Source organism: Lonchura striata, chromosome Z (genome assembly GCF_050655825.1).
Source record: "Lonchura striata isolate lonStrDom1 chromosome Z, ASM5065582v1, whole genome shotgun sequence".
NCBI lineage: Eukaryota > Metazoa > Chordata > Aves > Passeriformes > Estrildidae > Lonchura > Lonchura striata.
This window is the reverse complement of record NC_140740.1, coordinates 39,483,768-39,553,222: the sequence shown is the minus strand read 5'-3', so window position 1 is coordinate 39,553,222 and position 69,455 is coordinate 39,483,768. Positions and strand designations below refer to the sequence as shown.

The 69,455-nt window shown below is 46.9% G+C and overlaps 4 protein-coding genes across 4 annotated transcripts in view; 2 read left to right on the top strand and 2 right to left on the bottom strand.

The window, feature by feature from the left end:
• The window catches only part of FOXE1 (forkhead box E1), a 5,020-nt gene extending 2,359 nt beyond the window's left edge, over positions 1 to 2,661 (top strand). Inside the window, exon 1 of the mRNA XM_021537102.3 lies at positions 1 to 2,661. This exon is cut by the window's left edge and continues 2,359 nt beyond it. The gene's annotated coding sequence lies outside the window, so the exon portion shown is untranslated.
• A 6,999-nt stretch (positions 2,662 to 9,660) lies between these two features.
• HEMGN (hemogen) lies at positions 9,661 to 14,618 on the bottom strand. The gene is made up of 4 exons (XM_021537103.4): positions 14,475 to 14,618; positions 12,117 to 12,210; positions 11,426 to 11,697; positions 9,661 to 10,272 (listed from the first exon to the last, which is right to left on the bottom strand). The coding sequence occupies exons 1-4, from the start codon at positions 14,554 to 14,556 to the stop codon at positions 10,163 to 10,165; spliced, it is 558 nt and encodes a 185-aa protein (XP_021392778.2). The 5' UTR covers positions 14,557 to 14,618; the 3' UTR covers positions 9,661 to 10,162.
• Positions 14,619 to 21,861: 7,243 nt separating this feature from the next.
• SPINK4 (serine peptidase inhibitor Kazal type 4) lies at positions 21,862 to 24,359 on the bottom strand. The gene is made up of 4 exons (XM_031507453.3): positions 24,157 to 24,359; positions 23,179 to 23,213; positions 22,755 to 22,867; positions 21,862 to 22,056 (listed from the first exon to the last, which is right to left on the bottom strand). The coding sequence occupies exons 1-4, from the start codon at positions 24,221 to 24,223 to the stop codon at positions 22,002 to 22,004; spliced, it is 270 nt and encodes an 89-aa protein (XP_031363313.1). The 5' UTR covers positions 24,224 to 24,359; the 3' UTR covers positions 21,862 to 22,001.
• Positions 24,360 to 37,510: 13,151 nt separating this feature from the next.
• B4GALT1 (beta-1,4-galactosyltransferase 1) lies at positions 37,511 to 64,157 on the top strand. Its single transcript, XM_021537120.3, has 6 exons — positions 37,511 to 37,805; positions 49,684 to 49,919; positions 56,932 to 57,119; positions 58,580 to 58,702; positions 60,179 to 60,283; positions 60,853 to 64,157. The coding sequence occupies exons 1-6, from the start codon at positions 37,535 to 37,537 to the stop codon at positions 60,986 to 60,988; spliced, it is 1,059 nt and encodes a 352-aa protein (XP_021392795.1). The 5' UTR covers positions 37,511 to 37,534; the 3' UTR covers positions 60,989 to 64,157.
• Positions 64,158 to 69,455: the final 5,298 nt, after the last annotated feature.

Genomic DNA, 69,455 nt, shown 5'->3' with positions numbered 1-69,455 from the left:
GTCAGGTATCCAAATCAGGGTCAGCTATGACTCAGACCAGTAGGCTTAGCCCTATGTAGTTAAGTGTTCATCACCTCCAAGGATGGAGACAGCACAGTCTCTTTGGGCAACCTGGATGTCCCTGTTGGGGAGAAGTTTCTCCTTGTACCCTCCATTTAACACTTCTCTATTCTTATTTCATGTTTACTGTCTCTTGTCCTACTGCTGTGCTTTGCTGCAAAGGGTTTTTGATCCCTTGAAGACATCTATATCTTCTGCTCTGCATTTTTCAGATGAGGTCCTCAGCAGGATGAAATTTGTGTAGAGGCAGATTTCTTGCTTTCTGTGTGTGCTGCGGTCCACATATCCAGGTGGGACATGAGGGGGGAAATGGAGTGAAGCAGGAAGGTTGTTGGGTGTCCTCACAGCACAGCTTGGTGTGAAGAGTAAAGCCCTCTCTAGTAGGTGGGCAGGAGAAGTTGTACCTTCTGTGGGGCTGTGAGGTAGGAGATGAGTTTTGGATTCAAGGGTTCAGAATACCAGAGATGGCATGTGGTGAGGCAGTGTCTGGGCTGGGAGGCTGAGAGTGACCTGATAGCACTGCCCTTTGTCTGTGTACCTGCCTGTGGCACTGCAGGAAGCTGCTGTCCATACACAGAGCTGGGGAGGCTGCCTCATGTACAGAGCCAGTGTGGGGCAAGCACAAACACCACTCAACTCTTTGGCATACTGAGTCAGTCAGATTTTTCCCTTTCTATCCTTTCTGAAGCAGTACGTTGTATCTTCCTTATTCCTCCTGGTTCTGGAACATCCAGAAGCTGCTACCATCCTGGAGACAGCTATTTCAGCCAGGGGCAGGTCTCTCCAGCAGCTGTGCTAACACCTCTCACAACTCTCCTTTCACCATCTGGAAGAGGATCTGTACACTTAGCTGTGCCAGCTCCTAGTATTTTTGATAACTGCTGGCTCTGCTTTCATTGCCTGCAAAGACTGGACCGTGTCACTTTGACAGAAAGCCATGCCAACCTCTTGCTCATTTGAGGGTAGCTGGGAGAAGAGCTGTCTTGACTTTTAATGCCTTTCTTTCCTTCCTGTAGAAGCAGTTATCAATGTGGACCAGATAATTTTCATAGAATCATAGCAGTGCTGGGTTGGAAGGGACTCATCAGGATCATCAAGCCCAGCTTCTGTACCTGTGCAGGACACCCCAAGAATCATACCATGTACCTGAGAGTATAATCCAAATGCTTCTTGAACTCTCTCAGCCTTGGTGCTTGCTCCCTGGAAAGCCTGTTCCAGTGCTCAGCCACTGCGAAGCTTGTCATTGGTCACAAGAGTGAAGAGCTTAGATGTCTTCTGGCCCTTGTTTCTCTCATCTTGTTCTCTGCTTCAGGCTCATGCCAGTTTAGAGTTCAGTCTAAAAAAAGGTCACCAGTGATGATACAGGTTTTGAGGAAGATTTTTCTGAACTCAGTTGGCATCTGTAGGCAGTTCAGAGAGCAAAACTCAGTGTCTGAAGGACAGGCCTGACAGATCTTGGTGACTTAGAATGCACAGATTGGGTAGGTTCAGTTGTGTATTGTTTGCAGAGAAGGTCTAGATGTTTGTTCTTGTTTCTCTCCAGATCTTTTATACTTACAAACTAGGGAAACTGGGCATATCTAGATGGTAATTTTTTTGCGGCAGGTACAGTTATGAGCTTGCTGCATTAAGAACCTGAGACATGGTCAAAGACTGCTTAAACTTTGGTCACAAACAGCTAGAAACCCTGGTCAGAACTGGAGAGCTACTGGGACCATTCAAGGGACTCTATATCTGTGTGGGTTCTGTGCTTCAAGCTTTTTTAGGCAAAACTAGACAGCTGTACCAGCCCTTTGCTAGTGCTGGCAGTGCTCCAACCTCCCACTTGCAGCAGGCCTGGAGACTCCAGCAATCCCTTCCCACCAGCATTGCTGTGGTTTTGTGGCTGTTGGAACCTCTCTGAGCTGTCCTGTAGGCTCAGGTGCCAAGGGTGTGCTGAGCACTGCGGGTCTGTCCAGGCTGTGCCTTGTGGCGCTGCCCCTGTGCCCATGTGTGACATGGGTCTGCCTGAGCACTGACAGAGGAAAATACACTTGTCGCATCCTTGGGGAGCCATGGGGTTGGGTCTGTCTGTGAGGATATGGGGATATGCCAAGAGGATACTTTACACAACTGGATCTCAGTGTATGCTTGTGCCATGGGGATATGTTAAACATGTGGGTCTCAATGTGTTTTTTGTCTGGCACATTGCTTGTAATTCTCAGGCACCACCAAGAATAAGAAAAAGATTTGATTTCTGTAAGTTTTATTGTAAATATCTGAGAGCCTTCTTTTTAGCAAAGTTAGTCTAAGGTTCAAACTACTTTTTTGTTTTCTGTCTGAAGAGCCCAATAAATCTGCATTATAAACCTGTAGGAAAGTCTTAAATATGAGCACTGATAGAAGAGAGAGAGGCCTTGAAAATGCTCATTCCTCAAAGGACAGAGCCTCTTGGTTCCTCTTCTGTCTAGGTTCTGGTATAGCCAGGCCCTGAGCAGATTTTGAGAAAGAAGTGGACTGTACAGCCTAGGAGAACTTTATATTCTGTATTGGAGATTTTTTAGTTTTTTGTATTTCCTCTTCTATTTCACTTGAAATGGAAATAAATCTTTGCATTGTTTGTGATGAAATGTCTCTGAGTTTACTCTTTCAAGACTTCCTTGTACTCTTGAGACTGGGAGACATACAGAGACATGCGTGACTTGTGCCACTCACTCATTGCTTTTCACCCTGTCTTACCTTGGCATTTTTTGGTCTTCTGGGTTGCTGAAGCCATCAGAGCCAGCAGCACCAGGCCGCAAGTGGCGTATCAAATATCCACAACCCCATGAGTCGTCTGCTTTGAGGGTCTCCTGTCAGGCCACAAGCATGCCCTAGACATCAATGCATGGCTCCGTCCCAGCCACATGTCTCTACCAGAAAAAGGACAGGAAGGGAAGACTACTACCTGTGAGAGGAACAGAAGCTCAGAGATGGGCAAGGGGATTGTGGTTGGCATTAATTACTCTCTGATGCTCCAACATGAAGCTGGGCTAGCTAGAGAAGATGTTACTGCTGGAAACATTACGTTGCCTGTCCTGTGGCAGCAGCAGCAGAAATGCTTCATCTTGCCTCCTGCATGCCAGGCTAGTTAGTGTTTTTGGCTGCAGAGATGGAGTTCCTGCAGTCACAGGCTGACACTGTGTTCACCTTTTGCAATGGCAACATCTGTGGGAACAATTCATCAAGCAGCAACCATAGCTGATGGGGGATGTAACAGGCCTTGAGGGGTAACTCCACACCTCAGGATGATGAACTGGCTTGCACATGGGTAAAATGATGGCAGATGTTGCCCCTTCTCCCACTGAGAGGGTGATGACTGGCTTCCTGAGGATGTTTGGGGGATAGTGAATTCTGCAGCTGTTGCCCTGTCAACGGCCCAAGCTGCCTGGAGGGCAATGAATGAGATGGGAACAGGTAATTTAATCTGCCAAGTTACCAAAGAGCAGATAGGAAAATCTTCAATAGCTTTGGGACTTCCAAGTATGATTTATCTGCCTTTGAAAGTGAAAAGAAGTGGATCAAATCTATGAGAAAGAGGAGGCAGGGGAGGCCCCTGCCATTTAGCAAGGAGGGCATACCTTGGAGGGAATCCAGAGCTTTGTGAATTGTAAATGGAGGGCGGTCCTGTGTACCTGGAGCTGGGCTGTATCCTTTACCTAGAGCTGCCATGTCAGTGACCAGAAGGGACATCCCACTCACATGGGACCTGGAAGTGAGCTAATGTGAGCACAGGAAGGCTGATGGGGCTCTGACTTTACAGAGTAAGGTGTATGAGAATACAGTGGTCCATGTTGGCACAAAAAACAATTTTACACACTTGTCTTGATGTAATCCTGAAGCGTTGATTTGTTGGAAGCCCTCTCTAGACAGCAGAGCTGATTTTTTAACTCAGTCCAGTTGAAGTGTATGTCTTCTCATGTCCAAGGTCAAGAAGTCAAGGTGGGAGATGGTGGCAAGTGCTATACCTGGAAGCTGGTGTTATTTTTGGGAGTTACTTTTGGATGTGGTGCAGTCATCAACCCCTCTTTGTGTGGGCAAACCTGTGGGAGGGAAGCCCAGCTCAGGGCTGCCAGACTGAACTCTCACTGCTTCTGCCACATTGGAACACAGGGTGCAGCTGGCCAACATGAAGTACTCTGGCCACACTGCTTGGGCTAAGAGGAAAAGAGGCTGTATCCTAGCCTCCTCTGAGGCTAGGATATTAACAGGAAATTAAAAGGACTATTATGTGCTCTGGCTGAAAATCACCATGGAAAGGAGGCAGGAATATTAACTGTGGGCTGGCACAGAAGAGCTTACTGAGCTCACTGCTATCCCTTTTCTGATGCCAGGAAGCTAAGAGTCACTAGCCATTTAAGAATTTAGAAAGCTGTTGTCTGGATGTGAACATGCAAAGAGATCCTAAATGATTAAGAAACAGCTTCTGACCTTTTTTGTTCAGTATCAGCACCAGAAGTCTTGGTCCAATTGCTGAGACACAGCTTGCGCGGTGCATGAACCACTCTGAGTCAATTATCCCTGTGGTTGGCTCTTGCAAGGACACCATCTGCATCTCCTGTTGACCTCTTCCACTTGGAAAAGGTGCTCATGAATCCAGGCTGTCAGCTTCTGAGGCTAACAAATGATGTCCAAGGCCTCCTATCACTTCTACAGCCATATGTTTTAACACATGTCCTGTCATCAGGCTCACTGGAGTGCTGGCCCTAGAATTGGCCAATTAAATAGGGGCTCCCTAGCCACTCTTCATCTGTTCTCAGGTTTACAGTGGCAAGAATAACAGGGGAGGAAGACTTACAGAGTATCAGCATTTGATGTTTTCAATGGGCAGACCATGATGTTTTCAGAGAAGGTTTCCTTCCCTTCATCAGGAGGTGCATACTGATGATGATTTCTTCCTTCTCCACCTTTGGGTACACTAAAGTTTATTGCTATATGTGTATTCTTTTTCAGTAGTTCTCAAATTGTTTTGGTGGTTTGGGCGGTTTTTTTGTTTGTTTGGGTTTTTTTTTTTGTTCTTCTTATTTCCTCTAAAATTGCCTTTATTTGAATAACATGCATTATTCAAATAAAGTCTTGCATTTCTGTAACAATGAATGCTCAACAACTACAATAGACCTGGACCCTGGAGTTATAGACAGATCGGGCCACGCCAAATAAATGCCTAAGTGAGAAGTGCCACCCTGTTACAGTGTGAGAGGCCATGCCTGAGTGTTATTGTTGATGTTGGTGTTTTTTTCATGGAGGAAACAGAGGATAATTCAGAGCTTTGTCCTTTATGTAGGAAACATTTGTTTGAAAACAAAAAAATTTTCTTTCTTGGGTAATTTCTTTTCCATTTTGTTTTCATGGAGGTTTTCTCCACAATTCCCTTCTGGAGAAAAGGCAAAAGAAAAGCTCTCTTGAAGCAGCCAGGGAAAATGGTTTCATGCCTTCCCACTTAAGTGGATGTAAGATATAGTACCTCTCTGCCACAACAGGAACTGAGCTTAAATCCAGGAAGACCTTACACAGTTGGGGAGACCTCATAGAACCTTCCACTATCTAAAGGAGGCCAACAGGAAAACAGGAAAGGGACTTTTGACAAGAGCCATGTGCTAGGACAAAGGACAATGACTTCAAAGTGAATAAAGGTGGATTTAGATCAGGTATTTGGAAGAAATTCCTGTGAGGGTGATGAGGCACAGGCACAGGTTGCCCACAGAAGCTGTGGATACCCCATCCCTGGGCGTGTTCAAAGCCAGGCTGGATGGGTCAGTGTGCAGTCACGGGGGAGAAGGGATGCTCTTTAAGGTGCTTTCCAGTGCAAACTCCTCGGCGCTGCCGCTGGGGAGCACTGCGGGCCGCACGGAGCGGGCGCCGGCGGGCGGAGCTCGCCCGGCCGGAGCGCGGTACCCAGCTCCCGCGGCGCGCCCGGGGGCTGCGCCTCCGGACCGCCGTCCGAGTTGGGGCCGACAAGCAGCCGTGCCCAGGGGCATGTGATTCATACTGCACCCAAGCTCCGCTTTAGCGCTTTCATGAATTTCCAGGGAGATGGGTCGGTAGAGGAGAGAGTTGATAAAAGCGTCATTATAAAGCCTGCAAAGCGCAGTCTCACTATTTACCACACAAGCGATATCCTGGTTTCTTCATGTTTTCTGTGTCCTGTCAGTGAAAACCTCAGGTTGTCTGAGGAAGACACAGGCACAGTTCATGCTCAGCACCCTGAGTCCCTCTGGATGCACTGAATTTCATGCAGTGGGCTTAGGACATTCCCCCTGCCTTATGTGAGCCCACAGCAGGAACACTGGATTCAGTTAGGGTAACCCAGTGCAAGAAAGTCATTCCTATATTGGAGCTCAGCTGAGGCCATCAAGGCAGGGAGCTGGTGTGTAGGACAGGCTGAAGGGATCAGGGTTGCTCTCATGGAGAGCAGGTGAGCCTGGAGTCTAACTTGCAGTTTGAAAGAGGCTTACAGAGAGGATGAAGCTGGAGTCCAGCTGGCACTAAGATGGAGAAAGGTCAAGGAGCTAAAGCTGTGCTGAGGGCAAGCCTGGTGGCACATAAAGGAAAAACATTCTTTCCTTGAAAGTGAGGCAGCCTTGGGATGAGGACAAGGGAGGGATGATCTCACGTCTTGGTCGGCATTTGATTGGAGAAAGCCCAAAGCAGTCTGGTCAGACTTAGCCATGCTCTGAGTAGGGGTTGGATCAAGATCTCCAGAAATCTCTCCTCACTTAACTTTTCCTTAAGTTAAATAATTTCCTGGTGGAACAGGAAAGTCAGGCCAGGTGGTGGAGCTCTGATGAGCCTAGCTCGACACACATCTTTGGTTTGTGGCAGCCCTGGCAGCATTATAAAAGTATTTCTTTAAATAGTGAACACAGGATGGGAAGGAGCAAAGCTAACAAGCTCTGAGCAGGAAGTGGTTGCCAAAGAGGGAGTGGGTATTTGCTGTCTCCAGGATTTACTGCTTAAAGTCAATATTTGTAAATTAATTAGCAAATGTTTCTTATTATGCAAGAATAGGCACTTATGGGGTGGAATGGCTTTCATTGACCTGTGGCTTTTGGTTCTAAGTTGCTTGCCAACTTCTTTCTGCTGAGGTTTAGATACAACTTCACTTCTACTAAGGACAGGAAGATCCTTCTGGTTCAAAACGCCACACATGAGCAACAGCCTGCCACAGATCACCCCTGACTTTTAGCAAATGTGGGGGACCCCGTATATTAAGAGTAATTTGAGAAGTGGGAAGCCAGGGTGCACAAATGAAACAACTTCCCTTGTCCCATAGAGCTGGAAGCAAATTTACTGAAAGGACACTAAAAGGTAATCAACAGGGACAGAGGAGACTCTGGTTCTCCAGGATATGATGTTAGGTTTCCTCTCCTTAGCACTCGTGTCATGGGTGTCAGCACTCAGGATGGCTTCCCGTGCTCTGCAGAGGGGGGTCAGGACCTGAAACCCTGAGAAAAGCTCACAGGAGCATATTCAGTCCAGCCCAGTTGACATTTAACTAATATCCTGCTGAATCTCACTACTGAGGAGACAACTACAGTGCTTGTGTCCACCGTGTACCACAATATACCTTCATCTCTGTGCCTCAAGGAGCAGGTCAGAGCATCCTGGAGGAGCCTCAGACAGCCCTGCCAGTTTACAGTACACCAAGGATCACTGTGTTAGGCACTTACCTGGCTCCCTGTGCCGGCCCCATAGCTCAGAAGTTATTTCCTTGCATCCATATCCTTCTCTTTGCCAGTAAGGAGGCTGCAGTCAGTTAAAGGTCTCTGGCCTCCCCCAGACTTCCCCTGCATGTCAGAACCAGATCATAGCTGTCATCCAGTTTTCACCCAAAAGGTGAAAATTTACTTTATTGGACTCTCTGTCAGTGGCCTTGGAGAAGGTTACTTGTTGCACTTACAAAACAGCAGCCTCCCTGTCCCAGATACAGGCAGCAGAACCTGCCTTAGGGGTACACAGGGACCACCATGACTCCAGCCTCACCCTGAACCCCGTCTGTATAAGAATGAGCTCTGTTATCTGTCCTCTCAACAGAGAAAGAACCAGTGCATGGTGAGTGAAAGTGTTGATTAGGATTACTTTATCATTCTCTTGTTCAGTTTGTGATAAGATTTGTTGTTTGCACAGGCACACCTTTCTTACTGTCTGCCAGAGAAGACAAGGTACATACGAGCAGCTCTAAGAGAGAGCGTGCACTACCTGGGATGACTCCAGGACTTTCTAGCCACCAGAGGCACCTCCACAGAGATGGACAGAGGTGCTTGCTCTGGTTCCGGCACATCTCCGCCCTCAGGAAGCTCTCCCAGCCCTTCCAGTGCAAGGATTAGCACTGCTGCCCATGTGTGCTTCAAGAGTGAGTGTTGCCCCATGTTCATGGACACCTCACTCTGCCAGGCCTTCACCACCTCTTACAGCTCCACTTCACAATGGAGAAGGTGGAATGCGGTTGTTCTGTGGCCTCCTGATTGATGTGAGCTGTAAGATGAGTCTAAAGCCCTCCAGAAGTTTCTTCTCTCCAAAATCTAAAGGGCTCTGGAAGCCAGGAGAGTTTAAATGTCTGCAGATATGGGTAGCATGGCTGCTTCCCTATCCCTGTCAGCACTATAGAGGATCAGAGAACAGGGAAGGTCCACTGGCTCTTGCTGGTCTCAGCCATGGCACATGCGGGGCTCCAGCAGGTGGAAGGGTCTCCTGGCCTGCCTGGAGCAGCCACAACCCCGCCTTTCGGCAGCACGGTGTGGGCGCCACACTTGCAGGAGGACCCCAGCACAACTGTGTTGTGTTGCTCATCCATAACATGACCTCCAGCCTCTGGCTCTACTTCAGGCCAGTGCAGCCTCAGCTGCCTTCCCCCAGTGCTTTGGTTTAAGAGCAAACCTCACAGATAGAAGTTCCTTCCATGCTGCAGGGCTTCCACAAGGCCCTCTTGTACCTTAGATATTTGGGGTCGTGGGTGAGGTTTGAGTGGTTCATGGCAGAGGCTGAGAGATGTTGTTCAGCTGTCGCCAGTATTAGTGGCTCAAGCTCAGGGCTGTGGCACAGAGCCTTGAGGGCTCTGGGACAGCAGCAGCAGCATGTTCAGAGACATAAAAATATCCCCCAAATCAGGGGTGCCCGCAGGATCTGGCCAGCCTTGTGCTCTGGGAGACAGGCCCTTGGGAAGTCAGACAATGGCAATATGACCTCCACTCCTCAAGAGGATAAGGATCCTCTGTGTCAGGATACTACAGGAATGTAAGAGAGCCTCTTCCCTCTTCCCTCTGTTGCATTCTTACAGGAATCTAAGAGAGACTTTTCCCTTCCAGGAGCAAGGACACAAGACCCAAAATATGGGGAGAGACACAGGGCACCCCATTACCTCCTGGCTTCAGGAGAAATCCCACGTGAAGACAGGGGAGATAGGAAGACAATGACTGTGCAGAATGTCTCTTGTCTTTGCCCCAAATGGCATTTTCCTGACAAAAGTGTATAATTCAGCCAAGTTTCAGCCCAATGCTCTTGGCTGTTTCCAACCATCTTTTGTTTGTCTTACAAGGTCAGAGTGAAGCCGCCCAGAAATTAAAACCAAAAAATATTTCCAGCTTTAGGAAAGCAAGGTGTTTATTGCAGATGAATACAGGCTATGAGAAACACTTTTAGATAAAGATACTAGTGCAAAGGGTGGTGGGGTTTATAGGGTGCAGTAAAAAGCCCAAGCTGGGCTTCTCCAGCCAGCTAAAATTCACACTGAGTGTTAGCTTTGTAATGCCACTCACATTTATGCAAATAAGTAATTACTTTCAGAAACACAGATGGATGCTGGACTGTATGACTGAACTGCAGGCAGAGCACTGTGAAGCCTTCCATGGCCCAAGCAAAACAGCCTGTTTGCAGAGAGAGCAGGAGGCTCATAAGCCACAGGCAACTCCCTATGGACTGTCTCTCTAGCCTGGAAGAAGCACAGAAAGCAGAGTGACAAGGAGAGTATGGGCTTTTTGGCTCCCAAGAAAGAAGCTGCTCAAAATCACTGTCCCATACTTATCAAAGTACTGTGCCATACTTTTTTGAGAGTAAAAATAAAAAATATCCCCAAAAAATCAGAAAGTTAATACAGAATATGTGGGATGAATTCGTTATCCTGGTGGTCATTTTCCAGAGGAGTATTCAACGCTTCTAGTATATCTGCTTCTGCTGGTTTCAGAACATCCTCTTCACCTATAAGGCATGTAAGAGACAGATAATTTTGTACTGGGGGCCTCTCATGCATTACCCCTCTGTCCCATGTTAAAGCCCCCCTGGCCAGTCTCTTGCAATTGCCTGGAGAAGGTGTTAGGTAGATTAGGGTGGATTGCTTGCTTTTCAAGGGCAGTCGCAGTTGTGGAGGAGAGTTGGAGAAGGTAAAGAAAGTACTGGCAGGTTTAAAGCCAGAGGCAATAACCACAACCCTGATAGTTGCCCACTTCAAGACCTCAGGGCTGGAGGCTGGACACCATCCCAGAGTCCAGGACACAAAATAGCTGTTTTCCATGGCATGTTGGCACCACATGCCTTGCATCAACAGGCCTTTTATTTCCCCCTGTGCAGACATTACTGGAAATGCAGTAGTTGATGGTCAAAGGATTGTAACTTCCTCTGAAGCAGATCCTTAGTTTTCGTGTTTTGAGGCAACCTGCATGCTTGACCCACTGACTGCTCAAGTGAATGTACTCTGCTCTCCCCACTCCAGATCTGGGAGCAACTCCTGCTGTAATGGCTGTAAATGGATTTTCTGAGCCCACACACCAGCCTGCCATTCAGACCAGCTTAGTTTCCTCCATGCCTCAGTCCTGGCAGTTTTCAAAAGTGTAGTTGCCTGCAGACACCCACCTTTTTTCCCAGTGCCCACTTTGCTCTCCCACCATCCCAGTGTCATTCCTGAAACTGGATGGACTGTGGACAGAGCACGTCTTGACTTTGGCTCCCCCAACCAGCTGTGACCATGAAAACCCTCATCTTCTCTCTACAGAGAAGACATCTTCACAGAGATATTTCACCCTGTACTAATATGGCTCTTAGCATAGCCACAGAAGTGTTCTTAGGACAAGGAGTTTTAAAGGACCAGGTCCACAACCCCATCCCAATGACTGACAATAATGGACTTGTGATCACTCCCCTGGACTCAGAGAGAGCTGTCAGTCCCCACAGTCCCACCATCCCATCCCCCCACCCTTTCTCAGCTACCCAAGCTTTTTGGGGTAAGGACCCAAGCCCTAGAGATGGTGTGGTGTTGTTGTCGATAAAGTAGGCACCCTTGGCTGACAATCCTCAGGAGGCAGCACTGCACTGCCCTCCAAGCCACCATGGGGTCAGCAGCTCTGCAGCAACTCACCAGCAGGGTCCAAGCTCCTGTCTGCCAGCTCCCCTTCCATTGCCACTGCTTGCATCCCACTGACCATGTTCTGGATGGTCAGCACAGATGGCTGCTGTTGAAAGCCTGGTTCAGGCAGTGCTGGCTCAGAGGGCACTGGCTCAGCCTTCTCCTGTGGGTCAGGCTGGGGGTCCACTGCTGGCTCTGACTCCAGGACAGCCTTGACCACCGTCTGACGGCCCCGTCCTCTTTTGGCTCTTCTGCCTCTCCTTTGCTGTTCGTTCTTATAGTCTCTGCCAGGGGATTTCACAGGGGTGATGACTTGGGAATAGGACAAAGGACTTTCTGCCCTAAGGCAGCTTTGCTTGGTCCCCCTGCTGTGATTGTGACCCAGTTCATCCTGGCGGAAGCTGCATATCTTCAGCCCCCCCTCCTGAGCCTTGCACAACAGCCTTCTGCAGCTGCACCAGTGGGCAGGAGCTTGGGTAACAAATTTTTCCTCAGCCCCACATTATGATTGAGGTTTGCTTGCTACCCATCCATCTCTACCCACAGTGCCTTTGTAGACCTTGAGCAGCTACTAGCTGCAGGTCCCCTTTCCCCACTGAAGACTGATGGCTCTGTCCTTGGATGAAGATGGACGGGATGGGCCATGTCTGGGCTCAGGTTAAGTGCACCACAAAAGCAATATGACAGAAAAAGTAAGATTTACCTCATAACCCACTGAGCTGAATCTTTCTCCAGGGCTTCTGCTTTTCTTTTCCTGAGCAACTCTCGGTCTCTCAAGCGACGGGTTATGATGACATCTACAAGGATAAAGTGAGTGCTAACGTGACATTCTGACCCCTGCCTGCCTGGTACTAGAGCACTGATGCAAGAGGCCATGATGAAACTCCTTGAGCACTGTACTTCCAGCACAGCCTCAGTGGGTAGGATCTGATGACACAGCACCCAAAACTTCCAGGCTCTGAGCCTGACAATTACTCTAGATTTCCAGTTAAAATTCCTTGGGGTGACCATGTCCAACCTACTCCCCACTGTAGGGACTTGGAGTGTGGTGCCTTTGATCAGGCATCAGTACAGACTGCAAGATAATTCTTCGTGTTTGCTCCATTGTTACCCTTTTTCCCAGAGAGCTGGAACTGGCCACCACTGAAATTGAGATATTTATCTAACAACAAAGAGAAAGCCTTGACCCACAGAATAGACAGTCCTTCAAAAAAGGAAGAACTCTGTGGGGGCAAGGATGAGCCAAAGGGCACAGCCTTACCCACATAGATGATCACATGCATTGGGCTGAGAGCTCGTGGGGAGATGGTGATCCACCCAGACACCAAGACAGGACTAGTACACACTGCTGGGGTTGAGAAAATTGGTCCCAAACACCACCCAACAGCCCCAAGCTGGTCTGCAGCTGTGAGGAAGGCCATGGCAGGGCCTAAGGAAGACTAACTGATGTGAGAAAGCTCCAACACTGGCTTTATTATTTGGGCAGAATGTGCAGGTTGCATACAGCCAGCAGCAGAGAGGAGGACTCCCCAGATCCCAGTCACCATCCTTCCTTGGCCAAGGTCAGCAATGTCTATTTCACTGACTGCAAATGGCTTCCCAAGACAAAGACCAGCCTAAAAATGGTTTGAACTTCATTTCTCCATGTCTTAGTCCTAAAAGACAGCAATCCCTGATGATTTCTAGTGTAGACTCTAAGCTGTTATAATAAAAACTTGTCTCAAATCAAGCAGTGTGAGATCCAATCCCAGGAGACACAGGGACCAACACTACTACCCTGAGGCCTTGAGGGAGAGAGAATTCTTCCCAAAAGTATACTGAAGAGGTCACAAAAGAACTGATTTTCATCGTTTCAACAAAACCCACACAAGTGGAAATGCAAAACTATGACCTGCTCCTTCCAGATATAATTGGATACAGCTCCTTTCACAAAAAGCCCCAGCTCATATTAAAGTAGTGAAATCAGTGAATAATTGTCATTTTGTCATTCCCTTGATCAGGTGCTAGAAGTGTCAAGGTGAGAAAGACTTCTCAGGCTGAGCTGGGATTACAGCTCTTTTATCCCAGGTATTTATTAAATGGAAGAAAAATTGTAGTGCAGGACAGGACAATGCAAAGACTGACAAGAGGAGTCAGTCTCTGCTCAAAGTAGACTTTTATATAAGACACTTCTGATAATTAATAATAATCTTACAGAAATTTAGCTTGGAGAGTATTTATGTTAGTCTATGCTTCAGTTCTCATCAAAGCAAGTCAACTTTAAAATTACATCTGAGTGCCCAGGACATTGTCCAGGGAAGTTGAGAATAACTGCAAGACAAGTGGGAGGTTGTTCCCTGACAGGAGTCAGTAACAGAGACAGTAGGACTCAGCCAGCAGGAGACGACTCTGCCATCCACATAGAAAAAGGCAATAAACTCCCTGGGAAGATGACATTACAAGTTGCAGTAGCAGGATCTGCACAGGGCCTCAGTTCAGCTACTAAAGTACATAATCCCTTGCACATCCCATTTGCAGCCAAGGTAATTTTCTTTTCCTTTCAAAATGTCTTGTGAGTTGTAAAGGCAGTTTTAGTTGCTTGCAATCAGTATCCTTCCAAGTCCATTCTAAGAAAACACCCCTAATTCACTTCTAACTGGTCAAAGGAAGCACTCCCACAACAACTCCAAAGCTGTCACCTGCCAGCACTAAGCAGGAAAGATCACAGTTAAGCATATGCATCCTGTTGAAAAAAATATTTACTAGAGGGCACAAAGAAACAGAAATTAAATTAAAAGGTAAAAGAAAATCAAGCTATAAAAACAATGAAGCAGTACTGCCAGTATGCAAACAATCTACTGATGCTCTCTGAAGGACTTAATTTGAAAAGCCTTTATATCTGCTTCTGTCTTTGGGATCTGGAACATAACATGTAAAAAGACATGCATTTGCAGTTAAATGTGCATCCTCTATGCCCAAGCATAGACTAATAATTATTAGTTCCTTTCTGAGAAACACTTGGTAACAAAAATCATGTTTTCCTCTCTCCAAAAACTCAAGTTAGGAATGTTCTCATCATTACCTGGCACAGCATACTCCTCATTGGCTGCAGAGGGTGGCAGGGAAGAGTCCGAAGAAGCATGGTCGTTGCCTAAACTCTCCATTGCTCTTTGCAGTTTTAATTAGAAAGCAGCTTAGTTCCCTGGAAACAGCATCTGGAGATACTGGTGCAGCATAATGAGAGCTCGAAAAAAATGCAGACTGCCCGCCCCAAACCTCTTATCTGGCCAGGCCACTAGGAGGGTAATACTATTCTCCTTATCAGAGAGCAAAGGTGTGTGAGTCTCTGTCCAGGATCTACTGTGTGGATTGCAAAATATATTAGTGCTTTTATACTTCAAACAATTCTAGTTCAGATAGGAAATTTACACTCACTGCTGCTAAACTGTGACTCAAAAGCTCTCCTTTGTAGTGGACATGGCAGGGCAGGATGTGGCACTGCCTCACTGCTGTTTTCCAGAGTGAGATGGAGGGACATGTTGTTAGTCCTTAAGGACCCCTTGAGAAGTCTGAAATGGGACATATGTTGTCTGAAGGTGTTTGCATAGGATCCTAGCAGTGCTGGTAGGAAGTGACATCCTTCAGCTTCCCTTATGGTAGGACTGGCTGCTTCACAAGGTCAGGATGGCTTTGTCATACTCTTTGGAAACCCCTAAGGATGGAGACTGTCACAGTCATGCTACCTGTCCAAGAGCTGCACCAGCTTCCTGGGATCCAGACAGAATAATAAATCCATGCCAGCCTGGTGTGCATGTTGAGGACTTCCTAATGATTCTTTGGTCCAGTCTCTAGTGGATCAGGACTATGAACAAAGCACTTCATTGATGAAGCAGGATGGCAATGGGAAGCCCCAGAAAAACCAATGGGAAGACCCAGACATTCCCTTGCCACCAAAGGATGATTTGTTTAAGTGGCTGTTCCTAGCAGCTTGTAGCCCCTTGCAGCCTCGGTCCTGCCTGCCCTGCAGGCTTGTGCAGGGACATCTGCAGGGCCAGAATCACTGCAAAGGGGAAGCTGCTGCCTGGTACAATGGCTTCAATGCTAAGAGCCTGTTCCTTGCTCTGTGGGGTGGCCAGGCCCCTAGATCAGTGCATGGGAAATGAGGAGATAATCTTGGTCTCCCTGAAAACTGCCTTCATAGTTTCTTATGCCAGGATAGCACAGAAAAGCTCAAGAGCATATTTTGTGTAACAATCCTGATGGACCGAAGATGCCTCTTTAGCCAGTTTCTTGTGCACTCAGCTGCTGTCAGCGCTTTTCTCCATGAGAAGTCTTTATGCACCGGTTAGATGCTAGTGCTGCTAATCCCTTCCCTCCCTGCCCACCATGAATTCAAAAGTGGTTCAAAGGTTAGTAGAAGGACTTGATAATGTGTCTACCCCCAGGTCCTCTGGGGCCTGACTGCCTTTCATGGCAGGGATGATCCCACTTCCTTGAGCAATCTGAGGACTTGCCCTGTGGAAAGCAACTTCTCAGGGATGAGCAGATCTGTCTGCCTCCAATCTTTGCCAATCTTTTTTATTTTAGTGTACATCCTATACTCTAAGCAGAATCTCTGTCTAAGTCATTGGAAGTTCCAGACCTTGAAACTTCATACATGTAGATTTCTTAAGATGAAACCTTGGAGGTCCGTGGTCATCAGTGCTGCCATTCTTCTTATCCCCTGAGCTACAATTTTGCTGTAGGGCTCCTGCCCTGTGTCCACTGCAGATTACATGGTACCTCCAGAGAGGTGGGGTAGGTCTAACAGCCCAAAAGAAGCAACAGGGTGGTGGCAGCATAGCCGATATGGGAAGGCTCTGATATGGGAGGGTGGGCCAGGAGCACGGATGTCATAAAGAGATGTGGGGCTACCCAGTCATTCACAGAATTTTGTTGCTCAGTCGCAAATGAAGACAAGGTGTGCCAAGCTGGTGAGGGTGTCCATGTTCCAGCACTGTGTGATGATGCAAAACTCTAGAGACACCCTGGTCATGCAGACATCTGGAAACTGTATCCTGGCAGGATACTTCACTGTGCAAAGGCATTGCTTTTGGAGGGGCAAACATGTCAGACCTTTAACATTGTTTCTGGTTTTGTGTCCCCTCATTACAAAAAACACAATATCACAGAACCATATCACGCTGGAACAATATCGCATTGGAAAGGACCCCCCAGGATCATTGAGTACAGCTCTTGTTCCTGCACAGAACACCACAAAATCACACTGTGTGCCTGAGAGCATTGTCCAAATGCCTCTTGAACTCTGACACACGTGGTGCTGTAACCACTTCCTCGGGGAGCATGTTCCAGTGCCCAAACAACCTCAGGCTGAAGAACCTTTCCCTGATATCCAGCCTAAACCTTCCCTAAATCAGTTTCAGGCCTTTTCCTCAAGTCCTGTCACTCGCCACAAGAGTGAAGAGATCAGTGCCCATCCCTCCTCTTCTCCTCACAAGGAAGTTGTAGCTGCAGTGAGTTCTCCCCTAGTCTCCTCCAGGCTGAACAGACCAAGTGACTTCAGCTGCTCCTCATATGGCTTCCCTTCAAGGCCTTTCACCATTTTTGTTGCCCTTCTTTGAAATTTTATAAGAGCTCGATATCTTTCCTATGCCCAAAACTGCCCCCAGCACTTGAGCTGAGGCTGCCCCAGGGCAGAGCAGAGTAGGACAATCCCCTCCCTTGCCTGGCTGTAATGCTTTGCCTGATGCACCCCAGGACATGGGTGGCCCTCCTGGATGCCAGGGCACTGCTGACTCGTGTTCAGCTTGCCACTGACCAGGTGCATTTCTGTGGAGCTGCTCTCTAGCCTCTCATTCCCCAGTCTGTACACACATGCAGGACTGCCCAGTCCCAGGTGGAGAAACTGAAGTGCTTGGAGCATGTTCAAAGAAGAGAAAAGAAGCTGGCAAAAAGTCTAGAAAACAAGTCCTCTGAGGAGTGATTGAGGGAGGTGAGGGTGTTGAGCTTGAATAAAAGGATCCTGAGGGGACACCTTATTGTTCTGTACAGCCTCCTGATAGTAGCCTGTAGACTGGTAGAGGTCCATCTCTTCTCCTAGGTAACAAGTAATAGGGCAAGAGGCAATGACCTCAAATTGCTCTGGGGTAGGTTTAGGTTGGATGTCAGGCTGCCCAGGACAGTGGTGGAGTTAATGTTCCTGGAGGTATTTAAAAGATATCTAGGCATGGTGCTTAGGGACATGGTTTCCTGCAGGACATGGTTGTTAATGGTTGAATTCTATGGTCTTAAGGGTCTTTTTCAACCTAAATGATTCTATATTCTGGGATGATTGCAGGTGTTATGAAGCATGGAAGGAAGGGTGGAAATCCCTGTGTGTTTCAGTGCTCCACAGGAACTTGGCGCATGCCCAGGCTGTGGCTAACTCAGCTTCTCATGCCAACCATCTACGTAGTCATCCCAAAGCCTGGTGGGGGCTGATAAGTGACTCTTGACTCAGCAAACCTTTGCCGTAACACATTGAAGAGATGGTACTGTGAATGTTTTTTCCATTTTGTCTGTCTTTGACCTTGAAGGGAGCATTTGTGAAAGAGAGTCACTGTGCCCCCAGGTTATTCAGAGGTGTTTAATGGAATAGATGGACTTCAAAATCTTACAGAGCTTGCACTTGCATCTCTCAGGAAGGAAATCTCTGGAAGACATTTGTCCCTTGACTGTAAAGTGCTTTAAATGCCAAGGACGCAATTTCAGCATCCCACAGAAAACTTCAATGGTTAGTGATGTGGAAATTACAAGCCACTTACTTTCAGGTTGTTTATGCACTGAAGTAGAGGGACTGAGATGTGGTCACAGCTGCATCCACTTTGCTGCAGAGAAATTTGTGCAAGTAGGTTAAATTTTATGGCCAGTCTTGGCTACATGAACTGTTGTACCTGGACACTTTACAGTGTACCAAGTGCTGCTTTCCTCCCCTTTCTTTCCACATTTCAGTTCAGCTAGCCCTGGGCCATTTTCACTGATGTGTCTAGTTTCCTCAGTTTCTGAGGCCCTGGAAGATGTCAACTGAGAGTTCAGCAACCTGAGCATCTCCAGTGTCACAGACTCCTCAAATGTCATTGGAGCTGCTCAGTGGGGGAACATCACCAACCTTAGGTACATCTCACCATGTCCCCACACAGCCTTCAACACACAAATATCCTAGGAGAGTTTTGTCCAAGGGACAAACACTCCTAGGACAGGATCCAGCCATTAGCTGGACTGCTTTTACTGTAGACACACCACCAGGCTTTGGATCTATGTTTAAGTCAAAGGTCTTCATGAGCCTTAAGAGTATCTGTTCCCCCTATCTGGCAAGGCTACTGCAAAGCACTATCCAGAGACCTACATATCCCTCCCTGCAGTCATGGGCAGCCCTGGTCAACACGGACAGCTGGGGGAGCTATGCTGCTGCCACTCTTGCAGGCTGTCAGGCATTTTTTCCAGTTTTGTCTCACAAGACATGACAAAGAAGCAACTTTGCAGGCTTGTCCTTCACTCTCTGACTTGAGGAAGCTTGTCTGGTTGCAACACACTGCTCTGAGAGCAGGACTACTCATTGCTCTGTGAAAGTGCATGTAAAAGCAGATAATCCCTTTCTATCCCTGCCTTGAGTGAAGCATGAAAAGATGAGAAACACGCAGATAAATTGAATAGGAAAAGAGAATGCAAAAGTGCAAATTTCATATGCATACTCTCTGGCACAGGTCAGGGCATTGCAGGCATCTTGCTGTCCACCAGCTACTCCCTGAGTTTCACCTGGCCTTGGCAGACACATATCTGTTGGGCTGCAGAGTCAGGCTTTCTGCAGCAGGCTGGTCTTGCACAGGCCCTGAGGTCTGTGGTAGTCTTCAATCACTGCCTTCAGCCTTCTCTTGGTCTGCCACTTGCTTTTGAGCCATGTGAAATAAACATCCAAATCCACAAGTCCCTGGGGAGGATGAGTATCTCTGAATTTGCTGTGTGTAGAGTCAACACTCACCCTGTCCTGTGGCTGCCCATGCTCTGACCTTGCAGGTCTGGCCTATTAGTCTGTGCTTTAGTTCTGCAGTTTCTGAATAAATGCTCCACTTTGTGCTGGAGGCATGTGGTTTCCCTCTTCAGAAGAGCTTTCTGGATGGTCTGTGTTGTTTTTCCTAGCCTCTGCACATAAACAGTCGTGGCCCTCGGGGCATACACAGCACACACACTCTCTTGGGCTGCAGCCACTCTGCCTGTGCAGCTCAAGCCATGGCATGGGGCTGAGATCCTGGTGACACTTGTCCACTCCAAGGGACAACAACACCCAGTTATGCTAAGCTGGGCATAACTTTCCACGCAGCCCTGGCAGAAAACTGGGATAGAGGTGCCCAAATAAATCCTGCCTGTGGCTGAGTTGGCAGCAGCAGGAGCAGAAAACCTCAGGACAGAAGTGAGCAATACATTTGTGTTGCTCACCGTGGATGTGTTTTGGCCCTACCAAAGCTTTTCCCTGTGGCACAGGGGAGACAGAAAGGTCTGCAGAGAAGAGCTAGCAACACAGAGAGTACCACACAGCCAGACCACCTCTTCCATGCTATTTGCGGACTGGAAGGGAACAAACAGCCTTGCAGAGCCTTGGGACAAAGAATAGGTAATAGGAGCAGCCATGGACAGGTGTCCCTTCCTCTGCAGAAATAGGAAGGGTCCAGGAAAGGAAAACAGGGAAAATCAAAGCTCTGTGACAACCCTGAGCAATTAGTCATACTACGACTTCTCAGCCTAAGGAGAATAAAGTTTTTTATGACAGCAGCTCCCTCTGAGACAGAAAATAGTGGATATAATCCATCTGACAGAGCACAGCTGTTTTATGCTTCTCAATACTATTTCCAGTTGCAGCATTCAGTCTGTCAGCAATGGCTTTGTTGTGCACTGTGGTGCTATGGGTGTCCCACCTGGTGGCTCCAGCAAGGTGCAGAACTGGGTGACAGGGTGAACTCCAGCTGACCCAGCACAATAGTCATAGCAGACACTGGTAAGAAGCAAGGGACTTCTTATAAAATAGGGAGTGCTGGACAGGACAAATGCAGATCAAGCCAATATGGTTAATCATACATTCTCTGTTTATTGTTTGTAAGATGGCAGTTTATATACACTTCAATATAGTTTACAATTGTGAGCACACTATCATTGGCCAGCAAGCATTGTTTGTCTTTGTGTTAAGGTGGCTAAAGTTTCACACTGCAGCCCTATACCAATTCACACCCAGAAAGCCCATTGCTCTGTGTTCACCTTAACATAATTTCTGACTACACCACAACTAATTTCTTACTGCATCAGAGGCTCCAAAGGCCTTGCCAGGGCCCATATCTGAGGCCTAGGTAGCTCAACCTCCACTCTAAATATAAATGGTGTCCTCTCTCTCTCAGAACTCTCGCTACACTGGTACATCTCCCAGACTCTGAGGATGGCCACTGACTTTGGGGAGCTCACTTGACCAAATGGTAGACCCCAGACTCCTATCAGATGCCTGAAAATTAGAGCTGTATGTGATACTATACTTTACTAGTATAGCAGCAAGTCAGAGCAACATGATCTCCTGTGAGTGAGCACAGACCTGTCCTTGGAAGGTTTCAGCTCACCCTGAAGCACTCTTCAAAGCTGATCCGAAATCTCAGCTGGTAATTCTGTACAAATACAACATCTGGTGAGGGACTGAAATGACCTAAGGAGGCAAGCCCTGCATCAGCCCTCTGATCTCCGCCACTGTGTGCAAAGGGGGCCCCTTGCCTGCCCAAGTTGTATTGCCTTGTTGCAGGTGTTTTGTGTGTCCTTGTGCTAGAAGCAGGACATGAAAGAGCAGAGGAATCCCCAAGACCTGCTGATACACACTGACACTATTACCTTGGCAGGACTGAACCCTGAAACAATCTCAAAGATGGCCCTGACACCAGGAGCAACCTACACCTGAAAATTCTTAACTTCGGGGTTTTTCTCGAGTGCTGGGGCAGACATCTGGGATCTCTGATGCTCACCATCTTCGCTTAGGCTCTTTCCATGCTCCCATGTGTTATCTGAGCTGATTGTTCTATGAAAGAGCCTTAGATAAAAAGCAGAATAACATCTAATATGGGAAGTGCAGATGTTACTATTTTCAATTTACATCAGCTCTGGAACCAGTGAAGCCATTTACTAGGAATCCAGGGAGTCATCTTCTCCTATGTCAGAGAAACTTTATTTTGCCTTCACTCAATTGCCTCCTACAGAGAAAAAATTGTGCTTGTTCAGCATCTTCTTCATCAGGATGGGTGCGTTTCTTGCTACTCCCCCATGACCTTTCTTGCAGGAGTGTGGGTGAGATAATACTCTATGCAAAGCACCCCAGTTCGTTATGTGGATTTTAAATTATTGTTTTGACTGTGCACTTTTAGTAGCCCTTGGTGGGAACTGGCTTATGCTGTTTTCCTCCAGCCATACATAAAAAGAAGTTCTGTTGAAATAAGATTGTGCATGTAATTTTATTATTCACCATAGCTAGCTTAAGTCTGCAATCAGCACAGAGCACACAGGATCAATTAATCACCTGGTTTTAGGTTCAGAAAAGCTATCAGAAAGCTCAGGTATCTTGACACTCCCCATCTTTCAAAATTCGGATGTCTTGCCTGGTTTTCCTAGAGTAATATAGGAAGAAAGAGTAAGAGATTAAAAAAAAAAAAACTTCCTGTGAGTCATACTTTGGCTGCATACCATCAAATGGAATGGAGCTATTACAAAATTGACCTGCTCATTTTTCTGTCTAAAGAGCTGAGGTCACTGCAACATCCTGGCTCATGGATGTTCCCTCCCAGGGCCTGTGGTACTAGTGGTGCATCTGCAGCTCAATGCTCAACCTGCTCACAGAAGGGCTGTCCCCAGCATGAAGTTATGGTAGCCATGGCTCTATCTGAGCCCCAACCACCATCCCCAAGAATGGATCCCCACCCTCACGCCTCTGTGGTGATGTGTCAAATTTTCACCCTCTTGTGGCTGCTGTCTGTGGCTGTTGCCCCATGTTGTATTGCCTGAACCAAGATGACTGAGGCTCCATCCCACTTGCAGCTGTAGGTTGCTGCTGGATACCCCCAGGCATCCCCTTCCTCAGCCTGGCTGGGTACAGCTCCTCTGCACTTCCTTGCAGCTTTGCTTGACGAGCTGGCCATCCTTCCCCGCCTGCAGCCCAGCACACGATTTGTGTTACTTGCCATGCAAGTGCAGCCTCCCATGGCTTGTCCCAAGCTCTAGGGAGCATGAATGACTGCACTTCACAAGCACCCAGTTTCAGACAGCCAAAATTAGACCCAGGAGGTCCCTGCCAAGGGCATGAGCTTACATTTTTTCCACACAGAGCTGGCATTCATTGGCATAGGTATTCCCATCGGTCCCACAGATGGGCAAGTACAGGAGGGGGCAGGCCTGCAGGTAAACAAGGTCTTCACACACTGGCTGGAAAGGAGAAACCACAGCATGCATTTCAGTGCCAGCAGCACCCATTTCTTCCCCCCACGGAACACTCATGCAGGAGCAAGTGACACTGGAAACCTGGTTCCCTCTGTCTTGGAGCAGTGTGTGCCCACAGAGGAGAAGGGGCCACTGAATCTCTCAGTGGGACTCGTGGCTTGGGCTTTGGTGTGGGTTTGGTGTCAGAACACCAGTTGCCATGAGGCTGGGGATGATTTCTGGGAACAGTCTTTCTCCCAGGCACAGCAGGCATGCCCATCTCCAGCCACAAACAAAGAAAACCAGAAGACTCTTACCTTTCTCAGGCCACCCCCTTCATTTAGCTCTGCCTCTGAAACAAAGCAGAAACCCATGAGCATGGCACACCCATGCCTGATGGCAGAAGCATGAGATGTTGACAGAGGATCACATCCAAACCAAAGGGAAAGCAGTATTGTGCAGAGCCCACTCAAGACTGAATCAGCTCTGGGTTTCATAACAGGGATCAGCTTGTTGCTGCATGCCACTTCCATCTTTCCCTGACAGCAGCACAGTCCACAGCTTCCATCCACAGCTGAGCTGGATGGGAGAAACCTGTGAATGGTTGTTCCCCACTCCCTAAACCCTCTCCTAAATGCCCTCTCTCTGAGTTTCTGGGTCAGAAGCTCCACAGAGCACCCAAAACATGGAAATGGGAAATGCAGCATGTGGCGTGGGGTATCCTCAGAGGGATGAGGCTTGGTCATATTGCACAGCTGGACAACTGCTTTAGGGAGAGCAGCATCTGGTGGGCTCCTTTTTTCCCAGGCAAGCCCACCTGCACAGTGCACAAATGTTATGGGAGCATGGAGGCTCACACACACACAGGCAGCTTCAGGACCACCACTACCTGCACATAGGCAGAAGTGGCTTTCCAGTGCCTATAAACAGGTGATTCCCTCATAAATATGCTGAGCACATACTATTCTTGCAAGGACTTGCCAGTTCACATGGAGGCAGAAAATACAGCACCTGTGGACTCTCCCCTCTCCTAGATGGCTCCCAAGTGCAATACACTTGATGAACCAGCCTGCAACCCTTGCCACAAACTGCTAATAAGAAAGGCACAGTGTGCTTGATGCAATCCTTCTTCCTCACCATGCTGCCACTGTTTGTTTACCCTAATCTCACCTCCTCTCCAAACCAGAATTTCTGGGTCTTTATGTCCTGTCATGCATTCCCCTCCATCCCATTACTCATCTGCCATTCCCAACCCACTGCTGATGAACCAGCCTCCAGCAGCAGAGCAGATTTACCTCTGGCAGCAGCCAGAGTCACCATTGCTGCCAGCAGCAGCAGGAGCAGCAGCTCTCTCCCAGGCATGGTCAGCTCAGGCAGAACTGCTCATGCACCTTGCTCTGCTCGTGGCTGCCTTTATAGGGCAGAGGCACAGTCTTATCTCAGGAGCACTGGGAAAAGCAGTGTTTTGTTCCTGCTGGGTGCAGCTGGACTGTACACCCTAAGGGATCACTTAGGCATTCTCACATATAAGATAAGCTTTTCCCTGAAGCTTCCCACTTATCAGCTTCAGGTGGCAGCATCGGAAGCTGCTTTACAATCCCTTTGAACTGTAGTCAGATATTGTGGTTTGATGCTGGCTGAACACCAGGCAGCCACAGAAATCACTCACCCTCCCCAACTGCAGCTGGGCAGAGGAGAGAAAAATTACATGAAGGCTTCATGATTTGACATAAGGACTGGCAGAAAACACTCCAAGGGCAAAAGAGGCTCAGCTTAGATGTACAAAATGAATTTATTACTAACAAAATCAGAGGTGGACAATGAGAAGTAAAATAAGCCATAAAAAACCACCTTTCTTTCTCCACAACACTTCCCTCCTTCCCACTGACAGCATGGGAGACAGGGCAGGGGGTTTTAGTCAGTTCATCACCCAAGGTCTTCTTCTGCTGGACAGGGAAAAAGTTGTTCCCTTGTGAGCTCATGGGGTCCCTCCCATGGGAGACAGTCCTCTGTGAAGTTCTCCAGCTGTGCCTAAATCTCAGGAGCAGCAGTAATCCCAAAGCTGTTGCAATGTGAATTTCTCCCACAGGCAATCCTCTCAAAACTGCTGCAGTGTGGCTCTCTTCCCACGGGGTGCAGTCCTCCAAGGACAGGCTGCTCCAGCCTGGGGGCAGAGTCCCTCTCTCCATCAGGTCTCCCACTGGATCTCAGCTTCCTCCAGGCATCCACCTGCTCCAGCATGGGCACCTCCATGGGCTGCAGGATCTCTGCATCCCTGTGAATCCCCAGCGGCTGCAGGGGCACAGCTGCTTCACCATGGGCTGCACCACAGGCTGCAGGGGAACTCAGCTCCAGTGCCTGGAGCAGCTCCTGCCCCTCCTTCCCCACTGACCATGTTGTTTCCCTCACACATTCTCACCCTCACCTCTTCTCTGACTGGAATTAACACTGCGCACCCAACTTTGTCTTGATTTTCTTCTTAAATCTGTTATCACAGAGGCATTACCAACCTCTTCAATTGGCCCAGCCTTGGACAGCAGCATGTCCATCTTCAGAGCCATCAGGGATTGGCTCTGCTGGATATGATGGAAGTTTGCAGCAACATCTCACAGAAGCCACCTCTGTGGTCCCCCACTATCAAAAATGAGGCCATACAAAACTAACACATCAGGGCTGGGCAATGCTGCTCTTCTCTACTTACCCCAGCCAGCTACTTCTGATTGAATCTCACCCAAACTATCCCTTCAGCCTTGCAGCTGCTATTCTCCATGCATGACAGGTATCTGCACTTGAGTTGTGAGACTAGACATAGCCAGGAAATTCAGGGTGATTTGTGTCGTGGCCCTGTGGTGTTATCCCATGAGACCCAGCCAGGTGGATACTCATCTGCCTGATGCACTGGTGAGGGTCCCAAACACAATGGGAGGCCTGTCACCATGCTGCAGCAAGCCCATACAGTCACTGGGTGGGATGGGATGGGACAGGCTGGGGGTTTAGCAGAGGGTCTAGAGGGTACAAAATTCAGCTGCCTGGGGGCAAGGAGCTGCAGGTGCAGTCAGTGCCTAAGCTCAGACAAGCCACACAGTCAGAGGTGGTCTAATACCTTACTCCACTCACTTGCTCTTACTCTACTCCTTGCTCTTGGCTGCAGCTGAGATTGCCACAGCAAAATGATCATAAGATCCAGTGTGTTGGAAGGGGGTAACCAGATAAACCAGATAATCTGGATACACAGATTAAATACACAGAGGTAGCACACAGAGCAAGGAGAGGATAGAGCGGCCGGAGATGACCCTCAGTGGCAAGAAACACCATCTTTTCAAAAAGAATCACGACCCCAGAATATCCCAGCTGCTTTGCCTGCAAGACTGGACACTTTATGTCAGAGTGAACATTCTTATCTGCTCTTTCTCAGAAGCTTTATTTTCTCAGAGCTCCAGATACATGGAGTATTTGCAGTCACTGAGGATCTGACTAGGATTTAGTGCTTGGGATGTTTTTTCCCTAGAGGAAGATACACACTGGCCCTCTCTGTTTGAATCAAAAGCGGACAGCCTGAACATCCCTTGGGGCCAGAGAGGTATGGGCCCTGCCAGAGGCTGCTTGCGTCCTTCTGTTGGAGGTCCATTCATGCAACTCAGCAGGTCTGTGACTCTGGGAAGTGGCAACATAACCAGCTCAGGGCTCCCTTGACAGAGTCATTTGTCTGCTCTGCCAAGGCAGCTGCACACGTTTTATATTCCCTCTTCACGGAGTTTACACAGTTCAAAAACCTTTGGCTTTCATTATTATTCCACTTTGGAAATCCTTTAACTAAAGTAAATATTTAACTGCATTAGCAGTTGCTCCCAAGGCACATGGGGTCCTGTTAGGCATGTTTAGTCTAGTGAAGAGAGGCCAAGGGGGATCTGATAGCAGCCTACAGCTGCTGGAAGGGAAGCTGATGGAGCCAATCTCTTTTTAGTGGTGCCAGACGACAGAAATATATAAAGCAAGTTTCATAAACTAGAGCCTTGAGATTATCAGGTCAGGAGTCAGGAAAGAAACCTTATCCCAAAGGGTAAACAACCCAAACCAGCAGAGAGGTGAGACATCTCAGTGGGATATGTATCTAACCAAGCCTCACTGCACAAGGTTTGTTGGGTGAGCCCTGTAGGACCCTGCCTCCAGCAGGTTGGGTCCATGGGACAAGCAGCTGTCAGTCTCCAGCACACATGGATGTATGACCTTAGATTCACATTGGCAAACTTGGTCCTAGCCAACACTTGATAATATGAACAACACAGAGCCCCCTCCTGCAAACTGCTCACACACCAACAGACTTCACAGCTCCAGATGAGGGCTATCTTGGACCTTTAAAGTCTTCTCAAAAGTTTTTGCTAACAAGGAAAACATCCAAATGCTGATTGTAATGCCTCTGGTGCCACCTCCACTGCCTCTGGTTCCAAGCATGGCCTGTTTCTCTGGTCATGCCAGCAGCAGCACAAGAGCAGCAAGCTGGGGCTGTGCTGCTGGGACACATTGTGTACTCCAGATCACTCTCCTTGGATAGAGGTTGGAAAGAAATGTCTGCTTCCCTTCTGAGCTGGAGGCAGCAAGGTCAGTGGTGCTGTATCAAAGCTGTTGGCTGATACAAGGCTTGATCTTCCTCCACCTCATTCCTTAGTGGTATTCAAATTCCAGTGCCTTCAAGATGCAGGCTAAAATGATATGCTAAGAGATGACAAAGCATAAGAGACTTCTTGCAAACTGTTTTTGTTTTTTCAAGCTTTTCTGCCATGCACAGACTTGCAACTCCTAATGGAAGTCCCTATCTACTGTACCTCTTGAAGAAGAGGTAGGGAAATTCTTCCTCAGGTGAGGCAGGAGATTTTCTGGTGGCTGCTTCCCTCACATTGGCTGTGGAGCTCCAGCTGGCTTTGCATTTTCTCCCTGTTACTACACCAGCAAGATGGTGATGTGGAAGGCTTCAAGACATAGGATGAGGAGATGTGAAGGCTCTGGGTTTGTCTGAGGAGCTGGAGATCTAGTGTCATCACTGGCAAGACACATAAACTCTGTTGTAGATAGTGGTAACAAGCAAGGAGATTTCTGATGCTAAAACTAATCTTAGGCCTACTCTCTTGCAGCACTGCCCCTGCCTTTGTGCTTGTGCCACACCAGTGGTACCCACATCCATGTACTCATCCGGGATTGCTCATCACATCATGAACCCTTATTACACCTCTCCCCTCCTAGGGGACTGCAGTTGTTTGCAGGCTTTCCATCTGAGTGACCACAGATGGCAGCCGGCCAGACCAGATTGCATCATGTTGCTCTTGCTCCACATTTGCCTGGTGGCCTTATCAGTGGTGTGGCCTTGGTGTCGTCACCACTCCACCCAGCACCTGCTGTTTCCTTGCTGTTATCTGTTGTCTTTCCTGGATTTCATGGCTGTTCTTGGCCTTCTCACATTCTGCACCCATACTGATATTTTAACTCCTGCTCTGCTGCTCCTCCCAGGGCTTTGGAAGACCAGCAGACACCAGGGTCCCACAAGTACTACAGTGCCCTGAGAGAAGAGCACTGCCTTGCTTGTGCAGCCCAAACTAGAGCCCACCATCTACTCTCCTGCTGCATAATGGGGCAAGGCAAAAAGTGGAGGGCAAGTGCCACACTCATTTTCATCTTTAGCTCAGTCCCTGCATCTAGATGGCTTTTATAGAGAGAATAACAGACTCGGTTCTGTTCCTCTTACTACTCTGAGGTCTCCAGACAAGTAAGAGTAAGAAGGAGCAATTTGTTCTCCTTTGTATAAAAAATAAAGCAAAAAAAAAAAACCCAAAAATAAAAAAAAGCCCACCAAACAAAAAACTAAATTAACCCAAAAATCCCAACAAACCAAACGAAAACTGAAAACCAAAAGCAACACCAGAGATGCAAGTGACCACCAGAGGTTTGCCCTTGGATATACTGTGGATTCAAAACTCAACATCTGAAATCTCACCCTGTAACTGCGGAAGGGACCAGCTATCAGCCCTTCCCAGCAATTTTGCCAGATGTTCAGGATTCAGAATACATATTTGGCCACCTTCGTCCTTTTTATTACTGTGAGCAAATACTGCAGTATATCAGGAAGTGAGTAGTGTTCATTATTTCTTTTATGATAGAAGAATTACCCTGTGACACTGTCATCTGGGAGAACAGAAGATTGTGAGTACACAGATTAATCCTATCAGCTGGCACTTTCACCAGATGCACTCTGAACCATCAGTCTGGAGAAGACTAGAGCTTCCTGCCAGGCAAGGCTGTGCAGCGGACCTCAGAAGTTCAACAGCCTAAGGGAGTATCCATTGCATATATTTTCTCCCACTGCAGCTTACAGCTGTAGCTGGGCAGAAGTTGCTGCACCTTGCCCTGACCCATGGGCACCCAATTCTCTTCTCCTTTGTGTTGACCACTACTTGTTCAGACCTCTGTTCTGCAAGTCATGCTCTAAATGCACCCACAGTCTGCAAATGCTCTGCAGCTCCTTGGCAGCTTAAGGATGGCCTTGACCTTCATTTTTCCGCATGCTTGCACTTAAGAGCTGAGTGACCAAATTCCAAGCGCAGCAGATAAAACAGCAAAAAAACATGGTTTTACTTCTTGCCCAGTAAATTCTTGGCCTGAGGCACACCAAGCCCCAGTGCTGGTGTCAGGGATAGGATGAGGCTGTGCGACTGGGCTGGGTAGGCAGAGTTCCCTTGCTGCTGCTGAACTGTCCTCTCCTGCTCTGAGCTAACACAGATAACCTGGGTGCTAGCAGCAGCAGCAGGAATGCTGTCCCCAGCATACTGATATTCAGTCTTGTTCATCCAAGAATTCACACCTACTGTAATTTACAAAAAAAAAAAAAAAAAAAAAAAAAATTCTCAGTCTCTTTTTTTTCCTGGAATTTGTTTCTGAATTAATAAACCTGTACTGGGCCCCAGTTTTTTATACCTTCTGAGAACAGTGTTGCTAATTCCATTTTGTGTGGGTCTGAATGCTGTCATCACCCTGCATTTAACACCATGCTGGAGAAAAAGGGGTATCACATATGCCAGCTCCCCCTGTCAAAGTGACAGCTGCTCCTGGTGAGATTTTGTGGAGGAGCCCCTTGACTTCTGCAAGGGAGGCCTGGTCTTCCCAGACTGCCAATTGCTAAAGAATTAATGTAATAAGGGACACAATAAGGATGCAGTAGTGTAAGAGAATTGGGGAAGTCTTTCTTTTTCTCCTTGCATTTTGAGGGGATACTGTTCTGTGGTATTGCATTCACATAGAACCTTGACAGCAGTGTCACCCAGCTGTGCCTGGCCACCTTTTCACATTGCTGCTGGTTAACATTCATATGTCTCCACTTTCTCTGTAGGAGAAAGTGGAGACATAGGAATGTTTCTCCTACATTCTCCACTTTCTCCTGCTGCAGGTGCAGCATTCTGCTGAAGAAAAAACAGGGAATAAAATTCTCTCTAGTGTTCTGTTTATCCAGTAAATTTATTCTGATAGTGTGCAGGCAAACAAACTGCTCAGCACTTCCCATTAGTTAAATAGCCAGAGAAGGAAGATGCAGGTTTACACACTGACACTAAGAGCAGAAATGTGTGTCCTTGGTGTTGCCTGCTACTTCTGACTTCAGAGCCCACCTACTGTGCAGGTGTAATTTTTTCCAAATGACCTATTCACTACTTGGATATGTATGAATTAACACCAGGAGGGAGCCACAACAAATACCACTGAACAGAAGCGCATCAATCACCCTCAGTGAAACCCATCCTGTTTCTTGGAACATATTCCTGCAACCTTTGCTTTCATTTCTCTTAAAAGCTGTAGAGAACTTGGTAGTCTCTGAGAGATCTCATTTGCTTTGAGACAGTGATATCCTCTGTTAACTCACAGAAGCTCTGTTTTTTACTCGCAGTTTTCTAGATGTGTACTCGCACATCAGAGCAGAACTAGAAGGTCTGAAAGCAGCTTACTCTTAAGTAGCCAGATGCTAATGCAAAGCTTTGCATTTGGGAACCGTCACATAAAATCAGGTCGACAGTAGTATACCTCTGAGTATAACTGTGTTATGGTTTGACACTGGCACAATGCCAGGGCTTCTATGAAAATGTAATTTCTCTACTGAATACTGTGAAGTGGAATTGAGAACAGAGCAAAGTAGGCTTAAGTTTAATAATAGGGAAAAAATTATTAAGTTATTATTATAAAAGAAAGAAAGGAAGGGGTAAAAAAAATATAGATTAAAATGAAAACTTTGCTAAACATTTTTCTTCTTATTACTTAATTCTAATAAACTACAGTGAGACATAATCTGGATTTTAATTAGGTTTCTACTTTTTAGACAACTGATATTTAGTTTATTGAGGGAACAGAGGTTTTTTTTGTGTTACAGACTTCTAAAGAAACACAGCTGGAACATTCTGTGTTTCTATGTTACACATGGCACTGCTTGGAGAAAAGTTTGTTATGGTGATTTTTTTTTTTTTAATGTATAGTGTTTTTACTACTAATGTATGGATGGACAGACATTTTTTAGGATTTTTTTTTTTAAGGATGTCTTGCTAAGAGGGGAGAAAATAACAGTTTAGTTTATTTTATTTTTTGGGACCACAGTCCCCCCTGTTTTCTTATTTTTTCTGGGGCTGAGGGTCTAAGAATAGAGATCTTCTTTTCTTCTCTTTCTTTTGAGGACAGGGAGTACTACTACAAACCCCCTAACTTTTCTCTGTTTACTCTACTTTTGTCTTTTCTTAGTTGAAGTAGGTCTCTTGATTTACTGGCATTTTCTTAAAATATAGTCTCTTTTGAAGGAGAAGATTGGTTTAGTTTGTGGCTAATATGGAAAAGTGTAGCTAAAAGCTATTTTTTGTCGCTCTCCCATCTAGAATTTTTCTTTTTAATATTTTAGGGTTTAAGGTGTCTTTTTTTTTTTTTTTTTTTTTAACTAAGGAGGGGAAAGAAAAATTCACAAAGCTTTTATTTTTTAAGGGAGGGTTCAAAGTCTGAACTCCCAGGATGGTTTGATGCTCAGATTCTGGTGCTCTTAAGTGCTGGGCACTTTGCGGCCCCCCCGCCTCCGCTCCTCCTTTTCTACGGTGAAATTGCTGACGAAACTGCCGCTGTCTTTATTTTTTTCTTTTGGGAGAGAAACTTTGGTGGGGGGGAATGGAGACATTTCAGATTTTTCTACCCTTCTATCTGCAGGGGCCTAGCTTGGTTCCAGTCTTTTTATCTTTGGGATTACTTTAGTTCGGCCATGGGCCTTCCCCTCCCCCACCAAGCCACAGCCGGGCAGGGGAGAGTTCTGTACTGTACGCTGACTGGAACTAAAGAGAGTGAGTTTTCTTGGGAATTTTGCTTTTAACTCCTCTGTGTTCTCGGAGGCATATCTATTTTTAATTGGTTAATATCTAAATTGACTTCTTTTTTCTGGAAAAATTTTTTTCCGTGTTAAACCATGACAAACTGCCATCCCAGATTCTCCTCCAGGAAATACACTGCCCAAGGGTCAAGCTGGGTCCAGCCAGGTCCTGGCACCTCCAGGGAGGCAAAGAAATGCATAGAGAAGAAATGAACTGCTTATAGGCACAAAGGCTGAGCATCCTTATAACAAATAGATTTTTGTGATTTGTACATTACATTGATATGACAAATAATCAGGCTGTATGTTAGGCACTTCAGCAGGAACCACCCAAACCAACAGAAGATGAGCAAGGAACTGGGAACATGCAGCAGTAACCAAACGCAAGCTGGCTTTGGAGCCAGATTTTGGCAAGGCCCATTTAACATTATTCTAGTGATTAGAAAAAGTTGTGTATGACACCAAAAACCCCAAAACAGATAAAGAAAACTTTCAAATTAAAAGCTATCAAAGACTGTAACTGGGAAATGGCAGATGTTTTTCTTCACCTAGGTGAATGTATCTGCATGAACTGAACGTATCTTCTTGCCTGGTGATGAGCTTCTCTGCAGAGGAAGCTATTTCTTTGCCTTGTTCTCGTCAACCTACACACAACCAAAGCTTTGCAGGAACCTCCCTTTGCTTTGGCAGGCCTGACTTTATGCCTCGTGCAGAAGATTATCGTCACTTCACTTCCAAGACAAGCACACAAAATGAGGCCTGAGACATGAAGCACAGCTTAGCACCATGTGGTTAAAAAGATGAAGACCTTACAGGACTGGATACAACTGAGAAGAAAGAGGGAATAGACCTGGTGTGGCTGGGTAAAGAGGTACAAGCTCATGCGTCCTTCTTTCCCTATGGGCCCCCCCAGTTCATAACAAGACCAGCCAGAATCATTCAGGAGGCAAGGACATTAGGACTGGGAGCTGGTCTGTATCAACATTCACTGTACCAGGGCTGCTTGGGACCTTTCCCACTGTGCAAAACCACCCCACAAAGACAGTTCAATGCTGGCAGCAGAACTGTGCAAAAGGGATTCAAGTTTCTTTGTTCAAGTCTTCAAATCTTTATTTCAAGTAACAATGATTGCAAATTATAGACAAAGCTTGTAGCCTGGGTTGTCATGAAACTTTTTCCCATGGAGATAGTGCTGCTCCTGATTTGACTTCTCTGGGCTCTCAGCAAAAGGCAGCTGGATGTTGCAATTGGATCTCCAGAGCTTTCTGCCTCTCTTTGCTTGCTCCTTTGCTGCTACCTGTCCCTCCAGATGAAGTCAGCCCTTACCAATCCTTCCCCTAATCCAGCGCCCTGGCAGAAGAGCTCCTCAGCTCACACAGGAGCAAGCAGCGAGTCTGTGGGGTGGCAGGAGCAGGGGGCTGTGCTGTGACACTCAGGCTCATGTCCCCGCAGCAGGGTGACCTGCAGGCAGCACGGGGCCATGCCCTTGCCTCCGCGCCCTGCCCTGCCCTGCTGCCACGACAGCGCTAGGAGAAAGCCAGAGGAATGTGCCTGAAGGGTGCTGCAGTGTGCGGCAGGAATGCCGCCATCCACAGGGCATTCCCCAGAGTCACAGCTCTACTGCCACTCACCAATCTGCAAAAGCCTTCTTCATCTGGCTGAGCCCCAAATCCTGGCAATATCTTCTGACCTTTCCTCTTGCTTCCTTCTTGGCCAAGTAGTCCTCATCCCAGGCAGCACTCTCATGCCATGGGGACATGCACTGCATATTTTTTGTTCTTTTTAGTGACCTGGGGCTGTGGGCTTCAGCCTAGCACAATCCAGGTCTGCTTTTGTCCCATAGATGCTTAGGGCTGCCATAACTACACTGAAGAGCAGAGTCAGAAGCCCAAACTCCCACTTTTCCTGAAGGAGCTGATGTGATGCTGAGCTTGGAATAAGCAGACAGGAGAGCTGCTGTGGGGCTGTGCTTCTCTGTGTCCTCCCTGGCCAGAAAGGGTCTTATGAGGATTGACTCAGAAGGGCTAGAACAGCTATTGCATCTCCACTGTCCCAACCATCTTCAACTCCACAAGATCACACACCTAGATAGGCCAGATACAAAACACCCAAATAGTGTTTTGCTGTGTGGCACTGCATTTCATGTGAATATGTCCCTGCAGTGCTGGTGGTGCTCTTCAGCTGAGACGTGGTTACCCAGTGGAAATACATGCTGCTACTGCTCTGGCAAAAATACTGACCCCAGCATATGAGCTGCCTGACTGAGAACCTCCCATTTGACTAATATTCACTTCCTTTCCTGGATTCTGTCATGCTCCTTGAGAACTTTGCTCTTCTTCTAGGAATATGGAGCTTATAACTTCATTCTTCCTCCTTATACCTTAATGTGGTGAACTTTCATTCTGTTGCAACCTGATGGCTTGTTTCAGCAGGTATTCTAGATGTTTACAATCTCTTCCAACTGCCAACTTTGATTACAATCAGAGTTACAAGTCATTAGGCATGATGGATGGACAGATGTATTCATGTGTAGCGAAGTATTATAGTCAAGCAGTAGTTTTTGGTGTTTTTTTTTTTTTTTTTTTTTTTTTTTTTTTTTTTTGGTAGGGAGAAAAAGACTGAAAATTAACTTTGCCAAAAAAGAATATCACAACATGATGAGGTCGGAGAGGACTATGGTGTGACTGGAAAAGTGAGATTTCCAAGGACTCCTTAGAGGTTGGGTTTGAGTGTAGACTGCAATGGTGAAAAGCTGGAGAGGGCTGGAATGCAGTGTGAGTAGCCAGATCTTGCACAAACCCATGCTCATTTTTACTCTTCCTGTAAGGCCTATATTTTTCTTCCCTCACTCATGGGTTCATTAGGACACATTACCTCTATGTAAAAAATAGGTGTGCAGTTACCTGCTTGGATCTGTAAGTCTGTATTTACCCTTTCACACATAATTGCACAATTGAGTGGTGTAGAATGAATGATCCCTTCCAGTAACAGGGCCTTTAATCACAAAGCCTTGCTCTTCTTCCAGAGACATGTTGAGACCAACCAAGACAGTGGTCTTATGGAAAAAACTGCAATATTTTTATAGGATTCACATAAAACATAGCAGGCATCCACAGTGGGGAGCTACAATGGACCCATGGAAAAATGTGTCAGACATTTCCTAACTGTTGTTTTTACTGAACACTGTGCTGTCACTTATTTTGCTGTTGCTAGACAAATTTGGAAGATGGCATATATGATAGTGTCATGGGAAATCAAATTGATTCAGCCTTGAGTCTTAGCTGAGGTCTAGTTCACAATGCACCACTTTCCCTACAAGTGCTAGGTTCAAAACTGAAAGAAGAAAAAGACAAATTTAACTAGCACAAGTCTCCAGGTATTTTCTAACAGTAGAGAAACATAGAAACTTTGGACTGATCTGCTAGCCCTGAAAAATGGATTTTCTGCTGGCTCACATTGTGGGTTGCCTTTTACCAACTGATCCATAAAAGATGTCTGAAGAGCCTGTACGTTTTGAAATATAGGTTCACTCATTGAAGAAGGCAATTATTGAGCTGATGCTTGTTTAAGTGTTGACTGAGAATATCAGTGCCATCAGTGATGGTGTCATTATAGCGTCATGGACACCAGCATTGCCATCATGTTGCTCACAGCATCATGTTTAAACAAAGCACAAGGTGACTATTGGACTGACTTGCAGAATATCTCAGGAAGAACTGAGAAACAACTAAGTGAACAGAAAAGAGGAAGCAGATGTCTCTGGTCACGCCCTTTGGCAGCAGGATGGCTCATTCTCATCACGTTGGCAGCCCACCAGGAAGCACCAGAGGTCGCTGAAATCAGCAGATCCATAAGGGCTGAGGGCAGTACCAGTGGCTCACGTGCACATGGGGCTGTGGGTGTGTGTGCATGTGTGGGTGTGGGGGTGTGTGTATTACAATAGTTCTTACCAATGAGAAGATGACATACACTTTCTCCTTGCAGTTACTTTGCTTTCATGAGACCAAATGAACAGCAGCATTAAGGGCTACTGGCAGGAGTATTTATTGCACTTGAAAACCACTTGAGTGTTGCACAGTGTATGTGAAGCACTCTGCAGCCCAGATACATGCAAGTCTGCCAGACCACGAACTAGATTTTGCCTAGTGAGCCATCAGTCTCACCCTGTGCGACATCACCCTTTGGGGCATCATCAATGTCCCACTGATTACTTTCCAGTCAGCTGTGAGTGAAATGACTGCAGCACCCAGGGGAACAGCAAGGTTGGTATTGTCTTCCTGACTGTCCCCTGCTCCTGCAGTAGGGCAACTCTATAAAACCTCTACCATCATCTCTGCTGGTCAGATGTGTGATTCTGGCAACACCACCGACAACTCCACACCTATCTATCTGACAGGATAGGTTTCTTCCTGTAGAACCAAGGCAGTCCCTTTGCAGGCTCAAGGAATTACTAATTATAAGAAACACGTGTAACTAACTTTGAGGGTTGTTGGATGGTGCCCAGACCTGCATGCACAGGCACTACTATTGGCTGGATGATAGACATGAGGAAAATCTTCCCTCAGAAAAGTGGATCAATTCTGGGACAGGGCACCAGAGAGGTGTAGATTGCCATGCTGGGTAGCTTTCAAGATTCAGTGGGACAAAACCACAGCTGATTTCACATGTTGCTGGCAACAGTCATACTCCAAGCAAGGTTTGACTGGAGACCTCCAGAAGACCCTGCCACTGGCACTTCTAGGATGTTGTGATATATTTAACAAAAATCTAGCCATGATGCTTTTCAGGAAACGAGCTGAAAACTGAAACGAGCTCCACCGAGCTGACAGAAAAGCTAGTTTATGAAGAGTTGCCCCAAGCGAAGACAGCGTGTAGCTAGTTCTCCAAGGGGCATGAAAACAAACATAGTCGTCGCTGCCCCTCAGCAGCTCGCTCCTGCCGCTTACACCGTCTGCTACAGGTGAGCGCATCTGGGGGCTGCTACAGCGACCGGGCCAGCATGCTGCCACCGGGCATCGTGTGTAGGAGAGCCATCCAAGGCGGGATGCGCTCACAAGCGCCGGCCGGAGCGGCGCGGGCTCGGGGGACACGGGCGGGAAGCCAGGGCGGGAGGCTGGGGACGGGAGAGGGATGCCGAAGCCGGGTAGCGCTGGGGGTCTCGCCGGCCCTCCCGGCGGAGGCGGGCGGGGCGCGGGGCTCGGGGCCGCCCCCGGCGGGCGGAGCCGCCGCCGCCCCCGCCCCGTCCCCGTCCCCCGTCGGCGGCGCGGCGCGGGGCGGGCGGCGCTCCCCGCCAGCGCAGCGGCATGAAGGAGGCGTCGCTGCCCGGCACCTCGCTGCAGCGGGCCTGCCGCCTCCTCGTCGCCTTCTGTGCCCTCCACCTCTCGGCCACGCTGCTCTACTACCTGGCGGGCAGCGCTCTGGGGCCGCCGGGCAGCCCCGAGCCGCCGCCGCGCCGCCCGCCGCCCGCCAACCTCTCGCTGCCGCTCTCCCGCCCGTCGCCGCTCGCCGCCCGGGCCCGGTCCCCGCCCGCCGAGCCGCCGCCGGGCCCCTGCCCCGAGCCCTCCCCGCTGCTCGGTAAGTGCCGTCCCGGCAGGGTTTCGAGGGGACGGGCAGGGGCCCCGCCGCCCCGGGGAGGAGGCACGGGTGGGCGCCGCCGGGTCCCGGTGCGCCCGTGGGTGCCTCTCCGCGGAGCGGGCGCTGTGACAGCGGCGCGGCTGCCCTCGCGTGTGCCGCCGGCGGAGGGGCATTGTGGGAGAATCCCCGGGGAGCCGGTGCGCAAGGACCGCGGCGCGGATGCTGCCGCAGGCACGGCAGCGGCGAGCGGAGCCCCTCTGCTCTCGGGAAGCGCTCCCACCCCGCCGGGCTCGGTTTCTCTCTGGCTGTCGTCGAGGTTGGGTAATTTCCTCTCGGAACGCTACACAAAATGCTGCTCTTGCGCAATGCCAAGCTCAGGAGGGCTTTTTGCGATGTGCAGACTTTTCGTAGCCTTTCTCTGTTCGCGGACCTGCTGAATGAGCCGCACGGGTTTAAAATGAGCTGTGAGGCAGGGTCATGAGTACAGTTGTTATGTATCCCAGCGGCGCTTTCAACTGGACTGGTCCTGTTATGCAGTACCGTGATACGTGGCAGCCTGGCGTGTGTTTTATCTGCACTGGAGCTGTGTGCAAGGCTGGCACAAGGAATGCTAGCAGGATCTCGGCGGGTTTGCAGCTTGCTGGTGGTCTCATTTTTACTATGTGATGACCTGGGGCTGTTTTGATCTGCTGGATTTGGGACAAATCCAAAGAGTTAGGGACAAGAGGAATTTCAGATTCTTTTCGTACCTTTAAAAGGCTCTCCCACCCAACTTGTTGCTTGTAACTGCTGCTCCTTGAACAGAGTGTAGGTAGGGTTGATACCGTGACCTGCTGGCATCCCAGCTGACTGTAGCCTGGCCACACCTTAGGCCCTTGAGCCTGGGGATAATCTCCTTCATCCTTCAAGTGTGCTATTTCAGCATAGGTACCTCTGTTACCACAGATCACAACTGGGGAAGAGACTTAAGAGAAGCTACCTGTGGTTTTCCGTTTACGGAACCGACAAAAAAAATTCATCTTTTCTCATGGTGCTTGCTGGTCAGCTCTTTATGGATCAATGCATCTGAATTAGAAATTACTGTTTTGTTATTTTAGGAAGGTGGTTTTGAGGTCACTAAAAGAAACTGTCCTGTGTTTTGTGTTGTTTTTGATTAGTTTCTTTCGCTTTTTTCCCCTACATTACTTATGTTGAAAGTGGCTGTGCGAGCTTGTCCTCAGAGAGTGGATGTGGGAACCCTTTATGTCTTTGCTTTGAATGGTCTCCACTTAGTCTGATCCTGTCAGGAGTGAGTCATATGGTTTGGAAATGCCTGGAGTTTAGAGAAATGCTCTTAGTGACTCCAGGATTCAAAGTGTTATTGGAATTAATTGCTGAAGGATTATTTAAGATGTTTTAAATCATCTTTGTAACATCTTCAGTGCTGTTCACTGAACCTTCCAAAAGCCTTATGAGGGTACTGGCAGTGGTTACAGATGGTCAAGAGAGTTACAGACCAAGGAAGAAGTAGCTCTTTACAATAGGGTAGGCTCTGTTACCTTCAGTACTTGTGGGGTGGCGCAGTCACATGCAGCCTGGCACTGTCACAGCATCAAGATTTATAGCCAGCATGTAGGTGAGAAACTGTTTGTTCTGGGTTTTTGTGTGGTTTTTTTTTTTTTTTTTTTTTTTTTTTTTTTTTTTTTGTTTTGTTTTTTTTTCTCTGTTCTTTTCAGATTTTGGTAGGAAACAGCATTTGTTAAACAATTGTGTCATGCCTCGCATGTTGGTCAGAGGTGAGTCTGCCCTGATCAGCATCTCATATGTCCCTAAGGCCACTGAGGAATAGGGGATGTGCACTTTGTGGGCACTTCCTGTGGGAATCTAGAGCTTCCCTCTGGATGCCCTGAAAGGCCTGGGACCCTGGCAGGGGGCCAGGAACCCCCCTGTGCAGAGCCCCAAGAGACACTGTCTCTGATCTCTGTCCATGGAAGAGTTTTCAATCTTACAGGATGAATTACAAGCTCTGAGTGTTTGATATGAGTAATAATTAAGTGTGGCATGGGTGCAAGAGTAAAATTTTAGGTTTCTAGATTAGAGGTTCAAAGGGGACAAGATGGAGGAAATTGGGTGTGTTTTGTCCTTTTTATCCTTCTTCATGCCCTCCATGTTTCACTGTAGTGTTGGCATTTTTCTATTGGTTTAGGCTGGGGACACACTGTTCAACGTAGGTGACAGATATTGGCACATTATTGTAAATACAGCACAGGTAGTTTCTGGTATATAATGTTTGTAACATCCCACTGAGGGCAGAGCCGCACACTCTGCCCTGCAGGACAGACCTGTGGCAGGGCAGCAGAATATGTTAGAGATAAGCAAGAATAAACAACCTTGAAAACCAGCACAGACAAATTATGACTTATTCTTTGGCAACGGGGCAGAAAGACAGAGGCTTTTTATAATCTCAGGATCATCAATACCTCAGATTCCGACACTTCTGACATGTAATTTCCTCACCCAGAACTCAGAAATACTCCTTTTTGAACTCAAAACTCACTTATCAATATGAGCATAAGAAGTGGGAATTATCCTGTGAGTCCTGTATTCCCAAAGGCATGGGAAGTGCTCTGATGAGAACAGGTAGCTCCAAGTACTCCGTTTCCTCAATAAGCCTACGTTTATTGTAACACATGATTCTGGGTTTTTTAATTTCCTGCCTACCCCTCCCCCATCGTTGTTGGGAAGCATGTGATGACTCACACAGGATATGTGTGACTGAACTGCTCAGGCTTTTTGAATGGTAAAATAGCCAGGTACTAATTTCAGAGGCCCACAGTTTTCTTCCTAGCAGTCTGTTGAGAGTAGTTTACAATCCCTGCTGTCTGGCTCAGCAACAAATGCATTGGCTGAATGAGGTTTAATCTCTTAAAATAAGCTGCCAGTTTTAAAATGTGCTTTTATGGTTCACTTGCTATTATTTATAACTTAAAAGAATAAATCAGGACTGGGGTAATACTATAATTCAGCTTTGAGCTGAAAGTACTTAAAAGCTATGCAATTATTTAATACAAGACAATATAAGCATTTTGGATTTATGCTCCAGTTTAAAACTGCATGCTAGTGAATATCTTAAATGGGGTGTCAGGAAGCACAGCCTGCTTGCTGCAGTAAAATCTCAAGAATTCAAAGAAATTCTGGTTTCTCTGAGAAGTCCAAAAGCAAGTAAATCCAGGTATTTCCTGCAGGTGTCCATTTTCCAAATTGTTACATTCTTTAGGAGATGCTGAACAGTATTGTGGTATTGGATTTTTTTTTTTAATAAAAATTGCTCTCTAGAAGTAGTATGTGTATTGGCCTAAGCACTTTCAAACCAATCAAATGTGTTTCTTCTACCATAATTATGTGGTTTTTGTATTTTGGTATTACATGCCTGCTGGTTTAAGGAGGGTATGCACAAAGGGTCAAATTCTTCAGCTGAAAGATCCCTTTCCAAAAGAGCTCATTTTAAAGCATTAGAAATTTGCAAAGCAGAATTTCATAGACAGGCTTAGCTGTATTTCAGGGATGCAATTTTCAAGTCCTGCCCAGGTGAGAGCATGTATTTTTGGAGGTATTTTAGAGTACAACTGTCTCCTTAGCCAGTTCTACCCCTGTTTAGACACCAGGTGTGACTGGGAGAGCAAACATAAAAGATGCACTCTTGCCCTTTTTGCTGTGAGTATCTTCTGGGAAAGTTCACCCAAGTGTCCTAAATATTGCAGTCACATGTCTGTTTTAATAGCTTTTCATGCCCATATACAAAATTAGGAAACTGATAACTATGTACACTAGTAATATATGGATATTCACAGAACAAAAGTGTAGGTTAATGTGGACATTTTGTGGGCAAGTTAGAAGGAGTTTTACTGCTGGCAGAATCCTAGCAGGACAAAATTGGGGTAAGAGGGTGAAAACCTAAGAGATGCTAAACCCACAGTTTTTTAGGAAGAATTCTAGTGTTGACAGTGCAGAAGGGATTTGGGAGGTTTGGCATGCCTGGGATGTGGTCATCCTGTCATATTGGCCGCCTGCAGTCATAGGCTCTCATCTTGCTGTGGGTAGTTTCTACCCCAGGAATTGCAGGCCTCTGAATCTGGGGGTCACTTGCAATACCAGGCAGTGGAGAAAGCATTTGCCTTACATGTAGCATCTCCCTTTCCTCTCTTATCGGGACCTGCCTTTTTTTAATCAGTCTCTGCTTCTTCCTGCCTGCCTGGGTGCTGGAGGCATTGCTTTGCTCACAGGCACAAGCTGGGGTTGTGCAGTGTCTCTCCACTGCCTTCTTTTGAAAAAGTAAAACAGAAGTTCAGGGAAGAGTATGGAGAGGGTAGGGGGAGTGGGAGATAAAACGTGAATCAGTTTACTCAAATTTAAGCTTTCTTGGCTTCAGAAGAGGGTTTGAGAAACTGCTAAACTTCTCCAAAGAATATGCTTAAGATGTTTGGCAGGGAGCAGATGTGTGATTCTGGCAACACCACCGACAACTCCACACCTATCTATCTGTGTGGCTGGGAGCACATCATACCTCTGAAGGACAGGCTTCCTTGGCAGGCAGGGAGCAGCTTCTGTGAGGAAAGTACCACTAGCATTCCTCTTATCCGGGCAAAGTGGAGGTCAAGGAGTGTTAATTAGGCTCACACAGTAACTTGGAAAGGTACTGTGCTGTGCTGGAGAGCAGCTGTTACAGGGACAAAGCGCAATGGGAGAAAAAGAAAGTTTTCTGTCTCATGCATGCAGTGTTTTATAACATGCTTGTTTCTCTTCCAGCATTGATCTGAAGCAATAGCTAGTTTCTTTGGAAATTGGGCCAAATTTGTGTTTGGAAAGAGATAATGTGCAGCTTTCAAAACTGCACTTGGATGCAGAATTCAGTTAAGCTTTTCCACTTTCCTCCTCTGGTGTGGAGCATCTTAGTCTGACTTCATTCAGCAGATAGGGAGCATTGTCCCTGTCTTGATGGCCATCCTCACTGCAAAGGGCAGGGTGCTGGAGGTGCACAGTCCTCAGTAGGGAGGTGCTCTAGGTCTGATGGCCTCACATACAAGCAAGAGGTGCTGGGCTCCACAGCTCACCTCCTTTCCTCACCGGAGGACACGGCTCTCCAGCCAGCCACTGCTCCACTCCCTCTTGCACACCCTTCTCTGCAGGGCAGAAGGGGAATTTGGTTTTGGGGACAACCCCAGCCAGTCCACAGCAATACTGCAGAGAGGGGGCCAAAGATTTGGGGTGTTGGGCATGTGGATAAACAGTGTCAATGTCCAGCTTGCTTCTATTTCTCTGGGTTGGAGACTGTCTTGCTGCTCAGCCTGTCCCCACTGGATCAGTGTTTTCTTTTGTTCAGCCCCTGCCTGCAAGGACAGGTGCCTGGTGAGCCAGGTGTGGATTGCATTTGCAGTGCAGGTACTAATTTCACTGAGGAGTAGCCATGGCTGGGGGCATGGCAAACAGCCTCTCCAGCAGCTGCTGAAGTGCAGGGAGCTTGGGGCAGTCCCCAAGTCACTGCACATATTTGTCTGAAAGAGTTGTTTTTGTCACCACCCCCTGGGGTGTCACTGGGTTTGCTTTGAGGGCAGAGACAAGTTACCTGCAAACGTGTCTTGCAGAATCTGGAAGGCCTGTAAAGGCCTTTATGGGATGGATCCGCCCAAATCTTTTTGCTCCAGGGCAGCGCATGAAGCAGCAGCCATCTCTCCAGGCATGCAATGTCCTCCTGCTGTCCTGGCCTCCTGCACTTCCTGATGCCAGCAGCAACCCATGCTTTTAGGGTGCACAAGCCCTGGCAGAGTTTCAGCCAGACAGACACACCTCCACACCACCTGGCACTTGGTGCTCCCCCACCTATCTGAGGAGTGCACCTCAGCCCCCGGGCAGCGTTGGAATCCAGGTGCACATGCCACAGGCAGGATGGGATGGAGCACTAGGAGAGGAGCTGCGTGGATTGCCTGATGATTTGGGATTTGGCTCTGCCCCTGGCAGAGACATGCCTGAGATGCCACTCCACCTGGGAGGGCTCCTGTCCATACATCCCATCCTGCTGCATAGTGGGAGGTTTGTGGCTGATGTCTGCTCAGCCTTTTTCTGATCCATGTTTGTTTATTTGTTTGCTGGTAAGAGAACCTGGAATTTAATTTTGTGGCGAGTAGGAACAGCTAATAACATGCAGATTGCCTGACTCAAAGGAGGGCAGTTCAAAGCTGCCTCAGTGACTGTGCATTGGATTTGAGCCACTAAGGAGGACTTTTCTTCTCTCCCAGAAGTACCTTCAATCAATGAGATTGTCTTTTTTTTTTTTTTTTTTTTTTTGTTCTAAAGATGCCATGTGCTAGTGTCAGTGCTGGGGATTGGGTTAGTATACTTTTTTCTCTGGCTGTAGTTGTTGAGTTAATCAGACAGACCCAATGTTGCCAGCACATGTGATGCATCCTCATTTTTTTCAGCCTGTTTTCCTTTAGGGTCCACAGTTGCAGATGCCAGACCATATGCAAGCCTGCCCAGGACAAGAGATGAGCCCATGTCACAGGCTTTCCTTGCCTTGGTGTAGCTAACATCTGCAGAGTATGCAGCTTCACAAGTGTAGATCAGCCAAATTAAATGTATCCCAGCCTTTGGGAAGGCATATTTTTTTGTGACAAGGGTATTTCTAGAAAGACTCAAGGAGTTTTTTCTTTTAACTCTCCTAGGGGAGCAACGGCTGCAGTTAGCAAGAGGCAGTGGCTGCCAGCCAGTTGGCCATTTTGACCAGTGAGTTGCATGCCTGTACACGGCTGCTTGGGAGACCCAGATGGGCAAGGGACATGGGGGCTGCCCCGTCCCCCCACCATGGGCATGAGCCATGACTTGAATCTGTCTGGTGCCATCTGAAAAGCTGCTGGCACAGCTCTGAAGTTTAGCTGATGGGAAATTATTTTAATTACCTTAAGAGGAAATTACTGCTTTGCCGAACTGTTGGATGCATCTGCCTGCCTGCCCTGGAGCTGCCATGTGGGGCTGGGGTCCAGCCCTGCTTCACAGCCTAGGGTGGGAGAACTTGCTCTCACATTGTCTGGGCTGGAGCTGATACTGTTTTTCCCAGCCAAGGCAGGCTTGGTGTGGCTGATGGGCCCTTCCTTCCCTTTTCTGTTGGCCCCCTGCAAAGAGAGGGTTGTTGGGTTTTTTTTCTCTCTTGCAAGCTCTGCTTCTCTTTTCCAGCTTTTCTTTCACATGAGGTTTGTCTGAGTGTGGCAGTGCGTGTGTGCACATGGCTCAGCGGATGGATAGCAGCACCCAGCTCTCAGCAAGGGTGATGGAAATGTTCTTTTTAGCTCTATTTGGTGACAGCCTTTTTCCAACTCCTGCTATCAGCTTTTGCTTTCATTTTCACTAAACTAAATGTCTGAGATTTGTGCCTGGCTTAAAGCATGCAGGTGGGTTTTGCTTTTTTTCCCAGTGAAGCTCTCAGGAGGGTGATTCGGATGGCTGGATTACTCTTCAAGCCTGTCCAAGAGACTAGTTTCTGTCCTTCCTATTTCCTTCTCCCAGGGTTACACTGCCTTCCTAAAGCATAAGTTTCCCCCAGTCTGTCCTGCCTGAGCCCTCCAGGGCTGCCCTTTGTGGCAGCAGCCCTGTTTTATATCACCTGTTCCTACCTTCTTGGATGGGGTGTGGTGTCATCCCATTTATAGCCCCTGTAGGGACGCATTGGTACACTTCTGGCCCTGCCAGGCATTGCTGCCTTCTAGTATTAGGAAGGTGTTCTGTGGAGCCTCCCTATATCACTCCCTTTGGTCTAGGGAGGCTAGAGCAGTCTCTAGATTTATTATAACGTCAGGCTGAGTGGATTCTGGGCTGCTTATGTAAGGGTTCTCTCATTTTGGCTCAGCAGGATGAGCAGCAGGAAGGCTGTGTTCTGGCAGCCTCAAATGGCAGGAGGTTTAGGTTTTGTGGCAGACATGGCCATTGGGAAGTGGGGATGGGAAAATCACTGGCACTGTGAGACAGGCTCCTGGGGCTCCAGCACGGAGCTGCCTCTGCTTTTTGCAAGCCTCACTTTTTGCTTTGTGTCCAGTTTGTCATGGCCCCTGGCTTTTCCTGTACACCTTCCCTGGGGGTCAGAAGTGAGGGGCAGGAATGGGTTCGCTTTTTTTGGTGTATCTTTCTCTTACCCTGCTATTGCCAGCTAAAGCCTCCTTTTACAAACTCTGAAATGTTTTGATGTTTTGATGTGATGATGTGCTTTTGTGTTTTTTGTTTTTTTTTTTTTTTTGTTGTTGTTGTTTTGGGGTGGGTTTTTTTGTTTTTTTTTTTTTTTTTGCAAGCTTCCTGCAGTTGCTTATTTATGTTTTCGAGGTTTTCTTTTGCTAAAAATACACAGTGGGAGTTCATGAAGCTGCTCTGTTGGAGCTTTGTGATGCTGAACCCAACAGGCATCTGCCTATGGATGCTGTGCTGCATGGGTGATCAGAGTTGCAAGTCCACACAGCACTGTCATGCCTGTCTGTTTTCAGAAGGGACTCCTTATACAGTGATTCCTATGTCAGACAGTCAGCTTGAACAGAGTCAGAAAAGATTCAGATGGAGTGAATCGAGCTGGAAAGTTTACCTAGTAAACATAGATAGGGACACAGTTTTGACAGGTGGGACAGTGCTTGCAGCAGACTTTGCATGTTTTCTTGGCATTCCAGATTACATCCTGAGTCAGCATCCTTGGGAAACAGCAGCCCTAGGGCTGCTTGCTATCCAGACAGTCAAATTTCAGTGAAATTATTTAAAGTTATAGCTGGAACTATGACTCTGTTAACCAGTTGGAAGGCCTGTGTGCTTGTGGATTTAGCTTTAGCCTGTCCTGCTTGGGAAGTGAACTGAAAGTGTCAATTTGCAGTGGGTCATACACTGCTGCTGCATTGTGTCAGCCACATGGCTTTATGAAGTAAATTTGTTTTAGTCATTTTGTATTTCAAAACAGCCTATTCAGCTTTTTTCTAGTTTTGTATTTGGTGAATGTATTAACTGAATGATTTGTGTCCACCCTGTCTCAGAAGCACTCGCCTTTCCACACATGGATGTCACTGGTGCCTGGGGACTTCTCACTGACCTACACTTTGGCTGCATCCCTTAGGGCAATATTTGTGAGAAGGTGTGCTGCCCTAAAACTGATGCATTAAGCAGGAGGCTGGAGCAGTAAAGATTGTTTCTCACCAATGACCTTCAAGACAATGAAACTGTTAAATCACTGCCTTCTGCAGCTGTTTTTTTACAATGAATGTGCTTTCTGCTCCCATGTTTTCCTTGACAATCTTCCAGTCTCTGTAAAGCAAGCAAGAGTGAGTGCTGGCAGGATGAGTGGTCTATGTTTGGCTTTGGGGGGGCTGCTGGATGCCAGCCAGCAAAATGCTGTTTGCAGTTCAAAATGCTTGTGGCTGTCCTTGCCCAGCTGGAACTCACAAGTCACCAGTGGGAGATTTCCTCTGTAAGTTCACCTAAATGGCAGACTTTCATTTCCTCCTGCCTTACTCTGAGTGGGTTCGAGATATTAAAAGAACCTTTGTTTGTTAAACCAGAAAGCATTCTTCAGTCTGATGGGGGCTGCAGTTGCTTCTTGAGAGCAGCAGCTGGGAGAAGAGTCCAGTAACTGGGAACACAGATCCCAGTTTGTCCCAAAAGGAGCAGGCTTGTTTAATGGGACAGCAGCCACACCCAGTGCCTGGCAATGGACTAGGCTGGCAGGGTCCTGTAAAGGGATGTGTTGCTTCTGCCCCTATGCTTCCTGCAGCATCCCAACAGGTCCTGCTGCTGGCAACCAGGTGCAAGAAGGATTGGGAAAATAAAGTCCCTGGGCATAGATGCCCAACATAATCCTGTTTGCTAGCTGTGACTGGTTAGGTGAACCATGCCTAGTGCAACGCCTCTGCTGTTTTAAAATCAGAAAAGTGTAGCATCATCCTAGCTCTGAGTGCTAGTCTCCTAATGGATGTGACACTGATGGCCACAGGGATGGCTGGGGGAAGTGGGTTGGGGCCAGAGGTTGTTTTGGAAAAATGCTTGCCACCGTGGTGTGGAAGCAGGCCCCAAATCCAGCAGAAGCATGAAGTGTACTGCCTTCCCTTCCTGCCACCTCTGGCCATGTCCCACAGGCATGAGGATGGCTGTGCCTGGCCCCTGATCCTGTCACCACTGAGCCCCATTCCCGGTCATTCCACTCTGTGTTCCTTCCTGCCCCAGTTCCTCTGATTTTTGCCTCTTCCTCCTGCTGCAGAGCACCTTCTGAGCTCTCCCTGCCAAGCCACATTTAGACTTCAGAGCAGAGAGGCTTCAGCAGCTGGCTCTGCAGCTGCAGGGCAGCATCCACAGGGCTCAGCTTGTACCATGAGGCAGAGAGGGTGCAGAACTGGGCACAGGTGTCAGCAGTGCTGGGAATTGCTGGAGTGCTGGGAGTGTGAGCAGACTGAACCCAGTGTCCCTGGAGTCTGAGAAATCACTGCCTTCTCCTCACATTAGAGGGAAACTTGCCCATTTAACCAGTGCAAAATGCAGACATCAGGAGGTCCCTTTGCATCCTACGACTTTGTAGCTGCTATGCAGCAAAGCTTCCCTGCTGCCTCTGGAGGTACACGGAGCATCTCTGCCAGCTTGGCCAGTCTCTTCTTCGTTCTCTCCAGTGTGAGTGAGCACAGGTTAGTGAAGCAGCACAGAAGTTGCTTCTCCTAAATAACCAGGTAATGAGCCATGAGTCTGGAGAATTATTCCTGCTTTTTTTCCTAGTCACAAGTTGTGGAATGGACAAGGTTGGTTGTGATGGCTGCTGCCTTTTTGAGCTCCGTAAGTCACTTGTACTCATTCTCAAGGGGCTTCCCAAGGGCTGTGTACCCTGTCTTGGGGACCTGGGGGTCTCTGCAACAAATGTAAGGTGGTAGCATTCACAAGGTAGGACACTCAAATGGAGGAGAAGTGGAGGGTACAGCAGCCAAATCCTTAAGGGGTGATACTCAGACTGCAATTTATGGTTGATGCTTTATGCCTTATGCAGGGGGCCCTCAGCAACCCCCAGCTGCAGAGTTTGTGCCAAGTGTAGTTTGTTGACTGGCTGGTGCTGGACACAGGATGTAGCAGCAGGAGAGGTCCTACCTTGGGCTTTTGTGGTGAGTCCCTCCACTGGTGCTGGAGCAGCTGGAAGCAAACAGAAGGGCCACCCTGGCCATTCTGAAAGGGTTTCTCTGGTGCCACCTGGACTTCTCACTTTTAACCTGGTTTTGACACACTGTTTCGGTGGTTTCAAAACCTGCTGCTTTTGAAACCATCTGCAGGAATTGCCAACCAGAATGCAAATCTGGATATGGGGTTTTTTAGCATTTCTAGTACAGAACTTCTAATAAATAAGTAGCATGTCTATGGAAAATATCTCTAATAAAAAAATCAGGAAGGGGATTTTATTCACTTTGCATGTGACTAGCCATAGGTAATTTTGTTGGTAGGAGAACAGAACTATTTTTGAAGTTTTTGGCTCTTGGGCTGCCTGAGGTATGTGAGAGCCCATAAGGCAATTCTTCAGGCTGGCTTTGTGGTGCATGTGCCAGTGGGAACACATGTCTTGGTTGGCCACACAGACTGTAGGATTTGCAGGTCTCAGTGTCAGTGACTCCTTTGGGTTCTGATACCAAGAGGACACATTGCTTATGGGTTTGCTCTGACTTGATGGTGTGAGGTTGCTTTGGGTATGGATGGTTCAAGCTTCATTACCTCCAAGCACTGATGGGGTTGTGTTTGGACCAAAAGCTCTGTTTCCTTAAAACCAAACCCAACCAAAACCCTAATGTGTGTAAAGGATGTATGCTGAGGGAAGTAGATTGTGTGTGTTAATTTGCTTTGTGTTATGACTCTCTTCCAGTTGGTGCACTACGTGTAGAGTTCTCCCAGCCCATAAACCTGGAAGAAGTGGCAAGAATAAACCCACAGGTCAAAGCAGGAGGTCGTTTTGCTCCGAAGGACTGTATAGCACTTCAGAAAGTAGCAATAATCATACCATTCAGGAACCGAGAGGAGCATCTGAAGTACTGGCTCTATTACCTGCACCCAATTCTCCAAAGGCAGCAACTAGATTATGGAGTGTATGTTATCAACCAGGTAAGATGCTAGAGATAAGCTTTTACACAGCTGTCACAACAGTGTCTGTGCCCCTTAAAATAGAGGAATGGTTGCTTTGCTTTGAAAAGCAATAGGCTGGTAGGCAGGTTGTAAGGTTACTTAAAAATAGAAAAAAAAAGGAAGAAGAATTTTGCTTCAATGCTTTTGATGGAGAACCTGAGATCCCCACTTCTGCTCAGGTACAATTCACTCTTATGAGTTTCTGCTTAAAGAAACCACTTGGTGAGGAGGAAAGAATTCCTAATATCACAACCCAATTAATGATCTCTTTCCAAATGTCCTTTTTCCCAACTTCTCCAGGAATGGCATGCAGAGATTTTTAAGGTGACAAGTTGGTATTAATGCCTAGTTTGTTAGTAGATGTGCCATAAATGTGTAGGATTTCACTTTATCAAGCACCTTCTGTTTAAGCTAGTGCACAAAGTCAGGATGGAGAAAACAAAGCTGTAGTAATGGGGCAGGTATGTGGTTGTGTTCAGGGGAATAGAAAAGAAACAAGCAATCATGGGGAAGTTCTTGGAATTTTTGGTTTTGGGGCTTTTTTTTTCTTGATATCTGGTGGCCTTCAATCTGCCTTTTAAAAAAAGAAAAGCATAAAAATGCACATTTCACTCAGGACAAGCTGTCTTAGTTTATAATGTAATGGTGTTTAAATAAGTGAGTGTTGTTCGCACCTGAAAAGGCTTAAAATGTACAGGCTGCAGGGTGAAAGGGCAGATGCAATTCTGAGAGCCTTCTGGACAATTGCACTGCAGTTTCTCTCTTGGATATGTATTTTTATCCTCTTTTCTCAGCTCAGCAAGAACTGAGATAAAATAACATGCTTCTTTAAGTGTTAACTCCTTAAACTTCTGCTTGGATCAGCTGGTGTGTTTGGACACATCAAACACCATGAATATTTAAAATGGTCACCCAAGCAATGAATTTCATCACAGACTTGAAAGTAGGGGGAGACTTATCCCAAGAGAGAAACTGATACTCCATTAGTACAATTTCTCTTGCTTTGCTCATTTCCAGAGTGCCAGAGATCAGGACAAAAGAGATTTGTGGGGAATTAGCAGTAGTTCCCCAGCGCAGCAGCCAAGATGGTTCGGTGTCTGCATCTGACTGTGCCTGTGACCTGGCAGTCACAGTGCTGAGGGCACAAGGCATTTCTGCAGCATTCTGCACAGCAGGACTGGCATGCTGTGCCCTAGAATTGAGCCCTGTAAGGAAACCCATCCTGTGTAAAACAAGGAGCAGCTGGTGCCACTGTGGTGCAGTGGCGCAGGGCTAGATGCAGCCCTCCGTGCTTCGGGCTGCATTTCCTTGCACATGCAGCATTTGCCCGCGTGAGTTACCACAGGGCTGGCTGAGCCACAGACCCTGCTGGTCAGGGGGTGCAGGTGGTGACTCCCTGCACTGAGCACAGCTCAGAAGCAGGAGGGTGGTGTGGCATCCAGCAGTGGTCCTGCGCTGGGGGCTGCTGCTTTCCCAGGCAGGTGAAGTCACCCGCCAGCTGTGAGAGCTGCCTGCATGTGGTTTGGGGCATTGCTTGTGAGAGAGCAACCGCCCCCATTGTGAAGAGCTGGCAGCGCAGCTGGCAGGGGTTTTTCCCCATAGGTGGTGTTCAGGGTGAGGAAAGCAGTGCTGGTGCCCCTAAAGGCAGGCAGTGTCTGAAGGCTGATTGGAGTTCCTGCTGCTGCTGTGATGGTGCGTGCTGGCTTGCATTGCCCTGTGTTGCTGGCTTCTCCTCTTCTGTGGCCTGTTCTCCAGCACTAGGGCTGTGTCCTTTACAGTTAACTCTTACAGAAGTATATATGCCATATTACAAGTATATATGGCAGGTATATATGCTCTGACCACACCCAGCAGATACAGATTAGCAAATTAGACTACTTAATTTGTAAAAAAGTGTTCTCCTTCTGCATGCCTCTAATAAGTCGTGTCTAGAAGAAGTGGAGTGGTCGTAGTAAAATCACTGGATGCATCTCCCACAGGTGACTGGGAACACTGAACAGAGAGAGATGCAGAAAATGTATTAATTCTTCCAGAAATACAGTAGGAAAACAGTCCTATTTCTCTGCTATCTTGACAATTGCTTTTCTCTTTTTCTTGTCTGTCCTTCCCTTTGCATCTGCCCTCCTTTTTTTTTTTTTTATTTTATTTTATTTTTCCTTCTAGTGGGGAAATATTACCCTTACTTGTTAATCCTGTCTATATCAAAGCAATCACTGAAGCAAGGAGAATTACTGTGTGATCTGGTTCTTACAAGCTGTCTACATGCTCTTCTGTGCTCCGCATCTCATAGAAAGAAAGAGGAGTGCTGAGCCCTGCTACTGCTGCACTGGTAATGTCAAACTTCTTCCTTTCAGCGCAATGTGTTTCTGTCACGAGTCCATTGTGTCTCCACTGTGCTGGTCTTGCGTGCCTGAATGCCTCGAGTAGGACTGGGTTGAAGTCAAGGAGATGATGTTTGTAAAATGTAACAGCATGTAACAGGAGCCAGTGGAAAATAACATATTATGTTTCACCTTCCAGACTCCACCCCTAGAATAACCCAAACCCTGTGTGTTGGAGGATTTTTCAGGTAAATCTGAGATGAGGACAATGGCCAGGCACGCTCTGCCCAGGGCCCGTCAGTGCCACAGAAGTGACAAATTTGCAGCGCCTCCCTCAGCCTTGCTCACTCCCACTGTTATCTGTGTGTTCTCCCACACCTGTGGCTGTTGCCACGTGGGTGCTCAGGTCTAGAAATTAATCTTCTCACTGTATTTTAGCCCATGCAAATGCCCATGCAGCCAGACTAAAGTTTGGGACATGGAAGACTCGGCCAATTCCCTGAAAACTGGGCAGTTGTTCAATGATTTTCCACTAGCCCCAGTGCTATTTGCAGTCTCTTGGTAGTAGTTTTCCAGAGAGGTGTGTGTGTTTGTGTGTGTGTGTGAGAGAGAGAGGTGGTTGGGGCATCACTCTTGCTCGTGTTACTTTGCAGGGGTTATCAGGTAGGTGGGCAAAGGAGGGAATTGTACTCAGCTCCTGCTTACTCTTGCAGTGGCAAGGGAGGCAGGTTCCCACTGTGTCTGCTCTCTCCCACTGTCCAGTGTAATTTTGCTGAGGCCTCAAAACACCCTGTAACAGAGAAACACCAAAGTACCTCCTGATATCTCTCTATGGATCTGGAAATTTGTTTCTACCTGGTCAAGTCCACTGGAGGAAGGACTTCCCCATGGATGTTACGTGTGTGCTTCAAGTTATCTCAGTGTGTCCCTGACTTAGCTAGCAAACTCCCATTGGAGGCAATGGCTCTCCTCCTTGGCCAGAAACATACATCCTCACCATTGCCTGTATGATATCTGAAGAGCGTAGGATTCAGGAGAGAGATGCAGCCACATTTCATCTGTGCTGTCTGCAGGAGCAATCACAGAGCTGCCTCCTGTATAGACGTGGGAAGAAGAACAAAGTCAGAACATGTGGCTTCTTGCTAGTTTACAACTCCTTTAGTTTCCAAAAACCTCAATTTTTTGTGTCTAGCACTAAAAAAAAAGGAATCTTCCCTTGGCAGGTCTGGCTGAACAAACTAGATTTAGCTAAGGTAAGGGATGGGAATTAAAAAGCCTGCATATTGTTTTGCTCAGGCTGATCATTCACCTCCAGGTGCAAGCAGTGTCAATGTCCGACCTTGGAGGACTGAGGCAGCAATTTGTTCTAGGAGTGACAGAGAGAGTTCATTCAGGAACCAGAAGCAGGTGCTGGGCACCAGCACTGAACTCAGACGTGGGTTAAATTTCAGGGCAAGAGAACATTGGGACAAAATTGTCAGGAGAAAGAAAATAGCGAAAATGTGCGTGGACTACATATTTTCTGTCTGAAAGCCTAGGAAAGCATGGAGGCTATGTCTAGAGCTTGACTGCATTGTCAAAGTAGCAAACCTCTGTGCACTGCCTCACTCTTCAGGATAATGCTCCTCTGTTCGAGCAAGTCCAAACAAATCTATTTCTTTGTGACAAAGAGCAGCATTCACGGGATGACAAGTACCAGGCAGAGGCAAGGGATGGAGGTTTTTTCAGCTGTGCTTTACCTGCTTTTTCAGGGGTCACCGGTGGGTACCGCACTCTGTGCTAACCTGGAAGGAAGTTTTCACAGCTCTGGTTTCTTGTTTGGTTGTTTTTCCAAAATGTTGGGGATCAGTCAAAGATTGCAGCATGCAAGTTTTGAGAGATTTGAATCTGAGATACCACAAGCAGACCAGTGCTTCCACATTGCCTTAGGTAAAGAAACAGAGCTTCTGCAAAAAGCAAAACCTCTTGTCAGTCTTTTTTTGTTCCAATATATTGTGTTAAAGCCCCACATACCTTCTGGGACAGAAAACCAGCCTTCTGCTGTCAAAGCAGTCACAGTTGGTAACAGCCTTGCAAAGTTTGCTGCATGAGCTACATGCTCATGTAAAGTTAGTAAAAAATGGCTTGGAGAGGGTTCTTTGTTTTCTTGTATAGGTTGTGATTCCTTTCTTCCTAGTCTTTTGGATGTCAGAATGTGAAGCTGTGGCCATTTGGGAGGAGAGTGCATCAGCACATAACTGTTTGTGCTGATGTCCTGTCCCTCTCCATACACAGGGCTCCAGTGTGAGCTCTGCCAGGGTCCTGCAGGTGAGGTGGCAGGAAGGGTCCTGCATACTCTTGGTGCAAAACTTTGTGCTTTGAGATTTTTTGGGGAGAGGTTTAAAAACAACAGCTCCCTGTAGCACTGTTAATCCTCATGTGTCACCCAAAATATTAGAGGCTACCCAAAGGCACTGGTTAATTACAGCTGAGTCTCTGCTGGTAACAAAATTGGCCTTGAATTTCATTAGGAAAAGAGCAGCCAAAGGGTGTGAAATGAGGCTGCTCTCCTAGACTGACCCCAGCAGTTACTTTGAGTTGTGAGCACATTGCACTTTGCACCAGTACCAGGATGAGTTCCCCTCAGAACCCTGAAGCCAAGTTTGGGTCTGGGGTTGTGGGACCTGAGGAGTGCTGGACAGCAGCCTTTGCTGGGGAAAGAAAACCCTCCAATCTCATGACCTCAGCAGGTTCCTCTCCCAGCCTCTTTCTTCCACTTTACTTCATTTTCTGTACTTGAGTTTTCACTGCTCTTGCTTTATGCGTGATAGTGATCATCTGCCCACCTTATTGTTGTGTGAACCCTTTTGTTTTGGGTGAGGATACTGAGAATTTGCTCAGATCCTCTTCCATGAAAGCTTACTCCTCCCTGTGAAGTAATTTATGCCTGAGGCAGGTGAGGAATGCTTTTGAAAACTGGTTTGACACTTGCATTTTAAAACCTTCATTTGGAATATACTCGACTCTGTTTCAAGAACCTGTGTTAGCTCTTCAGCAGCAGATCTGTTAATCAGTCTGGATTAAACAGTTACCAAAATTATTGCTTATTAACCAGATAAAGCCATTACAAAGAGTGTGGTGTTTCATGCTGCTGTTCCTTGGGCACAGTATTTTATCCATCCTTGATTTGCATCCCATGTTGGGTGTGGGTAGTGCAGGCTGGGGGGACAGCTTGCACAGTGGAGGAGTCCTTTGTCTTAATACTGCTCAGAGAGTGTAGAGGACTAAAAGTGGAATGGATTTGGCAGTCTTGGTTTCCAGGCTGGCAAAAACCTTCAGTCTCTTTGAGCAATGCCCTGTGAATTTCTTTCTACCTGCTCTGTTCCCTTGTACAGGGTTTGGGTTTGAAGCTGCTGCTGCAGAGTGGGGTCTTCGACTGGAAATCCTTACTCTCAAACCACCAGTATTCTTGGGGTTTGGCTAAGAACTTTTAGCTAAAAAGCTAAAGTACTCAGCATTTTGTGAGCCTGTACTCGTGCTCAAATCCATATGTGCTTTTGAATATTTTTGCCTGAAAAAGGCTGAACAGGTTCTCCTCAAATGCTTCATTACTTGAGGAGGAAAGTGGAGATTTTCCTGCCCTGCTTTTTGCCAGTCCCTTCATTAGCTATGCTTGCCCTGGGATAAATATGCCCTGCTGTAGTGTCAGCTCTTTTCAAGTCTTTCCCATCATGGTGAGAGCCTTCCTGATTGCATTTTGCCATCGAGGCCTCCAGGACAGATGAAAAGGGGTGGAAGAGCACCAGCTAAGGGGATGCTGCCACCACAATGGCAGCATCCATCTCTCAAGCTGTAGCCCTTTCAGGAAGCAGCTCATGCTGGCCTGCCATGCCGTAACCAAGGCTGTCTGTCACAGCCATGTGCCGAACCTGCTGCCCAGGAAGCATCCTGCTCCTCTGCATTCATGACTGCTCAGGGCTTGGCAGAGGGTCAGAGATGAACAGCAAAGCTCCTGCTCCTTGGCTCCTGGTGCCATCTTGGGCTTTGCAAATCAGGTCTGGCATGTGATCACACATTGCTCAGCAGTGGCTGTGCCACAGTCTTACAGCCATGTTGTGGCAAAGCTTAGGAGGAGGGTGCTGAAATTCTGGCCACAGCAAGGTTTTGGTCCATGGTCCTGGTCATGGCTGTAAGCTAAAGCACTGCCAATGTTTCTCTCTTTAGCAAGAGTCCCTTCTTCTAGAGGAGCTCCTCTGTTTTTACTTTTTCCTGCTGCTCCAGGAAGCCCCACCTGCTTGCCCTGTGTAAGAAAACTCAATCCTTAAATGCCTAGGCATAGAGTGGGACATAGGAACTGCTTGCTATTGTATCAAACCTGCCCTCTTGGGGGGGCTCCCACCAAGAGATGGGAGCTGAGCTGGGTCTAGCCTTTCCTCAGTCGTTTTTCTTGCCTCCATGGTTTGCAGCTGTCCCAGTTGTCATTGTCCCTCAGGCAGCATTTGGGGTCACTGGAGCTCTGCTGCAAAGGTGCCATGGGTGCTGCAAGGGCAGTGCTTGGGCTCGAGCTCAGTCCACCATCAGGGCATGACAGCCCAATGCAGCAACACTGGCATGTGGCAACAAGTAAGAAACTGCTTATGTCAGCTGTCAAATTTAAGTCACTTAACTGTTTTTATTTGTTTTTAAATTAGGATGGAGAAGAAGAATTTAACCGTGCTAAACTGCTGAACATTGGATTTGCAGAGGCCTTGAAGGAATATGACTATGATTGCTTTGTGTTTAGTGATGTAGACCTCATTCCAATGGATGACAGGAACACCTACAAATGTTACAGCCAGCCACGGCACCTTTCTGTATCCATGGATAAATTTGGATTTCGGTGAGACACCTTTTGGAGTGGCATCTATTTCCTAATACCATTGCCAGCCTAGCAGGGCAGGCGCAGTGTTACACATCCCCGCCCACCATTGAAAGCATGGGAAAGCATCTCTCCCAAAAGCCTGTCTTAACGTGCACAGCCCTGCAGGGAGTGGGTGGCTGCAGGGGAGAAAGGCGGAGAAATGCAGCTGAGCAGTTTATTAAAATTCACAGCTTCTGGAAGTGAAACTAAGGGTGAGGAAGAGCTAAGTAGCCTTCATTTTGCAGATGCCCACATATCCCTTCTTGTGTTTCAGTCTGAAAGCTGGAAGACAGCTAGTGTTTCCACTAGTCTGAAAAGTGAGACACCCTAACACAGTGAGAATTATGTGCAGCTTTAAAAAGATTGCATCAGACACTATTTTAAGAGCAAGACAAAAATTTTTTGGCTGTTTGGTTTTATGCCACTGAGAGAACTGCCCTGGTACATGAGAGCAGCACAGAGTGAAACTTCTTGCAGCATACATTTGGGTTTAGCAAGCTGTTCTGAACTAAAACATGTCTTGCTTTTCCTTTCTGGTTGGTGGTTTGTTTTTTGTTTTTTTTTTTTTCCCTGTACCAAATCCCTAAGGAGGTGTTTAAAAGCTCATCTTTTGTGAAGACTGGTCATCTAAAGTGAAGTCATGACCTTGTGGTGACCAGTAATGCTAAAGCTATAGCAGTGGTGATGTTGGCAGGGTCTTTACATGTCTCCACTCCAGACTCAAGCCCTGCTTTGGAGTAGGACTGCCACTGGCACTGCAACAGCTGCAGTTCTTTCTTGCACAGAGGTGAAACTTAAAACAGAAATGCATAGCCCTGGGGATTTCTCTGCTTGTTAAAGCAGAGATAAGTCTGTACTAGGTGCTGGTGATCCCTATGTGGACCCTCTCCTTATGCTCTGGGTCTGAATTTCATCTGTCCCAAATCTCCTGGTGAATTGTCCCTTTTCAGGTGGGAGCTGGTTGGCCTTCTGTATTCAAGGTCACACTGCCAACTCAGTTTTGGGCTGCAAGCTTCCTTTTGGGGCACTGAGGAGTGGAGGTGAGCAGTAGAGCTGCAGGAGGAGAAGGCTCTATGGCACATCCAATGCCTGTCTGCACTCTTGCTACTCCTGTGGCATTCATGTCACTTTCGGTGAGGTGATATGCATTTCAGCCTGTCCTTTGAGGACAGTGTACTGCTTAGTAAAAGGCTGCAGCTACTTCTAGTTCTGAAATACTTCTGAGATATATTTGGGACTGAGCCCACTAGTTCCCTCTCCCTCAGCTGAGTCCAGAGTACCACAACACATGGCTGCTTCCTGTGGCAGGAAGGTGCCTTGCAGTGGGTGCTGGCTGTGTGTGGGCTGGGTGAAGGACCGCAGCAAGCCCTTTTCAGGCAGGCAGGCTGTCTGCCCCTTGGCTAACACCTTCTCTAATGTGCTCTTTTCTCTGTTTCCAGGTTGCCTTACAATCAGTATTTTGGAGGTGTGTCTGCCCTGAGCAAAGAACAGTTCACAAAGATCAATGGGTTCCCAAACAATTACTGGGGCTGGGGTGGTGAAGATGATGACATTTATAACAGGTAAATAATTTTTCCTCCTTGGCACCCTGGGATGCATTCAGGGTGGGGATGAACACAGACCTGCTGCTCTCACCTGGGTGTGGGGGACATGAAGGTGGTGTGTGGGCAACCTGCTGGCTCAGTGAGAGCATGTTCCTTCCTGCTGGGTTTCTCACCTATTTCTCAGCTCCCAGGGTGTGGTGGGGAGAGCGTGTAGTTGGAAAAGTCACACATGGACCCTGTCCCTTTGCCATTGTTCATTCTCCCTGTAGTCTCACCAGCATCCACACCAGTGCACTGGCTGGAGAAGTGTGCTTCTGGGTCTCCCAGTACTGGCTCAGAGAAGGAGATTCAGGACATGCAGTTGAAGGTGGATGAGACCTTGACCCACCTTGCCCAATTCAACCCAAGATTTGCTTGGGTCTGCAGCCTTGTAGCAGATCCCTTTGTTCCCAGGAGAGTTACATTTGTCAGGCTATCTGTGTAACGCTGTGAGCCATATAAGCTTGACTGGAAGGAAGCTGAACAAGGCTCAGAAGTTCAGGAGGGGATGAAGCTGTACTCACAGGGCAGGCTGGGAAGACCAGGGCAGAGGAGGAACATGCTACCTTACAGCTTCATGTATCCACAGCATTCAGTGAGAGAAATCATCATGAGGGCCTTGTATTTGGAGGCCTTCTTCATGTTTCTTGGTAATAAAACTACTCTGTATCTTTTCTCTGGGGTTTCTGAGCTCTTCTAGGCTTCAGGAAAGGTGTTAAAAAAAATTGTACCTTCCTGAGGTTTTGGACTTCTGTTAAAAAACTAAGAGAGGGACAGCATTCCAGTAGGACATTCAGAGCAAGGTGGCAGTCCTTTCTTTTTGGGGCGCTTGGATTTTGAGGAACAGAAGATGCCATACAGACGTGAAAAGGAAGAGGCAAAGAAGAAACCAAAGACTTTTTCATCACTGATATCCATGAAAAAAACTCTGCAGGTGCTTTATAGAGAGCATACCAACAAAAGACAGGCTGCCCCTCACCCAATAGGTCCCAGCTGGGACCACTGTGACTCTGACCTTGTGTCTCCTTTATACTGCTTCACCACCATTCACTTTAGTTTCCCCCAGCACTGCAGCTTTCACATCACAAGAAATAAGTGCTCCTCTGGCTCCTATCCAGATGTGTTAAAAACTAGATGACTTCCACTCAAATTCAAGTGTACAGCCTGGACCAGGCTTAATGTGGCGTTGGGTGTGTTTAAAGAAGATGGAGGTGCAAGTGAGGGTGTGGTGAAGTATCTTGGTGTTAGCAGAGTGAGGTCTCTACTCTGCATGATAGTGTCTTGTGTGGAAAACTACTGGCTTTCCTTCCTTTTGTTGGCAAGCTTGAAAGTGCATTAGTAACTCCCTCCTCAAAAAAAAAAAAAAACCCAGTAGGTAAAACCAGTGGTTGTTTGTGGAAGGTGCAGCAAAGAAGCCCACATCCGTCGGGTGTTTAATGTACTTTCTTTCTACAGGCTGGTGTTTAAAGGCATGGGGATATCCCGTCCAGATGCAGTCATTGGGAAGTGCAGAATGATCCGGCATTCCCGGGACAGGAAGAACGAACCCAACCCTGAGAGGTGTGTCTGACCTTTTCCCACAGCAGGTTTAAGGGTGCCTTCTGCCCTTGCTGCTCTGACTGCTTGGCTTTCTATTTGCTGGGCACAAAGGACCAAAGTGGAAAGGCTGCAGCAATCTCCTCTTTGACTAAGCTCTCTGCTCCTTCCCTGTAAGCAGCCACTTTCCCCTTGCCAGTTTATTATGTGTTTATAGACCTTTTCCCAAACATTGCACTATGGCACGAAGGCCTCTCTTCCTTTTTTTTATTTCTTAAATGGAGAAAATTAGATTCTGAGCAATTGTTTCCAGCTTGTTTTTGGGCGCTCTAGTGCAGAGCTGGAAAACGACCTGTGTGATTTAAAAGCTTGGCTGCTTCTTCCTAGCTAAGATTTGACCCCATAGGGATGCATTGGCCCACTGCTCAGGCTGGCCAAATCTGGGAGTTTATGGCGCCGATGCTCAGGTTTTTCTTGAAACACCTGCGATGCTGCCTGAGAGGTATGCAAAGATCAGATTGTTTAAACATTTTTTCTTTCTTTTTTTGTTGTCTCTACCCTCTTCCCCACTTTTTTCCCTTCCCCTCCTGCAGGTTTGATCGAATTGCTCACACACGGGAGACAATGAATTCTGATGGCTTAAATACGCTATCGTACAAGGTGTTAAGAACTGATAAGTACCCTCTGTATACAAAAATCACAGTGGATATTGGCACCCCCAACAGCTAACATAAGAGACAAAACAGACTTGCCTATATTGCCCAGGATATCTGGCCTCACTGATGCATTGTATGTGCTGGTTTTATAAGAGTTGCAGTGAACCAAAAAAAGGCCTCTTTTGGCATGCCAAAGTGTCTCCAAATTGGTTGGAAAAGAGCTTTTAAAAAAAAAAAAAAAGTTTCAAACTTGACTTTACACAACTTTCTAGATCTCCGTTGTTTTGTAAGTCCAGAAGCTGTACATAGGAGTTGTAAATTGTTACTTTGCCAGAAATTGTTGAATCTGATCTATTTGCTACAGTAGTCCCCATGTTTAATTATTTCCTGGACTCAATTTTTTCTGATTACAACTGTGATGTATCAACAGTTACTGCCCATGATATTTGGTATTTTGAATGAGGTGTATGTAGGCATTCTTTTTAATTCATTCCTGGTTTTACTTTATGAAGGACTGTAAAATGCTGCTAAAATTGTCCAAGTTTATGCTTTGTATTAGATTTTTTTTAATGGAGACAGCATAATACAACTTTTTTCTCAGAGTGACCAAAACAAACATCTCCTCTATGTGTAGAGCAGGTGTTGAACAATCAAGTCTGGACTCAATGAATGTCATTATTTCTTTTAGTCTCAGAGGAGGCTTTGAGAGAGATGAGACAGTTTGCCAGAATTTGTGGGTAAGCTCCCTGCATAGGGTGGGAAGCTATACGAATGACCTCTCTAAAAACTGCTGGCTTCAGATAACCTTACTTCTGGTGCTTCAGCTCAACACCACCTGGGATTTTTTGTGGGGGTGGAGGAGTTCAGAGAGGGGTTTGTGGTGTTGATCTGTCTTTTGGGGTTTTTTCCCAATTAAATAAAGATTAATTTAATTGCACAAATAAATTATGGCCTTAACATTTGCTAACACTTGTTAGCAGTGGTAGGAGGTTACCACGCTATTTAAGCATTTTCTGAAGCTTCCTAAAACCAAAATTTTTTCTTGCAAGGTTGTGCATAAAACTTGAAATATTTTCTTACTTCTGTTGTTGTAACATTTTAATAACTCTTAAAAGTAATTTGTGTATCATAAGCAGTATATTTAATACCAGATTAAAGTAGAGTGCAGTGTAATAGGATGTGATTCAAAGCCTCCTTTATCTTTAGACTAGTAGGCTTTTCATGTGCGTCATTATATATAAGCCATGTATTTTGTTTACTCTGTGTATTTGTCTATTAAATCTCCTGCGGTGCTGAGATATTCACAGCAGGGCTGACATCCAAATGATTTTTCTTTGCCTAAAGCCTGTTTGCAATGTGTGTCCTCTATCTGGAACCGCCCTTCTGATTGTTTCAGGCTTGAGGAGCATGCACATTCTGCAGTACTATTTTCTGTCAGTGCACCAGGGCACCACCTGTACACATCCTGTTTTTCCTTCCCTTGACCATGTATGTATGAAAACCTCAAGCGCTGACATCCAGGGAGCTGGTTTAAGTGATTTAAAGCACTTAGCCAGAACTCAGAACTGAATTCCTTCTGGTGAGTACTGAGCCACCAGCTCTGACCACAGCAATTTGCACTTCCTTGGCCTGTGCTGAAGGTTGTTAAAATCAGGGACACTTTGTTGTATTGGGGATCATCTTCAGCACTGCACTTTTTTTTTTTTTCTTCCTTTGTTTGGTGTTTTTGTTACATTTTTTGAGACCTGAAGGTTTTGCTGAACCCTTGCACTGCAGGGGTGGGATCCTGCAGGGACGAGGGAACAGTGCATTTCTTCTTAGGCCAGCAGTGGCTCACAGGATGCATAGGGGCTTTAATTTACTAGATGCCTTTTCAGTCTCACTTTGGAAAAGTCTTCATCTTCTTTGGTTCAAGGCTCTGTCTGGCTAGGCTTGCTGCTCCAGTCATGGTGGGAGCTGCGCAAAGATGGCCTTGCATGGAGCAGGAGCAAAGTGCAAGAAAGGAGGCTTGTGGTTAAGAGCTTATCCCTTGTGGTTATCATCGAATATTAAAAAAACCCCAAACAATATAATAGTCCTTATGGCAGATCAGGCTTCAGGTCTTAAAGATGCAAGGGAGTACAAGAAGATGTGTTTTACGGAAATCAGGTCAAATATCTCCCTGTAAAATACTGGCATGGGTGTAGTCTGTAGCAGTAATGGAAACACAGGAGAGGACTGTTTTTTATTTTTCTTATAAAGCTGCCTTAGAAGGAGGGCTCCACTTCCACAGCTAGCTGCCAATAACCAAAAATTTACCAAGGCTGCACTTGAAAATGCCATGTCTTTGCATAGAGCACCTCAGTTTGGTGCTGAGCCTTTTGTAAGTTGAAGAGTTGGGACCTTCTTCTGTAGTGGTGTGTTTCTGCTATCAGGTGGGTGGTGGAGATGATGACAGCATTCCTTGCATTGAAATTCTTTGATGGTTAGAAAAAAGTTAGTGCAACAACACATTGTTTGGCTGTATGCTGAAATTATTCAATGTCATGGAGGTGGGATGAGCGCTTGTTTCTGGCTGTTGTGATCAAAGGTTTCTACAACATGCACTTTGAAAGAGGGAAGAATGGAAACTGGAAAGTCAGGAAACCTGAAAACCCTTTTCAGCAGAGAGATATTAGCAGTGCAAGAAGCTGCTGCCTAAGTTTCTCTTCCACTGCTAAAGCCACAAGCCATGTAAAGAACTGAAGCCACCATTCGTAGCTCATGTTGCCCTTTGGTGCTGACCTGTGATTTCTAGATCTCATTGTCTCTGTGGTAAACTGTATCAGTCAAACTCATTAAATGCTCTTGACTTGACCTGGCCATGAAATTTCTCTCCCTGGGATTTTCAGGGGCCACATCTACAAACACGTTGCACCAGAGCCAATTCTGACTGTGTCCTATGGTGGATGGTGTTTTTTCCTCTCCCCTGCTGGTGAAAACACTCAAAGTGATACTGATTGTAACTAATGGTTGAAACCCAGAAAAACAGCTTCAAAGAAAACGCTAATGCTTGAATTCTTTGGGATGACTGACTGCTTGTTAGCATGAGGAAGGGTCCTGATATGCTGCTTTTCCCCAGGACGCTATTTGTATGCTGGACTGCCTTTGGGTTTCCTGTAGATGGTTTTGCTTTTGCATTCTTATCATTTATATATAAAGGGATGTGTAATCAAATGTGTATTCTTTACTGTTGATGTCAAATAAAAATATTTTCAGTTACACCGTTTGGCCCCTCTGTCTTGATGGGTTTCTGGCTCATGGGGTGGACTAGGCTGGGCCTTAATCTCCTTACATTAACTTTCTCCAGGTTTTCCTCCCTCTGGCTACCCCCTGAATTAATTTCTCTGTGCTGCAAAATTTTTACCCATTAGAGACACAGAACTAGGAGTCCTCAGATGACACCAGAAAACTGTAAGGTGTTTCCTGTATCTGGGTAGGGGGACAGCATGCAATCCATCCTGAAACCAGGCAGAGAATGCAAACCCTCACTCAGGCTGTGACTGCTTGGGCGAACAGGCCACTGCTTGCTCCCTGAGTGCTTGTGGGTTTGGCTAGAGTGTGGAAATGGAGGAGTAATTCCTGGGAAACTGAAGTAAACATTTGTCTGTGTTCCTTGGCAATTTCTCACAAAAACAGTTTCTGTGGAAGAGATCTTTCTGGCCAGACTGTGGCTAAAGCTAGGCATGAGCTCCCCAGTGCTCTCCAGGGAAAGGTAGGCTTGTTTCCAGCTGAGACCAAGTACCAGCTCTGGGCCCAGGCTGGCACAGTGGGCAGAACATCCCCAAGCACCTGCAGTTGCTTGCAGGCATGCTCTGAAGTCTGTATTGACTGAGGGATCTGGAAGAGAGCAGTGGGCTCTGTCTGCTTTGTCCCTTCCCAACTGCCTCCAAGGGCTTTGGGGACAATGCAGGACAATCACTATAAGGAACTTGCCAGCAAACTAGGGTGCTGCAGCAGTCTTCATAGTTCCAGTTGCATCTTCTGTTGACTCTTGAACCATGAAATATGCAGGAATCATGGCTGTTACCTTTTCATGCTTCCAAGTTTGGCATCTACAGGCAGAAAAATAGTCTTAAGAGTAACCTTCCACTTCCTCCTGCAGACAGGAAGAGTACTCTGGGCAGAATACTTCTGCCCTCAGAGTATTGAGCTCTTCCTCCTTTCTACACCCTGAGTGGGTGAGGCTCGGTGGCTGCAAGAAACCATGTGTGAAAATTTTGTCCCTTGCTGAAAGCAGCAGCTGAGAAGTGTCACCAGGATTTCACCCTTCTCCTCACTAGTTACCAGGGCTTCTCTGGACAAGATCAGCACGTGGCTAGTAAAGGATCCCATGACTTTTGCTGTGAGACCATATTTGCTCTAGCAGAGCTTTCTACACCTTGTGCTCCACCTGCCTGCCAAGAGCCAGGATAAGGGAGCAAAGGTTTCTTACATCTGTCCCACATGTTTACCCAGCTACACTTCACTGTTCTCCAGCCCATGGTGGGGAAAAAAGAGCCAAAAACCCACAACAAAAAGAAGCTGTTGTTAAAAGAAAGGAAAGTTCTAAGCTGCAGTTTGCTAAACCTTTTCACCCTTGGAAGGAGTTTAAGTAGGTGTGCTTGTCCTTTGTTCTTGCTTTGTGTCTTAGCACAGCACTGCTGATTGCTGGATCTGTTCTTATTTGACTACATCCAATGTGCAGAATGTCTATATACTCAGGATGTCATATGTGTTCATACGACACCTATATTTTCTGTCAACCCAAGGCGGCAACCTCACTACTGAAGCCCGTTTTCCTTATCCATCCACTACTCTAAATATAACTACCAGCAATGAAGATGAGTGCACAAAGATCTCTGTAGAGTCAGTGGTGACTTGACTTCCCAAGTCTGCACTAGACCTTGCAGTGGTGAGCTAAGTGGGAAAATAAGGGGTTTGGGTTAAATCCAAAGGCTAGACCAGTGGACTTTTTCCTGATTACCTTCCTGCCTCTCATATGCATGAAAATTATTTCCAAGAATTCTGCTCTATGATTTTTCCAAGTATAGAGGTATTGGTCATAATAACTTTGTAATTACATTTTGTAATTACTACACAAAATGGAGGTACTACTGCTGTTTCATATGTCTTTCTCCTTGCCCTCCCTAAAGGTGGGCATCATATTAGGTTTTTCATTCAGCCTTTTCTATGATATCCCACCGTGGCTTACAGCAGCTTCATTGGCATGAACTGATAACTCATCTGGGTTACTGTCATCTGTTCTATTCTTTAAGCAGTCCTCAAGCCTCACGTTTGGTCTTCCCACCCACTTCCAAAATCAACCTGGTGAATGGGAGAAATCTGGGAGCTGGCTTTGCCTCTGAAGATGCTACAAAAATCCATTGATCTTTGTGGTTTTGTTCCATATTGTCCAGTACCACAGTGTTTTCTCCATCTGCCAGTGGATGTGCATTTTCCCCAATTTCTTGAATGCCTGTAGGGTCCTGTTGTGCTACCTTTAATGATCCTTTCTAGTCTGAGTTGTAGGTGGAACTTGGCCATGCTCAATATCATCTTTAAGTACCCAAGCAAGCAATGTTTACTACATTCTTTTGCTATCCCATTCTTACATACTGCTTTGTTGTTGTTGTGTTTTTGTTGGTAGTTTTTTGGTTTGGTTTTTATTTATTATTTTGCTACAAGAAGTGCCCTTTTTAGTCAAGCAGGACTCTAGTGAAATTCCCAATTTTCCTGCCAAAGGGAAGGCTTGGGATATTCAGGATGAACACTGTGAAAAAACACTTCCCAAGGAGGGTGACGCAGTCCTGGAACAGCATACTGAGGTGACACCTTGGGAGGTTTCAAGGGTTGATCAGTGGTTCCTGGGCTCTGTGACTGACACAGCGAAAAAGCATCCCCTCAGGAGCTCCAAGCCAGAGCCAGAAGAGCCAGGAGTGCAATCCCTCTGTGAAGGAACACTGCTGCACCAAGGTCATGGACCATGCCAACCAGCTGGAGAAGCCTGCAGAGTACTTCCAGGGAAAGAGCAGGGAGTCACACAAATACCTGTGATTTCCAAACCTGCTTTACATTATATTCTACTAATGAGAACTTGACATCGTGTTTACACTGTGACCATCTGTCATGCTGCAGGAGTGAAAGGGGGGAGCTGTGAAACTTTCCAAAGTTGTGTCCAATTCATCCAGAGTTGACAAACCTGTTAAGACCATGTCTGCAAGCATGTGGAGGTGCTGCTGACTTTTGGCACATAGAAAATCACATTAAGAGCTCACTGACCACGTTGTTTTTTTTTTAACATCTTCCAACTGTCTCTCAAGAGGGAGTGACACAACTAAGTCAAAAATGCAAAACATTGGTAGATTCCTATGTGAAAAGAGTTTGAAAAGTCATCCATCCAGCAAAACCCCACCTAGCAAATGCCTTTTCTTTCCAAAAATACAACCTGGAACAGAAACAATTTTTTTTTAATGGGAAAAAAAATCATATCCACTGTCTCTCTCTCCCATGGGACTTAGTGACCCCTCTAAGGGAAATGTGCTGACAAGTGTTCACAAGGAAAAGCAGCACTAAAGCGGGTCTGGGTCTGAGGTCACAGACTCCAAAGCAGCATGTGTTCCAGCAATGTGGGAGAAGATGTCTCTGTAGCATAACTATTCTCCCCATTTCCAGAAATACTGTCAGAGATACATGCTCTAGATTCCCACATCAAAGAAGGGTGAGATGTGCTAGAGAAGAGACCAGAACTGGGAAAAATCTGTATTGAAGGGAAAAGAGATTATTCTTCTGTTTGTGGTCCAAACTTTGTCTTTCTGATTGTAGTACAACCAGAGCTGATGTGTTCTTACAGAGGGGGCAGTGGTATGGTCAGCCCTGGCACTGGTGTCTTCATGAATTTAATGCAGCCACTCATCAGCCATCAATGCCTCAAAATGTGCTTGACATAGGGAAGTGCAAAGGCTGTGTAAGGATATCAGTGGGCTGTGTTGGTGAAACAAGTTCACAGAGGCAGCCTCAGAATGTCACAGAAGCATAGAATGTCTGGGGTTGAAAGGTTCTAACTTCCTTGCCATGGGCAGGGACACCTTTCCCCAGAGCAGATTGCTCAAAGCCCCATCCAACCTGACTCTGAACACTTCCAGGACTGGGGTATCCATGTCTCTGCAGTTTTGAGAGATGTCACATGAGACAGTGTCAAACCCTTCATTTGACACACAAGTTCAGGTGGATAACAGCTATGTTCCACAGAATTGCCAAGTCTTGCTCATTCCAGGTGGAAAGCACTGACTTCCTGCCTGTGTCTCTAAAATTTGCTTTCTCACCCAGCTGCTAGAAATTTCCCTCACATATTTACCAGGCATGGGTAGTTTTCCAAACATAGGTCTAAGCAGGCATCCTACAAGGAAGCAAACACTTAAGGGGACAAGTTGGATGTCTCTGAAGCAATAGGAGGATGAAGCCTACATTCACTGGGCAAATCCCTGAGTGATGATAAAGTATGAATTCATAGTTACACTAGCTTTGAGCAAAGAGATTGAGCAAGAGCCCTCAAGAGATTTTCCCCTGCAGTTATCATTCTAAACCACCATCATACCCTTAGAAAACACAATTACAGAGGGATAAATTGACTGTGTTTTGGTTACCTCTACCTTACATGAACATTGTGGTACTTCTCAGCAAGAATCCCGGAGAAAAAAGGTCTCAGCACACCTTGTTCATGTAAGGATTGCCCAGACGACACAGAAACAGGAATTGGAAACCAGGATTTCTCAGATCTACTCAGCAGCCCTCCAAGTTGTGATCTCACTGCAATGAGAATTTCTGGTGGACAAGATGACATGTGATTGCAGAGGTGGTGAGGGCCTTTAATATGAAATGGGCTGCTGAATATCAGAGTCAGTGTTGGCTATTGCAAGCAGTAAGGTTGTGACTTGTTAATGTGGCTCTCTTCCTGAGAGTCTGCTCACTGCAAAATTAGCTGCTTTGAAAATCAGCATGCCTAAACCACTGTCACTGGCCCACCTCTGAAGCATTTTGCTAGGTGCTAATTTTAATACTGCCCAAAATCATGATCAGACACGTTGACACATATGTATTAAACCCATTGAGAACTGGAGCATTAGATGGGCACAAAAAGCTGTGCTCAGACACACTCATGGCACCATGCACCTGCTATTGCCAGCTCAAAAAGGTTTTGCATCCAGGCAGATGATGAGAAAACCACCCTTAGAGATGTTCAGATGCCATCTGGACATGTCCTGGGTGATTGGTTCTGTGTGGCCTTGCTTGAGCAAGGGTCTTGGACCAGAGGACCTCCAAAGTTCTCTTCCAACCTCAGCTGCATGTGGTCCCCAGGAGAGCAGAGATGTGTGCGACAAAGCTGTCCACAGCCCCACAGCTGTGGCACAGAAGCCCCCAGAATCACACCACATTCGGCATCCCATCCTGGCACTTCTTCAAGGTGTCTGAGTGTCTAGACAGTTCTGAGCCCTTGTCCTCCAACCCCTTTCCTGCACAGCACTGACAGGTGTTGCTTTCCC

What these genes read in the sequence shown, in the direction of transcription:
- HEMGN (XM_021537103.4), bottom strand. Translation starts at nt 14,556, where the DNA reads ATGGAGAGTTTAGGCAACGACCATGCTTCTTCGGACTCTTCCCTGCCA. An exon ending in TGAGGAGTATGCTGTGCCAG is followed by an intron (nt 12,211 to 14,474) that starts GTAATGATGAGA and finishes TTATCCTTGTAG; the next exon opens with ATGTCATCATAACCCGTCGC. An exon ending in TCAGCTCAGTGGGTTATGAG is followed by an intron (nt 11,698 to 12,116) that starts GTAAATCTTACT and finishes ATCCCCTGGCAG; the next exon opens with AGACTATAAGAACGAACAGC.
- SPINK4 (XM_031507453.3), bottom strand. Translation starts at nt 24,223, where the DNA reads ATGCCTGGGAGAGAGCTGCTGCTCCTGCTGCTGCTGGCAGCAATGGTG. An exon ending in AAGGGGGTGGCCTGAGAAAG is followed by an intron (nt 22,868 to 23,178) that starts GTAAGAGTCTTC and finishes TCTCCTTTCCAG; the next exon opens with CCAGTGTGTGAAGACCTTGT. An exon ending in CAGCTCTGTGTGGAAAAAAT is followed by an intron (nt 22,057 to 22,754) that starts GTAAGCTCATGC and finishes ATATTACTCTAG; the next exon opens with GAAAACCAGGCAAGACATCC.
- B4GALT1 (XM_021537120.3), top strand. Translation starts at nt 37,535, where the DNA reads ATGAAGGAGGCGTCGCTGCCCGGCACCTCGCTGCAGCGGGCCTGCCGC. An exon ending in CGAGCCCTCCCCGCTGCTCG is followed by an intron (nt 37,806 to 49,683) that starts GTAAGTGCCGTC and finishes ACTCTCTTCCAG; the next exon opens with TTGGTGCACTACGTGTAGAG. An exon ending in GAGTGTATGTTATCAACCAG is followed by an intron (nt 49,920 to 56,931) that starts GTAAGATGCTAG and finishes TTTTTAAATTAG; the next exon opens with GATGGAGAAGAAGAATTTAA.